The sequence below is a fragment of the Arvicola amphibius genome, chromosome 4 (genome assembly GCF_903992535.2).
Source record: "Arvicola amphibius chromosome 4, mArvAmp1.2, whole genome shotgun sequence".
NCBI classification, from domain to species: Eukaryota; Metazoa; Chordata; class Mammalia; order Rodentia; family Cricetidae; genus Arvicola; species Arvicola amphibius.
In genome coordinates, this window is record NC_052050.1 from 115,756,262 (window position 1) to 115,828,350 (window position 72,089).

Consider the following 72,089-nt stretch of genomic DNA (forward strand, 5'->3'; position numbering starts at 1 on the left):
ATTCCCTGGGAATCCACTGGCCACACGGGGAAGGAAAGGCCGCAGAAACAGTAGGTTGACTGCAGATCTCCAGGTCTCCCTGTGCTGCTCCAAATCCAATGCTCCACCCAGTCTCGTTCGTGGGATTGTAGCAGAGCACCGGCTCCAGCCCCTCTTCCGTCACATGCCCACGGCCAGAGGATCACGTGTATCTCACCTTCCAAACTTGCTGTCCTCTACCCACTGCTTTTGTCCTAGCCCCTCAATCCAGCAGGCATCCCCTGGAAACCCACAGGCCACTCTGACAAGGGAAGCAAGAAGACTAACTGCATATCTTCACCTCCCCCTCCATCCCTCCAAATCCAGTCCCCAGTCTCATCCCCAGTTCTCTAGCAGGCCTTCTGCTGTGACCTCTCTGCACTCTCTGCCTCCATTCCCATGGGATTAATTAAGCAGATCCTGGCTGGCTGAATAACTGGTTTTGCTCCCTCTTGTGAAGCCCTCCCGCTGTCCCAAGCCCATCCTTACTCATAAGTCTCAGGAACGAATACCCAGAACACATCTTATTTGGAACTTCCAGTGGGCACACATATCAGGACTGCAGACTTTCCTTCCAAGCAACACAGAACCACATTCCCCTAAGAAACAGAGGGAAATAGAAATCAAGGAACAAAACATTTATCTAACAAAGATCAGATATCAGCACCTAGAATTATGATCTTCCCAGTCCCAGATGCCAGCATGAAAACACAATCAATTACAGCCCAGTAATATGTCTCCATTAGAATCCAGCAACTGTACCACATCAGGCCATGAATGTTCCAACATAGCTGAAGACTAGGAAAAAGACCTTAAAATAGCCTTTATGAATATGATGGAGACCTTTAAAGGGGAATTGAATAAATCACTTAAAGAAAATCAATGAAAACACAAGCAGTAGAAGGAAATAAATAAAACAGGTCAAGACCTGAAAGTAGAAATAAAATCAGTAAAACCCAAACCAGGGGAAATCTGGAAAATTTAGGAACTTGAGCAAGAACCACGGAGAGAAAGCTTCATCAACCAAATTCAAAAGATAGAAGAGAGAATCTCAGGCATTGAACATACAATAAAAGAGATGGGTACCTCAGTCAAAGAAAATAATCTAAGACCAACAAAGTCAAAAGAAGGAAAATGCACATACACACCACCACCACCACCACCACCACCACCACCACCACCAACAACAACAACAACACTAATAACAACGTAACAGAAATCAACAATCATTGGTCTTTGATATCTTACAACATCAATGGTATCAATTCCACAAGAAAAAGATACAGACTAACAGAATAGATGGGAAAACAGGGTCCATCCTTCTGCTGCATACATGATCTTAACATCTTAACATCAAAGATAAACATCATCTCAGGGTTGGAAAAAGATATTCCAAGCAGATTAACCTAAGAAAGAAGCTGGTATAGCCATTTTAATATCTAACAAAACAGACTTCAAATTGAAACTAATCAGAAGAGATAGGGAAGGACACTACATACTCAAAGGAAAAATCCATCAAGAGGACTTTGCAATTCTTAACATCTCTGCCTCAAACACGAAAGCACACACGTTTGTAAAAGAGACACTGCTACAGCTTAAATCACATATTGACTCTTTCACACTTATAGTGGGAGACTCCAATACCCCACTCTTATCCAGACAAAAACTAAACAGAGAATGCTGGAGCTAACTGACATTCTAAATCTAATGCACCTAATAGATATTTACAGAACATTTCACCCAAACACAAAAGAATATACCTTCTTCTCAGCACCTCATGGGACTTTCTCCAAGATTGACTACATACTCAGACACAAAGCAAGATTCCACAGATACAAGTAAATTGAAATAACATCTTTTATCCTATCAGATCACTGGAGAGTAAGGCTGGATATCAACAACAACAGAAACAACAGAAAGCTTACTAATTCATGGAAATGGAACAGCTCTCTACTGAATGAAAAAAATGGGCCAAGACAGAAATTAAAGACTTTCTAGAATTCAATGAAAATGATTCACAACATACCACAACTTAAGCGACACAATGAAGGTTGTTCTCAGAGGCAAGTTCATAGTACTAAGTACCTAAATTAAAAAAATTGGAGAGATCTCATATTAGCTACTTAACAGCACACCTGAAATCCCTAGACCAAAAAGAACAAGTCACACCCAAAAGTAGTAGGCAGTAAGAAATAATTTAATTCAAGTCTTAAATCAATAAAATAGAAATGAACAACAGCAATAACAACAAAATATAAAGAATCAATGAAAGAAAGAATTGGTTCTTTGAAAAAAACTATAAGATTGACAAACTCTTATTCAATTAACTAAAAGGCAGAGAGAGCATATCCAAATGAACAAAATCAGGAATGAAAAGGGAGACATGACAACAGACACTGAAGAACTCCAGAGAATAATAACGACATACTTAAATAACCTATGCCCCAACAAATTGGAATGTCTAAAATAAGTGGATAATTTTCTCATTATGTACAGCTTACCAAAGTTAAATCAAGATAAAATGAGCAATTTAAACAGACCTGTAACCCATAGTGAAAGAGAAAGTCATTAAAAATCTGCCAACCCAAAAAACAGCCCAGAGACAGATGGATTTAATGCAGAATTCTTCCAGACTTTCAAAAAAGAGTTAGTGCCAATACCCCTTGAATTATTCCACAAATAAGGACAGAGGAAACATTGCCCAATTCATTACAGTTAACAGCAAGCACACAGTCCACATCAACTTAATGGAGAGAAACTCAACGTAATTCCATTAAAATCAGGAATAAGACAAGGTTGTCCACTCTCTTGATCTGTTCAGTACTTGAAGACTTAGCTAGCGCAATATGAAAACTGAAAGAGATCGAGAGAATACTCATTGTAAAGGAAGAGGCAGTTGATAAACACTTCCAGCAAAATAGCTGTATACAAAAGTAACTAAAAAAATCAATAACCTCCTATATACAAACAACAAATGGACTGGGAAAAAAATCAGGGAAAGAGCATTTTTCATAATAGCCTCAAATAATATAAAATGGTATCTCTAACCAAGAAAGTGAATGAGCTATAAAATTAAAACTTCAAATTATTGAAGAAAGAAGTTGAAGAAGATACCAGAAACATGCTCATGAATTAGTTGGATTAACATAGTAAAAATGGCCATTGTGCCAAAAGCAACCCACAAATTCAATGCAATCCCCATCAAAATTCCAACACAATTATTCTCATATCTTATGAGAACAACTTAGCTTCATATGGAAACACACACACACACACACACACACACACACACAAACCCAATATAGATACCTTTCAGGAGGTATCACTGCCCATGATTCCATGTTGTACTGTAAAGCTGTATACTAAAAACAGTGTGGTGTTGGCATAAAAATAGACATGTTGATCAATGGAATTGAATTGAAGACTCAGACATAAATTTATATACCTATGAACACTTGATTTTTGATAAGGAGGTCAGAAATACACACTGGAAAAAAATGAAAGCACCTTCAACAAATTATACTGGTCAAACTGTATGGCTGAATGTAAAAGAATTCAATAGATACTTATCACCCTGCATAAAACTCAACTCCAAATGGATCCAAGATCTCAACATAAAGTCAAATACACCAAATACAGTAGAAGAAAAAGTGGAGAATAACCTTGAACTCAATGACACAGGAAAAGACTTTCTGAGTAGAACACCATCAACACAGGAAGTAAAATCCACATTTAAAAATTGGACCTCATGAAACCAAAAAGATTCTGCAAGGCAAAGGCCACCATCATGCAGACCGTGCAGCAGCCCACAGAGTGGGGAAAGAATTTTCCAAATTTCATATTTAATAGAGGGTTAATATCTAAAATATATAAAGAGCTCAAGAAATTAGATATCAAGAAAACAAATTATTAAAAAGGGGGGCACTTTTTTATTGATTTTATTGAGCTATATATTTTTCTCTGCATTGTGGTTAGGGACAGTAGCTGCTACTCATGCTGTTTTGTGAGATGCTCCTTAGGATGATCCTGAATTAAAGCTCGTAATGGTTAGTGTTAATTGTCAGCTCGATCGGCTTGAGAATTACCTGAGACCTGCTGGGAGCCCTTCGGAAAGTCCTCAGCTCTTCCTTTGTCTTAAAATAGCTGGCTCATGTTTTCTTCTAGCATTTTCAGAGTGTTTGCTCTTACATTAAGGCTTTTGATCCATTTTGAATTGGCTTTTGTGCAGAGCAACAGCGATGGACCAAGTTTCATTCTGTAATACTGGTGGGTATCAGCTCTCCTGGCACTAGGTGGTGAAGATGCTGTTCTTCAATGTATTTTTTGACACCTTGTCAAAGAACAGGAAGCTATTAGGTGTTGGTTTATTTCTGGGTACTCAATTCTATGACATCAATTCAAATTGTTTTTGGCCAGTACCACAATGTATTTTTTATTACTACATTTGACAGAGAACTGATCTTCAAAATATACAAAGAACTCAAGAAGCTAGACATCAAAATACCAAGTAGCCCAATTAAAATATGGGGTACAGATCTAAGCAGAGAATTCTCAACAGAGAAATTTCAAATAGCCAAGAGGCACTTAAGGAACTGTCCAGCATTCTTAGCCATCGGGGAAATTCAAATCAAAACAACTCTGAGATACCATCTTACACCTGTCAGAATGGCTAAGATCAAAACCACTAATGACAGCTTATGTTGGAGAGGATATGGAGTACGGGGAATACTCCTCCTTTGCTGGTGGGAGTGCCAACTTGTACAGTCACTTTGGAAATCAGGATGGCTGTTTCTCAGAAAATTAGAAATTAATATGCCTCAAGACTCCCACAGTGTATTTGCAGTATGGCTCTATAGTGTAGTCAGAGGTCAGGTATCATGTGTGCCGGCATTGCTGTTTTTCTTAGGACTGCTTTGGCCATTTGCCAGTCTTTTCTGCTTTGTGTGAATTGTTTTCTAAGTTCTGTAATTATGTCACTGAAATTTTTATAGAGCTTGTGTTGAATTTGTGCATCACTTTCAATAGTACAGTCATATTCATGTACCTCTGCTAATTTGCAAACACGGGAAATCTTTATGTCTAGCATCTTTAATTATTTTTATTTTAAGGTTTTCACTTTCTTGAGACTCTGGGGTCCCTTGTTCAGTAGTGACAGAAAACTATCATTATTATTATTATGTTGCAGTAGGTTTCTGTCCTCTTAGGTGTCCGAGTCTATGCACAGAGGAAGAGTGACAGAAGCTAGAAACTGTGGTCACTGGGGCACATAGTGAGTGGGCTTCATTTCATCCTTCCGGATACCTTGTAAATTCAAGACGATAACCTATGACCTACATGATGGGGAAAATACTTTTTTAAAGTAAGAAAAATTAGTTAAAAATTATGAAATGTTGGAACACAATCCAAAAATGGAATTATGTGAGGAGAATTCTGAGTGCTTATGAGAAAATTCCAACAGAAGCAAGACAAGAGTTTTGTGACCTCAGTTTCTTCAAAACCTGGAATTGTTCTTGGATTATGCTTTTGGGCTCCTCTCAAGTGTAGCAGATAGGAGTGCACTTATTTCAGATTGTTTATTACAACTGACCATTGTATGGAAAAACACAGTTTTTTTTTTTTTTGCCAAGTGCGGCTTCCCCTTGTGATTGTTCACTTTACTCGTGTGTCTCCTCTTAACCCTCAGAGTATAAACTGTCTGATGTTCTGAATAAAGTTGGCTATTGCATGAGACTTTAGTCCTGCCTCATTTATCCGGATGCTCCATTCTCCTAGGTCCCACCACCAGCTACAGCAGTAATCAACATAATACCTCAGCGGCTGAAGGAGACATTAGCTGTATAACGTTTGTAAATTATGTAACACCATGAAAATACAAAGAAAGCATTCTAAGGCCACAATTTCTTCCTTTTTTACTTGGAATTAACATGTAGGATTCATTTTGGCATGTTTACCATGAGAATTTTAATTTTAAAGGGATTTCTTTGGCATTATGAAAGGCTACAAAGTAATTTATAATTGTTAAATTGTAACAGTTTTTGCAATAAGTGTCCATGAAATTTCCTCATAGTAGTAAAAACTGAACACTGTGTACCATTTTAACTAACTTCCTTGCAATGTGAAAATAATTCAGCATATTGTGTTAATTTCAAGGAAAATTTATTGGAAATTATGAAACAGCTATAGTGTTCTTTACAACAAAATTTAATCTTTTGTGAGTTGAAAATTAATTAAAAGGCAAACGGAGATCAGAAAAACATTCTTGCACTTCAAAGTTGTTCAGTTATATTGCTACAGATGCACAGATGCACCGCGTTTCATGATCTGGATCCATTCTGTCAGTCAAACAGGAACACCCATTCTTCAACAAAGTATGGAAATAATATATTTAAAAATTATGATATAATTCCTAATCTGATTTCTTCATAAAGACTCTTTTATGAGTTGGGCCAATCTCTGGAAGGCCTAAAATGAAAAAGAGATAAGAATTGAGGACATTAGGATGTTACTCTTGGAAGCTCTTTGGTAACTCTGGAGCTTTAAGAACCCCCTGAAGCTGGGTAGGACTGGGAAAAGCAAGGGTGACAAGGGTGCTGTCCGGGCAGAACGCCCCCGGAGTCACTGGGGTGTGGATAAGCATACACCGGGCTTATACACATTTCCAGAGTTTTTAAAATTACAGCTTACACACATCATTTTCTACTTTATGTAGTATAAATATTTTGTATTTTCATATATTCTCTCATCTGCAAACATTACCTAGAATTTGGACCGCTCAAATCTGTGCATATGTAAAGTCGAGCAAGCTTATAGACAACATTTTAGTAACATGAGAAGCAAGTAAAAAGAGCACATGCATGCGTGTGCGTGTGTGTGCGCGCACACTTCTGAAGATCAAAGGCAATGCTTGGTTAATACCTCTTCCTTTTGTGTTCTTCTGCACACAGTCTAGATCTTTTAAATCTGTTTTTCTTCTTAGAAATAGACCAATGGCTTATGATTTTCCTGTCATTTATGTGATCCCAAGAAGAAAGGGAAAAGGTTCTGCCCCAGAACCCAGAACCTGATGGAAACCCTTCCCTTAGTACAGCTCAGGAAGTCCCGGCCTGTTACTGGCATGACAACAAACGTTAACTCTAGTTCAGTCTCATTTGCTTACAGATGCCTGGCAATACTTCATGACTGGTTCACTAAAAGCCAGCTTTTAGAGGTGTAGGAAGCCAGACATTACATCATTTCTGACTGTCAAGGGGCACACACACATCCAAGATCAGAGCCAGGAGGCTGTGGCCGAAGGGCATAACTCACAATGTCCATCTGCTCTGGAGTGACCAGAGAGAAGGAGGCTCTGAAGAAGGAAGTGGGGGCTGAGCTGTCGATGAAGAAGCCATTGCCAGGAACAAATAAGACCTGTGCAAGGGAGAGGAACATAAGTGAGCACAGCAGTGAAGGAAAACAAAGAAAACTCATAGAAATGTAGTGTTATTGTGGGGAGGAATATTTTAAGCTTAAAAGCCATTATTGAAATAATACATCACAATAGAGAACAAAAATATACATACACTAGCCTGAGTGCATAGAATCGGGAAAAGTATTCAACATTGATATGACCAACGCTATTTCTTCCCCACATATAAAGAATGCATAGTATATGAGAAGAAAACACCAAATTTAAATGTTCATCGGACAGGTTAAAAAGAAATGGTAAAAATAAAGATAAGCGGCTAACCTATCTACAAATGTGATATGAACGCAATCCTTTGAGATTTCTAACTGGGAGCCGAAAGACAACTAGATATTGGCCTAGCAAAGAGCGGGGACAGTATTTGAGGGAGAAACCTGGAAACGTAAAGGCCCCGGGAAAGGAGGAAAATGGTACGTTTAGGGAAACTGAAAGGATGCAGATGTTGAATGCAGGAAGATAAGAATGTTAGTACGTGTGTCCGAATGGGTGCCGAGAGCAGCAAACTGCTCTTCTTGTGACCACGACGGCAGGGTGCTCACTCCCTCTTCATCCTAGACATACGCACACTTTATTCCCCTTCCTGACTATTCCGTTTTCTTCTTTCCCTCCCTCCCTTCCCTCTCTTTCTCTCCCTTTTCTTCCCTCCCTCCCTCCCCTCTCTTTCTCCCCTTCCTTCCCTCATCCTCATTTTCATGCTGGGGGTTGAACCCAGGACCCCACACATTCTAAGAGTGCACTTGGCCCTCCCGGTACCCTAGCTACTCCTTTCAATATTTTCCTTTATAATTGTTGTGGTCATAGTGCCTCTTCACAGCAAGAGAAACCCTAACCAAGACACCTGGATTACGCTGCCTGGCCAGAAATTAATGTCTCTCGCTGGCCCAGGAAAGGGTTCTGGCTGTTTTTATCAATAAATTACTGGGCATGTAAGACACCCAAAGCTACACGTGTGGTAAGGAGTGGCTCTGAACTCAAAGCGAAGGTGGATGTCTGAACCTGGTCGCTGATGAGAATGACTGTATTTTCATCATTGTAGCCAATCTGAATTGTAACTTCAATATTTATCAAAATTTAACAATGAGACAATATTATTCCTAATATCCCAACAGCACACGAGCCTGGGCCATAAGATATCTTTTCATTGTATTCAAAGAAATCAGTTCAGAGAAATAGTGTAAATATCCTGTTGGCCATCTCCCATTTTTACCTCTTTTTTAAGAGCCTTCTTTTCAATCAGTTCTTTTGTATCAGAGATCCCCTTCACTTTAATCCACAGAAACATCCCGGCGTTGGGAGCATGCCATTCTGCCAAACCTATGAACAAAAGAAGACAGCGTCTCTAGACATTTCTGATGACACCAAACTGACAGTCCCAACAGCACGGGGGCAGTGACTGTAAACAAGGACTTCTGGACAGTGTGTTTCTGTGAAAGCTTCTCAAACGTACGACTTGATGAGATTCCCCCGAACTGATGTTCTGCAGTAAGGGGCTGAGTGAAGGGACACAGTAGCTCCTGGGAGCAGTGAGTGCAGTCAGCCTTCAGAGAGAGCATGGGGTTGGGGGGTGTCTCTCTGTCACTCAGACTGATGCTCACACCTAAGACAAAGGGCTGTTTCAATTTTAAAGTCGATCCTTATTCTTTCTGAAGTCACCGGGGATTTCATAAATCCTGTTACTTACAGATGCCCAAATGGATTAATTTCTGCAGAACTGTAATTAATTAAATTCAAGAATTCCAGATGTGTTTACAAGCTTTGTGTGTATTATGATAGAAAAACTAAGGAGGAGGGACAAGTATTTTGATTTTAATTACTTAAAAAATCTTGACATTACTATTTCGTCCCCACTCCTACACAACGTGGTAGGACAGTGCTCTGATCATGCAGATATAATTCTGCTTTAAATGAAGACTTTACAGAAAGTGATATATGACAGACATAGGCATTGTTGATATTTTGACTTACTAATCTTTACATCATTTGCCCTCCCCCCAGTTTTTTTTTTGTTTTTCTTTTTTGAGACAGGGTTTCTCTGTAACAGCCCTGGCTGTCCTGGAACTCACTCTGTAGACCAGGCTGGCCTTGAACCGACAGAGATCTGCCTGCCTCTGCCTCCCAAGTGCTGGGATCAAGGGCATGCGCCACCACCACCTGGCTATCATTTGCACTTTTAATGGTATAATTAAAGTCAGGTAATTTATCCATCTTCTTTCTATAATAAAAGACCATCCTAAATTCAAAGCAAAAATAGAAAATATTAAACAAATATGTGTGGCTAATGAATAGAAGGCAAAGAATTTTAATGAATTTAAGATTTTAAAATTATACTATACCACTTGCCTTTATTTGAGCTTAGTTAGAAACAAAGTATTTCAGGAACAAAATTTTGGAACAACTAAAACTTTCTGAAAGTTTTTGTGGAAGATGAGTTTTATTCAGCAGCAGGCAACATTACTTGTTAACTTTTTGACTGAGCTTTTTTGTTGTTTGTTTTGGTTAATCTTCTTAGAACCACAGAATCTGGGGTCAACACTGCAGCCCAGCTGGTAGAGTGCTTGTCTTGAGTGCACGAGACCCAGGTTCTATTGCCAGCACCTCCTAAACTGGGGGTGCTAGTACACGCCTGCAATTTCAGCCCTTGGAAAGTGGCGGAAGGGAGGATCAGAAGTTCAGGGCCAGCCTGGGCTTCAGAGCCTATCTTTAACAAATATATTGTGGCAGGTGGCAGAGATGGTAGAGGTCAAGGGTTAACAGTGTGGCACTTGTACCATTCTTCTTAGGCCAGCCTCTCCTCTACAAGAAAGTGTCTACACTACAGTCTACACTGTGGGAGCCTGCCATGATAAGCTAAATATGAGCAGATCACCCAAAGGAAGTTCTTTACTTCCAACCTTTATCACCTGCCACAGTAGGACTCAGCCGTGGATAAATTTAATGGAGGCCTGAGTCTCAGTAGTTTACCCCGAAGCAATACCTGGTTGCAGGAAGAACCACAAACTGAGATTACCTGAGCACCACCCAAGAACAGACCAATCAAAGGAAATGCCTAAATTTCAACAGCTGTAATCACCTGCCAGTGCACTTCACCAGGACAACCCTAGACAAATGTCAGCCAATCAGGGGTTCTGAACCTCAGAAACCCCTCACCTTTACCTTTCTTACTATAAAAACCCAACTCTAACTGAGCTGGGGACTTTCCGTTTATTCCGCATTTGCAAACTTGCATAAAATAAAGACTCTCTGCTTTTACATACGGGACTTGGTCTCCTTGTTGGTTTTTGGTGGACTTTGCAGATTTGGGCATAACACACACCAGAACTAACCACAGGCCATGTCTGTCATCCACCCCAGAGGTGCGATTGCTTGTATTTATATTAATGCCAAATGTTCCCCACTCACCACTTAACCACTTGTCTGCAGCTGCCAATATCGCACTCCTCTGGTCCCTGTAGAAATCAATAGTTCTGGAAGACAAAGACAAGACATTGAGTTCAGAACCAGACACAGTTTGCGAGGACTTGATTTTGTGCTTTCATCAAAATGTTGACTGCTTCATAAGAGAACACTGTAGTGCTTTGACATGTGTCCTGAGAAACTTAAAAAACTTCCTTCCCTTTTTGTTATAGAAAAGTTAAATTATAAAAATGAACAGAGCGAAACCCATTTCTCTATAAAATATGGGATATAGATGCAGCGGAAGTAGCAGGACAGACCTCTGTGTTCAGCAGCTGAAGTTATGTCGCCTTCGGTTATGGAGAAGGCTTGAGACGGAAGGAAGCTGTACTGCAGTGCTGAGTCACGGGTCTGGGAAGGGGACCCAGTTCCTGCTAATCTAAGTGGCTCAGGAAGTACCACACTCACATCACAAAAGCAATTCACGACCAGTTCCCATGCCCTGTGCCCTTAGCTGATTATCAAAGAAGATGTTTATATGTGTGGGTTGATGTGGGATTCTCCCCTATATGCTGAAAATATATTTTATCACCATTGGTTAAGAAAGAAGCTGCTTTGGCCTATGGCAGGGCAGAATATAGAAAGGTGGAAAATCCAAGCAGAGATAGAGAAGGAAAGAAGGTGGAGTCAGAGAGAGGCCATGTAGCTGCCCAAGAAGCAAGGTAACAAACCACAAGCCTTGTGGTAAAATATAATAGAAGTGGGTTAAGATGTTAGAAGCTAGAAGTCTTTCAGCTAAAACAGGGACCCTAACCTGGACCTGGTGTGGTGTGGTTGGGCAATAGTTCAGGCCAGACCTTGAATGCTGCTGAGCAGACTTTCTATGTGAAAAGCAACTAAGACAAAAAGACAATTCTGTGTGTGTGTGTGTGTGTGTGTGTGTGTGTGTGTGATTTTGGACACTGAAGAAAAAAGAATGACGGGGATAGAGAGATGGCTCCATGACTAAGGACAGTTGCTACTCTTGCAGAGGACCGGGGTAGGATTTCCAGCACATATGTAACAGCTCATAGCCATTTCATAACTAGTTCAGTGTGTAACTCTGGTTCCAGGGGATCCAGTGCCCTCTTCTGGCCTCCCAAGCACTGGGCACGTGGTACGTAACATATACAAGCAAACGTTCATACACACAAACTACAGATAAATAAATCTTTAAAAGAGAAGGAAAAATAATAAACCAGTACGTGGCGTCATTTGTACTTTGTATTCCGTGCTCCTATTTTGCTCACAGGTATTTTAACAACCGACCCAATACCTGTCAATATGAGCCAGGAAGCCGTCTTCTCCCCATTGGTATAGAAGCTGTGATATCATGAGCTGGAAGAGAGAGAATGGCCGTGATGTCATCATTAATTCTTAAATGAACCGAAGTTGTACTTTCTAAACACAGAAGACAACTGTTACACATAAACACACGGGAAGATCCAACAAGGAGCCTGGGTCAGACCTGTGACTTCAATAAACTCATTAAAGCCAGGACAGCAATACTCAGGCTCAGTTAATAAAATGCTCACTGTATAAGCATGTGGGTCCAAGTTCAGGCCCTAGTACCTTTGCACAGAGCTGAGCACAATGGTGGGCACTGACGACCCCCTTGCTGGGGGTTGGGTAGGGTGATTGCTGAGGTCTGTTAGTTACAGTGAGAGATCTTGCCTCAACGGACAGCTGATGCTGACCCCTGGCCTGGACCTGCCCGTTCACACACAAATGGCCACATACACACAAAAAACAAAAGCAAAAAGAAAGCAAAACCTCCTCAAATCCAGAACTTCATCGTATGCTAGGCTCGGCTATCACTTACTAATAGATCTGTCTATTTGGACCTTCATGAGGATTAAGGAAGGTTAGTTCTGTTTTGCTGATGAGGAAACTGAAGCACAAAGCTTAATTTTCTTCATGTCAAACAACTGATCATAGTTTGGCTTCCAAGACAGATTTCAGCTCCGGATCCAGGCTGTTGGCTGCTGGACTACAAGGCCTCTGCAAATTTGAAAACATATGTAATATTCTCTTTCTTTCCTCTTGGGTTGTGTAAGGATCAAACCCAAGACCAAATCACTGTTAAGTGTATACTAAAACAAGTTATATCCTGAGTCCTCCAAACATATACAGCAGGTGTATTCTATTAAATATTGAGAGATTTTCTATTTAAAATGGAAGCGCTCTAAAAGTTATAATAATTTTTTGTTGATAAAATATAAAAATATGAGAAAAGCTCTTTGGTAAAATACCAGGATGTTTATATTATGTAGAATATAAACCAAATGTCCTGTGAGATATAAACTTCTCGTTTTGAGGGCCAAAGATATGGTACAGTCAGCAAAGTGCTTGCTATGAAAATACAAGGACCCGAGTCCAGATTCTCCCAGTGAAAAGCCAGGCACAGCACCTGGAACCTGCGATCCCAGCACTGGGGAGGTGGACACGGGTGGATCCCTGGAGCTTACTGGCCAGCCAGTCTAGCCAAAAAGCTGAGCTCCAGGTTCAATGAAAGACTGTCTCAAAGAATAATGTGGAGAGCAATTAAGGAAGACATCTAGTGCCGACCTTTCATCTGTGCACACGGTGCACACACGTATGCTCACCCAGTCCACATGTGAGCATACACACGAACAAATGCAAGCATGCACAAAAGAAAAGATCTCGTTCTCAAGACTAATAATTCCCAAATGCAGTACCTTTTCAAAGCTTGAGAGGAAATTCCTGTACAATCTTACTACTTAACTTTATTTTAATTAAAATGCTTTCTGATGAACGATTTTGGAAGCAGTTGAGGACTGGGCAGAAAACACCCTAAACAGGGTTATTTCTTCACATCATTATAAATTCCAACACAAGAAAGCCAAAGTTTGAATTACTTCATTAAATTTAGTTCCATAGGGTTTTTTCCCACACTTATTGACTGACTTTTAGTGTTCTCCACAGACAGATGAGTCTGCCCTGGTTCATAAGGACTCTGGGAAGGCAGCGCTTGGCTTAAAGGATTTCTCATTTGCTACTTAGATTAAACCCCTCTGGGTGCTGGTCTGCTCATTCTGTCTTGAAGCTGGAGATTCAGCATTTGATTTTTCTTCCCTATCGGCTTAAGTTAATCTTATTTGTCTACATCTGATTCTGATTAACAACAGCAACAACAACAACAACCACAACAATAACAACCACCACTACCCCCCTAAAGTTGCACTTACCTGTGAGAGAGTACAGGGATGCAGCGATGAGACTTGTGTGTGCAAAACAATCCTCTCTATCAAGGACTTGGGGCCCGTCATAAACCCTACTCTCAGCCTGCACAGAAAGAGAGAAAGCTTTATACTAATCCCACATCAGCAAGTAATAAGAATCTAGGAAAAGAGAGATGACCTGGGGACAAAGAGATCTTGATGACTTAAATATTCTAGTCAAAGTACTTTCTTCTTACTTCAGAAACACTTAAATTTAAGTATATATTATAAAACAATGTGAGTATCATTAAGAATTTCTAAACATGGTATTTTAATACCAGTTTCCAAAGGGTGCTTGTTCACCCTCCTACAGCTTAGACTACTAGCCAAGCATCCCTGAATACTGGAAATTATAATACTCATTGTAAAAATAATACTCAAGTAAAATAATCACATGCCTATTAATGAGTTTCAGGCAAGTGGAATACAAGCCTTCTAAATGAGAAGAAATTCTTGAACTAAAAGATTTGAGGTGAGCATCATGTTAGAGATGCAAGCCTTACCCAGAGGAGATGATCTTTGAGAAGGTGTCAGCTCTGATCACACGCCCATCCACATCCATGGAGAGAAAGGTTGGTACCCAGGGCTGAAAATAGGAAGAAAACCACTGTTGGCATGCAAGCTCTGATCACTGCAAGGTTGCTTTGCACATAGTGGAACAGGCAAACAGCAGTAGCCTGGGCACACACCGCAGCAATGTCTTACCTTGTTCTAGGCCCTAAGACCTGCAATGTATGTGTTCTTATACTAGTGTCTGTCTGATCTCAGGATTTCTCTGCTAAGTACACTCACAAAGGTTTCCTTATTGGCTCAAGAAGTCATTACTACGGATTTGGAGAAACTTCCAACAGGTCCTCTGTCTTCCCCGGCATTGAAGTCTGGGGTTATTAGATTTAGGGTAAGGACTCAGGGGAAATGAGCTCAGATACAGTGGCTATCCTTGGAACTGACTAGAAAGCCAGAAACCGCTGTGAATGCAGGTGAGAGGTTTAGTTAATGTTGCATACTGACATGGAAGGGGCTCTAGCCATTCTGAGCACAGCAAACATGGCTCTGCCAGGCTGTCCTCTTCTCCCCATTCTCTCTGCCTTGTTAAAAACTTTTAGATTACATCCCTAAAGCTTGCCTCCAAGGTCTACTCCCTTATTTGGCTACCCCCAACCCACCAGGCTGACTATTAAAGTCTGGCTAACAAAGTATTGAAGTTCAGCAATCAAAAGCCCCCTTTGGCTCTCCTAATTAACACACCCAATTAAAATTGAATATCTCATCCTAACACAGGGTTTCCTCTTTTACCTTATAGACTGTTGTTTGCCTGTGAGCCATGTCTGTCTCCTCTCTCCGAGAGACAGTCTTTTGTCCTGCCCCCATCCTCCAGAGCAAGCACCTCTTCTCTCTCTCCCTTGCTCTTTTCCTTTTCTCCCTCATCCTCTACCTCCTGTTTTTGTCTCTTACTCCCTGCCCTCTGTTTTTCTAGGGCAAATACATCTTCTTTGTTGCTTAGAACTTGATCTCGGGGGGTCCTGAGCTGACTTTTCCTTAGAAACACTAAGATTTTCTTTGAACGTAGGGCCAAGTGAGAAAGAGGTTCATGGTCACACTCAGGGAGGGAGAGCACGGAAAACCATGCTTTGCAAAAACTATGTAGCAAAGAAGTTTTGTGTCTTCTCAGTAGATGTCAATGGTGGAACTGTATCCAATCAGAGGAAGGGCTGGATGTCTGCAGTCCTGAGGACATGCCCTGGTTAGGCCCTGGGGCATGGACCATCACTACGGTCTGCTGGAAAGCTGTTATCATCATGAAATGCAGACACACTTACAGTGAGGATGACTTCACACACCCTTGATCCTCCAGATAAGGTTCAGAGTAGCTGACAAGGGTACAATTATGTGGCTGCAGTGCCTTCTCCATCTATGGAGAACTTTGAGTACAGCCCTACTTTGCTTTCAGCTTGAATACCACCTCATTCCCCCTTAGCTATCAGGCTAATCAGGCACCGTTACCAGACTGAAGGTGAAATACAAGATGAAACCTATGCAATGTCTGAGGCTAATATGAAATAGGATCTGGAGTTCTGCACCACCAGCCTACTTGGCTCTGCTTGTTTAAATGGATCTCTCAGACAACTAGCTACTATTCCAAAGGCAGCTAATTTCTAGAAGAAGCATTGATACAAAAAAGAAAACTGACAAAACTGGAATATTGCAAAACCAGAGAGCTCACTAACGATTCACGTTCATTGACTCAAGTCAGGTTCACGTCCAATGAAGCTAATAACTTAGCACAAATGATCTTTCGTAAGTCTACATACCTTGTTAAACTGGAGAAAGTAGTAAGGATCATCTTCTATTATGAGGAAATCATATTTTCTTGCAAGCTAAAAGGTTAAAACAATATATTTATTCCTTAAGAACTGTCTAAAATGAAAATTTATGGAATCACCATTCTTTGTTCTTGCTCCTTTATTCATGAACCCATCCATTCAGTTCCTGTTATCTCAGACCTTGCGGCTGGGGATGAATGAGCTTCTAAAGGCGCTTTTTCCCATGCAAGGCAAGATATGCATATGTCAGTTGGATAATGAATAAGGATTAAAGGAGGTCACATCTGAGGAAGAGTTTTAGGACAGCATGCCGGCTAGTCTCAGGTCTACTTCACACAAGCTAGAATTATCTTAAAGGAGGAAACTTCAAGTGAGAAAATGCCTCCATAAGATACAGCTGGAAGGCATTTTCTTAGTGATTGATGTGGGAGGGCCCAGCTCATTGTGGATGGTGTCATCTCTAGACTGGTGGTGCTGGCTTTTATAAGAAAGCAGGCTGAGCAAGTCAGGAAGCAGCACCCATTCATGGCCTCTGTGTCAGATCCTGCCTCTGGGCTCCTGCCCTGTTTGAGCTCCTGTCCTGACTTCCTTTGATGAAGAGCTGTGATGTAGAAGTGTAAAGCAAACAACCCCTTCCCTCCCCACGTTGCTTTGGTCATGGTGGTCATCACAGTCATAGTCAACTCTAAGACAGAAGATTTCTCAGGCCAGACTTCCGGGGAGCTCTTCTGGACAAGGTAACAAAACTCAAGATGATCAAGATGATCAATTAGTTATTAAAATATTGGGGAAGAGGATTCTAGACTGAGGGATGAGTGAAAGGAGGGATCGTGGGGTGAACAAAAGTGGGGGATTAACAGACATAAAAGGAGAATATGGCTTTGGCATTTGGGGAGAAGCTAAGAGAGGAAGAGAGGAAAGGAGAGGGAGGGAGAAAGAGAGAACGGAATAATGGCATCACACAGCTTTCCAAACTTATAATGGAATTATTTAACTTTTAGAATTTTGAAAGTCACAAGGCAGACTTTTTGTTTACCATACCCAAGGGCCCAGGACTGGTTGTCATGCAAACAGTGACCAGATAGACACGAGGAATCAAATGCAACAGGGTGAGTGATGATGTCATGCGGTCACACAGTGAGGAGAGATGGTGGCTTAGGAAGTGGAGCTAGGAGTAGTGGTGGAGAAAAAGGATCAACTTAGAAGAACTTGGTGGTGGGGTCCACAGGACGAATCGCGTATAAGAAGGGAGAAGTGAGAACAGAAAGAGAGAAATGAAGGGAATTGGTCATGGACACCCCCATGCTGGAGAACATGGTGGGGTAGGTTGTACAGAGAGGTTTAGGGGTGGGGCTAGGGAAAAGCCGGGATATTTGGGGCCAGGTTAAGTCTGAAATCACAATGACACACAGTTGTAGTTCAAGGTAGAGGTGCAGCTAAGCAAGGGGGACATCATCGTATGCAAAATGAAATTTATAGCCATGGGACCGGATACTGCTACTAGGGAAATATGTAGATAGCACAGCTCAGGAGAGAGCCTGGGAGATAAAATGGATTATTACTATCAAAAGCAATGTCTTGAACATTTATGCTGTCCAGGAAAAGGCACTGGTTGAAATCTGGCTGTGATTCCACAGCGCACAGTTAGGTTCCATGTAGCTAAATGGTGCTTAACACTTATTTTTAGAGCAAGTTGTAGGGAAGGTTAGGGACTCGGGGACAGCAGAAGCCTTACAAAAGGTGTATCTTATTTCTTCAGTTTTATGTACATCTCTGTACATGCTTAATATTAAAAAAAGGCAAAAGTACAGGGCAGCATAGGCACCTACAGAGATTTTAGAAAGAAGAGTCCTCTATTGGTTTTTTAATTTTTTGTAGCCCAGAATGATGATAAGTAGCAAAGAGCCAGAACAAGTCTAAAATAGAGGGAAACACAAGCATCCAGTAATAAATAAAATAGAGGGAAACACAAGCATCCAGTAATAAAAACCAAACGTGTTCTCAAAGTAGGTGGTTAAGAACGCTGCTTTTCATGTATTAAAATACCAATTAAATGAAAGGAAATCCAGGGACAAAAGTTGTGGAACCTCGGCATAGATGGAGGAGTCCCTTTTATTAGAAGGTGTCTTCCCTGGAAACAAGAGGGCAATAGGAAAATCAGCCCCCCAAAGGGAAAGAAGAAGCCTGACCACACACTTGCCACCCTCTCGGAAATACCTCATAGATTTCCTTCTTGCGGGCATTTGTCAAAGAGTTGCCTGTAGGGTTGTTGCCATTTGGGACAGTATAAAGAAATTTTGGAGTCTTTTTCGTGGGGTCCTTGGCATCTTCTGGATTCCATCGGGAAAGTATTTTTCTGAGACCCTCTGGAATAATCCCATGCTCATCACTGGGGACGTTAATAATGTTGCCACCCAATGGTTTCATCTGCAGAGGACAAAAAGAAACCCAAGAATACAGCATGATTACAAAAACGCAAGCACCATTATTTTCTAAACGTATCAAGAACTGTGCCATCCATGCCCTTAAGCATGTGAACTGTACTTAGGTCCAAGCTCCAGAGGGTTAGGCTGTATATTGTAATCCTATTATTCCTCTGAGGTCAGCAACAGCTGCTGTCTATTCATCCCCACGGGAAGGCTTGCACTTCTTAGCCTCGCCTGTGTTAAGCTTGGTCATGTGTGTCTTACTCCGGTTCACAGAAGGTGAGCCGCAATTGATGTGCTTTTTTCTCCTAAGCAGGGACTTTAAAACACCAGCTCTCGGTTGTCTATGTGTTTCCCCATTTGCTCCACGACTGGCAACACGCCAAACAGAGGGTGTTCTGTGAGGTTGGGGCTTGGAAGGAAGATGCCAGGGAGCAGGCTGCATGGCTTTGAGGCGGTGTGTGGAGGGAGAGAAATAAAGCTCGGGAGCTGGCAGTGCTCAAGACTTGCCTCTTCTTACTGAATCATCTTACAAGAGAGAGGACTGGTTTATTGCTACCCATGGGCAATTATAGGTGATACCACATGCATGCTGCAGTGCTGTGACCTAGTGAATGAGCAGAACTATCTAAGGAAGGACAGGTTATTTTTATTTTTAAGATTTATTTATTATGTATACAGTGCAGGCCAAAAGAGGGCACCAAGTCTCATTACAGATGGCTGTGAGCCACCATGTGGTTGCTGGGAATTGAACTCAGGACCTTTGGAAGAGCCATCTCTCCAGCCCCGAAGGATAGGTTTATATGGGCTCATGGTTTCAGGGATTTCCATCCATTGTGGCAGGGAGAGCATAGAGGAGCAGAACAGCCTCACATGGTGGTGGTCCAGAAAAGAGAGAGAGGTTGAGGGAAAGGGGTAGAGGTAGAGGCAGGGGCAGGGAGTACGGGGAGAGAGGGGAAGACCTATGGGGAAGAGAGAAGAGAGAGAGAGAGAGAGAGAGAGAGAGAGAGAGAGAGAGAGAGAGAGAGAGGAGAGAGAGAGAGAGAGAGAGAGAGAGAGAGAGAGAGAGAGAGAGAGAGAGTTCTCAGGCATTACATTCCTCTAGGCAGATTGGTAAGATTGATGGTTAGGAGGTTCTTATTATGAGTGGAAATAGTGTCCTCCACAGATGTGGAGACCCACAGCCAGGAATTACTTGGAGAAAGAATCTAAATTGGAGGTCTCCATCAAATCTCTCCACTCAGAGTTCAGGAAGTCCTGTGAAAGATGAGGTGGAAAGATGGTTAAGAGCCAGTGGGGGTGGACAGCAGGAGAACACGGGCCTATGAATCAACTACGCAAGGCACATATGAGCTTCCAGAGACTGAAGCAGCAAGCACAGAACTCCATGGGTCTACACCAGTTCCTCTGAGTGTATATTATAGCTATTAGCTCAGTATTTTTATGGGATTCCTGGCTGGGAATGAGTGGGTCTCTGACTCTTGTGCATGCTCTTGGTACTCTTGTCTGTTGAGTTGCTGTGTCCAACTTTGATATGAAAGTTTCTGCATCATCTTATTATGTATTATTTTATCATGTTTGGTTACTTCTTAGAATTCTTTTCTAATGGAAGACAGAAAAGGAGTGGATTGGGAGGGGAGATGGGGAGAAGCTGGGAGGAGGAGGAGGTGGGAAACTATAATCAAGATATATTGCATGATAAAAGAATCTATCTCCAATTTTCAGTTCTACCACCCTAACAGTGTAGACAAGTAGATCTAATTATTCTATATGACGAAGAGAATTCCCATGCTTCTACGACAGGGAAAACTGCCAAAGTTCCTAGAACCATTCGCCGTATCGCTGGACAGTTTTGAATTCTCTCCTGGTTCCGGCTGTACTTCTCTGCCTCTGATCCACTTTGTGGACATAACCACAAAGTTGGATGCCCCGAACCAATCTAACAGTCAGTGACAAGGCAGATAATATCCCTGTTCTTGCATGCTGCAGTCCTACTGTCTTAACACTGGAGCAGAAACTCCCAACTGGACCATACTGGTGTAGACTTATAGTAAGCTCACATGTAACATGGTTACATTAAGCTCTTGGTGATGGAAAAGCAAGTTTTTGTAAACTAAGTCACATTTGATATAAAATATTAAGAATTGGACACGTTTTTATACAGTGTAATTTTAATACATACTCCTTAATTCTCTAAAGAAAAATAGGGCATGCTCAATATGTTGCATACACCTTTTAGGAGGAGCCTCTGGGTCACAGATGAAGATGTTAATTATAATTTATAGTGGACAGATGCTATCTTTTGTCTGTTTATATCCTCACACTGCTGTGAATTCAAAGAAAAACAGCACCCAATCCGATCTGGTTTGGAAATGAATGTGCCCTTTACAGAACATATCATTTCAAACACCAAACTATATCGTAAGTCTACAAATAGGAAGGTAGCATCTCTCCTCGTGCAACACAGTATTTGAAGTCAATAAGTTCCAGGAAGCACAAATGGCTTCAGAGCACACTCACTCACACATAATCACCACTACCTTTGCCTGAAACTCAGCCACAGCTCAAGTTAACTTAATAATATGACCTAAAAATGCCCAGATCAAATGAAATAGAGTTAGTCAAAATAATTCCATTTACTTAAACTTTCTTTCTAGACCTACCTCTCAATCCCACTTTGTCTTTTCCATAACTCCTCTCCTGAATGTTTCGAAACATATCATGGTGCTATAGGTATAACTTATTTCCTGTAACATAAATCGATAATTTCTGCTTGGTGCCGGGAACTGGAATATACTCTTCCTCCACTCCTTTGTAGTTCATTGCTGCTGAGAGTGAGTCACTAAAAATGTTCACGGGATTCCAGACAACTTCACTGAAACCAAAGACTCTTTAAAATCAATTTAGTACAGAGCGCACCTTTTAAAAATTGATCTACTTTCCTGTGTTGTGCATGCGCGTGCGTGCGTGGTTTCGTGCATGTATAGACCCAAGGTTGATGTTAGGGGAATCACCCTCTATCAGTGTTCAACCTTATTCATTACGCCAGGGTCTCTCAACCAAATCAGAATCCATAGCTAGTCTAGATAGTCAGTTTGCTCTGGGGTTTCGCAGGCTCTGCCTTCTGAGTCTGGAATTACAGATAGACCTCGCTCCCACCAGAACTGACTTGGATTCTGGGCAGCTGAACTCTTGCTCTTTCCTTGCACGAGCCAACATTCTAATCCACGAAACATCTCCCCAGCCCTCTAAACTGCCTTTTTAAAAAACACAATTTTCTTTTTCTTTTTAAAACAGCAGCTTTGATCTTACTGTTTTGATGTTAATGTGATTAATAGCATATCACGCACTCAGAATTCAGCTGTCACACAAAATCAAGCATCCTGTTAAATTGTGAGCTTTACTGTGAGAAACAGATTTAGGGACCAAATGACTGCAGAAGCTAATAAGCCACACATGACACTACTGAGCCTTGCTGCAAAGCTTAATAGAAGAACTTGTCTCTTAAGAAGGTCTTTGAGGTGACAGGCATTCTAAAGGGCTATAGAGACTTGCTGTTTTGTAAAATATGTACTCACAGCATAAAGGGTTCCGGGAAACAAAGGTTCGTTTACGAGGATAGTGTCTCCAGGGTTGATGAGCATTTCAAATGCCTGACAAAAGAAGCAGGGGTTAGCTCAGATAGAACAGCTCCCATTCTTAGAACATCTTTTCTTTTGTGCTTCCAGGATCTAGAGGGGAGTTGGAAATTTTTCCATAAGGGTTAGGTGATAACTATTGTGTGAGCCATAGTGTTTCTGTTGCAGCAGCTGCTCATCTGTCCTCTGTAGTGAGAGAGCACCCACAGGCAATGTGTAAGTAAACGAGAGTATCTGAGTGCCAATAAAACTTTATTTACCAACTTAGCTAATGGTTCGGCTCCTAAAATTCATCTCTTTCTTTTATTGCTTTTTGGAAAACGTATTAGATGTCGATTATGAATCAGGCCAGGGAAGAGTACTACAGATAAAATCCTTGGCAAAATGGCCAGGCTCCTACTCTCTTATCCTCTAGGAGAGCTAGACATAGACACTAACCAGATAATCATCTCAATAGAGGGGCCAAATCCGTGGCAATGCCGTTAGGGTCAGGTGCCCAACATCATGGACTTTGGCACTCAAAGAACTTTGGTAAGACTTCGGTAAAGAAGTGATGTCCTAGTATATCTAGAGCTAGTATATATAGGGATAAGTGACAATTGATATCTTTTAATAAACCATAAACCGGGAGACTTCTGGGACTTGAAGTGAAGTATAAAGAGGAGGAGGAGAGAGCGAGAGAGTGAGAGAGCGAGAGAGTGAGAGAGTGAGAGAGCAAGAGAGAGCGAGAGCGAGCGAGAGAGCGAGAGAGCGAGAGAGCGAGAGAGCGAGAGCGAGAGAGAGAGAGAGCGAGAGAGCGAGAGAGAGAGAGAGAGAGAGAGAGAGAGAGAGAGAGAGAGAGAGAGAGAGAGAGAGAGAGAGATACCATTGATGTGGGCAAACAGCGACTACACCACGTAACCATTCAGGCCATAGAAGGTGATTAAGGACTTTAGAAGGGAGAAGAGAATAGGATGAGCCACGTTTTCAGAGATGCACTTTTGGAAGATTGTTCTGACTACAGTCTAAAATAGTACGAGAAGATGGACAAAGAGGTGGGAAATTTGGAGGACTGTTGGGAATTATTGATATGACCCTAGGGGTAGGCACAGGTAGTCTGAGATAGAGAGGTGGCAAGGCAGGGAAGGCCTGAGAGGTCTTTAGGGAATAAAAACCAATGGGGCATGCTTGTGGGCCGTGAGATTTTTAGTGCCAATCACGTAAACACAGGACCAAAGAGGCGCCTGTACCTGGTCGAGAGGAGCTGTTGAGTTTAGTTTTGTTTTTCCTGCTTTAAACATTCTGCTACAGTGTTAGGCAGACAATGGACAAATGCATTTGGGAAGCGCGTGGAAGTGGTGGGCATGCGCTTCATCACGCGTGTGTGAACAAAGGCATCCAGATGCGGCACGCAGATACACTCAAGGACTGAGGTGCGACTCCAGGGAATCAGAGCTAAGGCAAGGAGGAGAGAGGAAAGGAGGCTACACAAGTCTGACGGAGGAGAGTACAGGCTGAGAGAGCTGGAGTGTCCCAAAAGGACGGAGTAGGCAGTGCTGCCAAGCAGTGCTTAGCAGTTAGGTGTGACAATGTTTGGTGGTGTGGACTGTGTGAAGACTCCTGATGTCGTGCACTGCAGACCAGAGTTTGTGTAGGGTCTAGCACTATTCGACTGTGTTTGAGCCACAGAACAACAATCCCCCACCTTCTGCTGTACCACAGTCCCATCCTCAAGTCTTCCTCCCTGGCAGTTTAAAAGCCAATGTATCACAATAAAACAGAGGGCCATTTTCAACTGGGCCAGAGGACTTAACTTTTGTTCTCCAATCTGACCTGATCCTTCATCTATTTTTACTGTCCTGACCTTTTGACATCTGATAGAAAACATTCTCCTCCTAATGGACCTGGCCTTCAGGAGGCATCCTGTCACCAAGCAGACAAGCCCAGTGTCTGACAGGTGTCTTCACCACACAAGGAAGGAGGAGGCCAACAAACACTAAATGGATCAGCTGAAAGGGGAGCTGCACCTCCCCTTTGGCACTGATTACAGGATAGAGATTAGAAGTGGGGGAACTCTCAAGGGCTCACCCCGACTGAGGAGCTAGTGGCTGTTGATGACTTCTGGGAGAGAAGATTGTCCTTCTGGTGTATTTGGCTGCTGGTTGGTTGCCCACATGCCAGTGGATGGCTCTGCTGCACCCATGCATGATGAGAGCATTAACTGAACTTAGCTAGTTATTAAAAAAAAGAGAAGAATGTGAATTCGAAAGGAAGATGTGTTTGAGGGTTTAAGAGAATTCGAGGAAGAAAATGGGGGGTGGTGAATATGACCGTTTTTCATTGTGGTAATTTAGAAAATTCTCAAAGGATAAATTAAAAAATAAAATAGCTTTAAGAGAAATAAAAAAATCTATTCTTAACCTAGCCTGATAGCATGAGGTTAAATGGTTTAAAAATATATGAAGGATGTAAATATAAGCATAGACCAGTTACTATGGAACACATGGAACAAAAATTAAACCAGATTCTTGTCGTGATTTCCATAATAAAGTCACTTTTACTAACTTCCTTTTTTGATATGACTGGAATTGTAACAGAAAATGAAGAAACAATTTTCTGTCTCTTTCCCCAGGGAAGGTCACAATGTGCTTTTTAAAGGGAGTCATTTCTTTGAGAGAGCTCCTAACTATCAGTTCATAGAATCACAGATGTTTCTCCTCTGGCAAACATCTACACAGGAGCTAATTGTGGTTCTTTTTCTAAACACATAAAGAACTGGTTGTTTGATTTCTCTTATCTATTGATTAACCAAAACCATTTGTACCTGACTTTTGTGGACCATCAATCTTCACCCCTCTGATCCTCATCCTATCTTTTGACTTTGAATTTCCTGCTTATTATCCCAGGTGGAGAGAAAAAGGCTTACAAGTAGCCCACAAAACACAATCCACTTACAGTGTGTGGGAGATGACCACATTTAGGAGTGTGCTTGCTTCTGCACAAAACCTTCCTTCTCCTTCCGTTCTTACCTTACAGAGACCGTCCTGGCACCCGGAGGTGATGCAGAGGTCCATCTGTCCTTGATTGGGTGGGTAGTGGACAGTGGGAGGATTATGCAATTTTACTTGCAACTGTTTTAGCCAGGACAGAAGTTCTGGAATTCTAAGGCATACAATGCATTTTAAAATTTATGGTCATAATAATCGTAGAAATAGTAGGCAGAGAAGAAATAGTGACTTAATATCAAACTCATTATACATTCAATTTAAAAATCCCTCAAACACCTTTCAGCAATTTCAATATTCCCACTTAAAAAATGGTACAATAGCATGAGACATTAAGCGATTCACATAAATTCAATCAGCCAGAAATTCACATAAAGCCAGTCATTTACTCCATGTATCAAGCTTGATTCTACATTCTACTTATATCAAAGCCTGAAGTCTTGTTTCCCCCTTGGACATTACATAGTAGAGTCTTTGTGACACTAGGAAGATTACTGTACGCCATCTAGATGTTTGCCCAATTCATGTTCACATTAATTGCACGATTTCAACAAACTCTTCAAACGCAGGAATTTTTGTTTGTTTTGATTGTGTATATAGCCCAGGCTGGCTTTGAGATGATGCATATTCCACTCTACATTTAATAAAATATTACATAAAGAATTAATAAATTAACCTTTATCATTGGGAGAAGACCAGCTAAAAGAAGTCTTAAAGCATATGGTTCAGTTTGCTTCCTGGCACTTAGACATTTGAACTTATGGAAACCATGTGTTTACGTTTAAAAGGAGACATCATAATGCCTGCCAGAAAACCAGGCAGCCATCACAGTTTTTGAAGCAGAAACCAAGAAACAAACACCCACCCAACAAAGACAAACCCAGAAATCTGCACCTAGGCCTATAAGCATCCCAAACCCAGATGCCTAGATGGTGTAGGAGGTCCGTCTTTCTGTGTGTTCTTGTATTGGTTAATGAATAAAGAAAACTGCTTTGGTCTGATAGGGCAGAACTTAGGTAGGCAGAGAAGACACAACTGAATTCTGGGAGGAAGAAAGCAGAGTCAGAGAGATGCCATGGATCTACCAGAGTCAGACGCTGGGAATTTTACCTGATAAGCCATTGCCACATGGTGATACACAGATTAATGGAAATGGGTTAAATTAAGATGTAAGAATTAGCCAATAAGAGGTTAGAGCTAATGGGCCAAGCAGTGGTTTAATTAACACAATTTCTGTATGGTTATTTGGGGCTAAGCTAGTTGGGCAGCCGGGCTCTCCTCCTACAACACCGAGACATTAGCATAAGAACACACTCGGGCAGTATACCTCCACCAGAGCCAGCTATCCTACCATAGCAAGCAATGTTCATCACAGCTGAAGCACAAGAAAAAGGCCTTAAAACCAACTAAATGAAGATGCTAGCCTTCCTGAAGGAGGAAATGAACAAATCTCTTAAAGCATTTCAAGAAAAAAACAAACAAACAAACATAGGAGGAAAGGAATAAAACTGTTTAAGACCTGAAAACGAAATAGAAGCAACAAAAACCAAACAAAAAACTAAACCAAAACAAAAATGACAATAACAATGAAAACCTAGCACAAACTGAGGAAATTTTGGAAATGAAAAATTGAAGAATTAGAACATGAACTACAGAGGCAAGCTTCACTAACAGAATGCAAAAGATTGAGGAGAGAATCTCAGGCATTGAAGATATGATTTTAAAAATGTACACATTGGTCAAAAATGTTAAATCTAAAGAAAAAATCCCCAACATAAAGCATCCAGAAAACCCGGGATATCATGAAAAGACCAAACCTGGCTGGATGGTGGTGGTACACCCTTTTAATACCAATACCTGGGAGGCACAGGCAGGTGGGTCTCTGTGTTCTAGGCCAGTCTGGTCCATAGCGCTAGATCTAGGACAGCCAGAACTACACAAAGACATCTTGTCTAAAAAAAAAAAAAATCACTCCCCCAAAGAAGAATGGAAGAGAGAGAGAGAGAGAGAGAGAGAGAGAGAGAGAGAGAGAGGACCAAAACTAGGGATAACAGGAACAGAGTAAGGAGAAGAAACCCAGCTCATAGGCCCAGAAAATATTTTTTTCACAAAATCCTAGAAAAAAATTTCTTAACCTAATGAAAGTAGTGCGAATAAAGGTTCAAAACACCAAATAGATTGGACCAGAATAGAAAATCCCCTTGCCATATAGTAATCAAAACAATAAACAAAGAACAAAGAAAGAATATTAAAAGCTGCAAGGGAAAAAGATCAAGAAATGCATGAAAGCGTATCTATTAGAATTACACCTAACTTTTCAACGGAGACTAAAAGTCAGAAAGGTCTGGACAGATGTGCAACAGACTTAAAGAGACCACAGAGGTCAGCCAGACGAATATATTTAGCAAAACTTTCAATCACCAAAGAAGGAAAAAGTAAGATATTCCATGATAAAGTCAGATTCAAACAATATCTATCTACAAATCCAGCCCTTATAGAAAGTTCTAGAAGGAAAACTTCATCCTAAGGAGGTTAACTACACCCATGAAAACACAGGAAACAAATAATCTCACACCAGCAAAAGAAGGGAAACACACACAGATACACACACCATCCCCTCCTCCACCACCACCACCAATAAAAGCATCAAGAAAAAAAACCCCACAGGAATCAACAATAATTGGTCTTTGCTATCTCTCAATATCAGTGGTCTCAACTGCCCAATAAAAAGACACAGACTAACAGTATTGGTGTGAAAACTTTCTGAACAGGCACTAAAATCAACAATGAATAAATGGGACCTCAAGAAACTGAAAATTCTGTAAGGCAAAGGATACCGTCAATTGGCTAAAGTGACAGCTGACCGAATGGGAAAAGATTTTACCAACTCCACATCCAATAGAGGACTAATATCCAAAATATATAAGTAACTGAAGAAACTAGATATCAAAAACCCAAATAATACAATTAAAAATGAGGTCTTCAAGAAAATGAGGTATTCATCAAATCCTTCCCATAAGAGCTCAGGAAATCCTGTGGAAGAGGAGGTGGAAAGATCGGAAGAGGCAGAGGAGAGGGAGGACATCTAGAGAACAGGGCCCTCTGAGTCAACCAAGCAAGGCACATATGAGCTCACAGAGACTGAGCAGCAAGCAGGACCTGCATGGGTCTGCACCAGGTCCTCTGCCTACACATTACAGCTATTAGCTTAGAATTTTTATGGGACTTCTGATTACAAGAACAAACTGGTCTTTGACTCTTGTGTCTGCTCTTGGGACATTTCCTGTTGGGTTGCTGTGTCCAAACATAGATATGAAAGTTTTTGACTCATCTTATACATTTTATTTTGTTGTGTTTGGTTATTATTGCTTAGAATCCTTTTGCTTTCCAATGCGACAGAAATGGAGTGGATTAGGAAGGGAAGGAATGTGGGGAGGAACTGGGGGGAGTGGATGGAGGGGAAACTATAAGCAGGATATGTTATATGAGAAAGGAATCTATTTTCAATACAAAAAAATAAAAATTACATTTGATTCTTTAAAAAAAAAAAGAAACATGGATCTGGAGAGAGGTTAAGAGCATTGCCTGCTCTTCCAAAGGTCCTGAGTTCAATTCCCAACAACCACATGGTGGCTCACAACCGTCTGTAATGGGGTCTGGTGCCCTCTTCTGGCCTGCAGGCATACACAGAGACAGAATATTGTATACATAATAAATAAATAAAATATTTTTTAAAAGAAACATCATTATTGTCCAAGGACTGTTTTATCTGTTTTCTCTCTTTTCTCACTACACGGCTTCATCTAGCATTCTTTTTAGTATCATACTCAGATCAAATAGTACATTCTTCTAGATTTTTCTTTCTCTGGCTTTCCCAGTGATTTAAAGTTGAAAACCAGTCCCTGGGAAGTGTGAAGCATTTAGTACTGATTTTGCTTTTAGCATTTGAAAATTTCTTCTCCAAATTGTTCAAGGACTAGGTCACTTTACCAGTGGGATATGGAAACAAGAATTTATCATCTATTGATAGCTTACCCATAGCTTGGAGAGTATTGAAGGGCTCTTCTGATTGTCTCTTCTTCAAATCGGATGGTGTTTCCGTTTCCAACTTTGAAACTAGCCTCCTTAAAGGGGAACATGTTTGGGTTCGGCGATCCAGGGGCCAGAGAGATCAAGGTTTTTGGTGCCTTGCTCATGATATCAACTATGACAAACACAGAAAAGAAGAAACTATGTCTACTGAAGCATATATAAACAGACAGTTCTGTATGCGTTATAGTCAACCATCATGCTTTACAACATCTCGCGATAGAACGTGCCGTGGCCTGAATGTGGATGTCTCTGACCAGTTCCTGAATTAGAATCTAGTACTCGATATGACACGTTAAAGATGGGTTTAGATCACGATAGCTCTGACCTCAGAAGCGGAATTGGTGTTCTTACGAAAGAGGCCACGCTGCAGCAAGAAGCATCATCAACCATTTGGAATTTCCCTCTTTGGGTACCTGTTGTGGGGGACTTCCCAGCCTCCAGGACCGAGAGAAGCGCATTCTTGCTATTTATTAAATCGCCCACTCATGCTAGCCTGACATAGTGGCCACTGTGCAGAGACCGAACGCTAGTCTAAAATAAACACAAAATAACTTTTTCTCGACTTCCTCACTTGTGGAGTGATAGAAGAATCCGGATGGTCAAGAAAACAAGAGAGGGTTTTGGAATCAAGCGAAGGGACACAGCGGCAGAAGGCCTTTCTCCACTTATCCTAGTACTCACGTGTGTGTCCCAGCTCCACCTCTGGCTCCCACTTCCCAGGCCCCTCACTCCACACCCATGCACCTCTGTCTTCCCTGCCCCACGGCAGACAGCTGAGCTTGTCCTTTTGGTTCAGCGTCTCCAACACCCCAGAGAAAGGACTCACTGCCTTGCTTCGCCTCAACCCAACTTCTTAGTGAACACATTTATCTATTCCTCCTTCATGACCACAGATTGTCTTCACCCTTGAATGAATGAGTGCAACCTAGCGGTCACCACAACAGTGCACCGTGCAGAAGAAAACTCCACTCTTGGAGACAAGGGGAGGCGCTGCCTATGTTTTTCACCTGTTGCTCTGATGGGAGAAGGCTTTCTGGCAATGCTGGTTGCCGTGAGGAACCGTGAGTAGTTCATGTCTGTTGGTCGCGTGGCGCAGGATTCGGAATAAAACGGTCGCTTAGAACGACCTCCCAGCTCACCGGGGAAGCACAGTTAGCTGGCCCTGCGGAATGCTGCAGAAAGCTACCCAACCTGCCCGGCTGCCGGCTGTCTTCGGTGTCTGCTCTCTAAATAGGCCCGGGCCAGGAGACAGCAGGGACAAAGTCCGTCTGCAGAGGGGATGGGCACCGCGACCGACGCTGGTAGATTGCAGTAGGCCATGCCCTCTCCCGCCCCGCGCACTGGCCTATGGCATCCAACCGCAGGGCGTGGCCCTAAAGCAGTCCACCCGCCAAAATGGGCGTGTAGGGACGAGGAAGGCCAGACCCCGCAGTGATGCACGATCGCAACAGGGATTAGTGCCCGAATCCATACAAAGGCAGCATGGACTCTTGACCTTGCAGCTCAGAGTCTCGCAACACAGAATCGCCTTTGAGTAAGGTTTTGTCCTGCCAGATCTTTGAAATGAGCCACTGCAATCGGATCTGATCTCAGGATCCTGGTCCTTCCGTGCCCTCTGGTGGTGGCTTTGTGACACTGCAGCCGGTACTGTAAGAGGCGCTCAACCTGGTAGTCCAGTACCAAGGCTGCGCTAAATTCTCATTTCCTATTTTCTTTAATAAAACTCTTGGCATTCTTTGACAGGTCTTCAAGAAGATTCAGATTAATTCCACTATTTTCTCCAATATATGAATCCGGTATAATGAGCGGGGAGAGGTGAACCCCAAATTCGAAGATGCATTCTGAAGTCTCGGTGTTTTCTCCTGTTGAATTCCAGAGCATTCACTTGTGTAAGAGTTCCGGTTGGAAATGTGTTGCATATGGTGGAGATAAAACTATGATCAAGTATGATCTCATGAGTTACCAGGCCGATGGCCTTAAAAAGAGAAACTGTCTTAGGTTCATAATCATTTAAAGGAGAAGGATACAGTGAATAAATCCCACAGGGAGGTCGAGCTGTCTGGACCGCGAGTTCCAGAATTATTAAACAGCTGAAAACACAAGAGTTTTTCTCTTGTCTCTGGAAACAGGACAGCATATTGCGTTTGAGCAATCTTTATTTGACCATGGTGGCTAAAAACGGCCCTGGCAGGTGAGTGCCTTCACCCAGGAGGCTGTGCAGGGGTGAAGCTGGGCTTTGGAGATTATAATCATTCCAAGGTTAAAAGGAGCACATTACCACAGTAGCTTGACTGCTCAGCGTTAAGTCCAGCTGCTTAGTGTATTGTTCTGAAGAGAGAACACAACGTATTGAATCCAAACCATGAAATCGCGAGATGAAGATTCCTCATCTCCGAGTAACTTGCTGCATTTTCTATATGGCTTTTTCTGTGTTTTAGTTAATTTTATACTGTTGCGATAGAACACCGTGATAAAAGAAAGCATTTGATTTCAGGGCTCCCAGTTCCAGAGGCTTAGTCCTCGACCATTGTAGCAGGGAGCTTGGCAGAAGGCAGTCATGCAGCACTGGCCCGGAAGCTGTAGCTGAGAGTTTATATTGTGATCCACAGGCAAGAGGCAGGGAGAACTAACTGGGAGTGGTGTTGGTTTTTGAAACCCCCAAGCCTGTTGCCAGGGACACACCTTTTCCAACAAGGCCACACCTCCAATCCTCCCCCAAAGAGTCCCATCGTCTGAGGACCAGGTATTTAAGTATGTGAGACTGTGGAAACCATTCTCATTCAAACCACCATGTCCGGGAAGTGGACAGGCAAAATAATTGAGACAGTAACTGGTTAAAGGCTGGGTAACGATTCAGGCCAGGCGGGGAAACAAAGTGGCCCATCAAAGAAGATAATATGATACAGCCTGTTGGGGTTTTGGCTATAGAAATGCAAGGCAGACCACAGTCACAGTGGTTATATTTTCTTGTTGCAGTAACCAAAATACCTGTGAAGAAGCTTAAAGGACAAAGGAGTTCTTTTGGCTCATGGTTTAAGGAGATACAGCCATATTGGCAGAGAAGTTCAGAGGCAAGAGAGTGTAATGTCTGGTCACATGATCTCTATAGTCAGAAAGCAGAAAGCCTAAAGAGGGAATTGGGACCAGGATGTAAAACCTCAAGGCCTCTGCCTATTGAGGCACTTCCTGCAGCCAGGCCCCCCATCTAGAGATTTTAGAGCCTTCTCAAACAACCTCACTATGTTTTTAAATGAGCTGCATAAACATAATACCTTAGACAAGAGTAGGAACATACGTACCACAAAATTGACCTTAAATTTGTATCAGTAAGCCAAAATTCATACCAATGCAAAACATTTATCTTTATTTCATATCCCTCTTATGTATTTATTTATTCATTTATTAGCTATTTTTTAGAAATTGACTATGACCATTAAACACTTATGCCCCTTTTCAATGAAAACAAAAATTTATAGATAATAATTTTGGGAATTTGGGTGTTTCTCCAAACTGCTTCCTGCTGTTTGTTGGGCATGGTATTTTTAGAGTTCATGGAGAACTTTCCGGTAAAGGGGGGATTGGTCATTCAAACTACATTAGCCTGGAGGTAATCCATAGGTTCTCATCTTCTTTGGAAACAAAAGCAGAACCTCTTTGATGGAGGACTCTCATTGGTTAATAAAGAAACTGCCTTGGCTTTTTGTTAGGGCAGGATTTAGATAGGTGGAGTAGACAGAACAGAATGCTGGAAAGAAGGGAAGTTAGGCAGATGCCATGCCTCTCCTCCTGAGACAGTTGCCATGCTGAATCTTTCCCAGTAAGCCACCACCTTATGGTGCTACACACATTACTAAATATGGGTTAAAGCAAGATGTGACAATTAGCTAATAAGAGGCTGAAACTAATGGTCCAGGCAGTGTTTAAATGAGTACAGTTTGTGTGTTGTTATTTTGGGGTATAAGCTAGCCAGGCGGCTGGGAGTCGGGTGGGAATGCAGCCCACTGTCCCCATCACTATACCTCTTTTCAAAGTAACATATCTTTAGATGTAAAATTTGAAGTCAAGATACCTTTAAAAGATATATGTTGGTTTAGTTTAGCAGTCCCCAGAAACAAATGTCTCTCTGCAGTCAAAAATTCAAAGAAAACACAATAATATGCATAATCCAGACTCTCGGTGTATATTCCATCTTTACGTGGCTTATTTTTTCTTACTCTATTACTTTTTAATATTTTATCTTAACTCCTTTAATCTATGACTGTAAAGACTTTGTTTTATTTTTTAACTCTAAAACTGCCTATACCCATTTTCATTTTTTCTTAAGCATACGTACATTTTTTAAACACACTATGACCTGTTCAGAGATTTATTTCTGTCTGAATCTGTCTTTATTTTGCATCTATAATCCTTTTTGGTCACTGTTGTAAACTGTTAAGCAGGCAGGGCTAGGACCAGAGCAGCCGCTTTCCAATATGGCAGAGGTCAGTTTACTGCCCTTTCTGAGAGCTGCATTTACCCTCCCAATTCTCAGAAGCAGTTGTCCCATGCTGCCACCAAGTAACTTGTAACATGCTATACACAAAACTCATTCAAGTGCTCTGTAGCAGGACCTCTGAAAGAACCATTCATGCCACCAGCATGAACCAGGAAGCCGTTTTTTAAAGAAACCTTACAGTTTTTGCTGCTGATACTGAAGAAGGCAGCTATGTCTTAAAGGAGCTGAGCCTCTGCTCGCCACCAGCAAACTGCCAATCTGAAAAAAATATGACTACCAAGAAATTTCAATTGACTTCTATTGTGGGTCTAGAGGCCCTCTCCCTCCTTTTAAGCTTTCTTAGGCTTTATGCAGATATACATTGCCAAACATTGTGCTCCATTTTGGAAACAGAGACTGCTTGTTTGCTTCCTGACTGCTCAGACAGAATAATCACACAGAAATTATATTAATTACAACACTGCTTGGTCAACAGCTTAGGTATCTTTCTAGCTAGCTCTTATCTCTTAAATTAAGCCATTTCTATTAATCAGCATCATCATGAGGCTGTGGCCTATCAGCAAGGTTCTGGCATCTTTCTCCTTCAGCAGCTACATTGTGTCTCTTGGACTCTACCTTCCTTCCCCCTGCATTCAGTTTAGTTTTTCCGCCTAGCTCTATTCTGCTCTGCCACAGGTCATGACATCTTTATTAACCAATGGTAATAAAACATAGTCACAGCATACAGAGGATAATCCCACATCACAAAAGTTTATTACCTATTTTTGACAAGTTATTTCCAAATATAACAATTGAATAACTCTGCTAGGAAGTCCGTGATCAAATACTCTGGAGCAGCTCACACAGTGTAATTTTCTCACAGTAGGGAGGCTGTCAGGCCAAGGGCAAGGTACAGCTGGCCTGGTTTCTTTAGAGGGAATTCTCTTCAGTGTATGGTTGTCTTCATTATTCTGTGTATTCAAATGGTCTGGTGTCTCTTTCTCCTCTTTAAAGGACACTAGTTACTTGGGATCAGGCCTAACCTCAGGACCTTAGTTGACCTCTTTAAAATCCTGATTCCAAACATAATTAGAATGGGGCCAGAGCTTCAGAGCTGTTGATACCAAGATGGAACTATGTTTGTCAGGGTCAGGATGTTATAAAGGGGAAATCACATTTGCTTATGCATTCTAAGTACGATCTCCAGGAGTTTCTACAGAATGTCCAAGAAGGTGAGTCCCATTATGTACAGGCCGTGCACACTGGTGGTTTAAGACTGTATCAATATAGATAAAAAATGGTAAGGACAGACAAAACTTTACCCTGCAATAGTGTCTCCACCAACAAGCTTGTCCCAGCATATTTATCTCAAGTCTCCAAGACCATTGACTTTTTGTGTCTTAGCAATTTCTCCTCCTTGTATGAATGAAACCTCCTCTTTGTCTTCCTTCTTCTGGTGCAAATGGGGCTCACAAACAGGACTGTAACTATGACTAAATCTCTCCTTAATATCTCTTCAGTTTTGGTCCAAACATCAAATATTTCTCCCACAATTACCTTGGGGCCAGAATTCAGGAACACTTCAGCTGGTGGCTCCTGGTCTGGTTCATCCCATGAAGTGGCGGTCAAGATAATGGTATGTGCTGGCTCCCACACTGACTGAGTGGGCCTGGAAGAGTTGCTTCCAATGAGGCTCACTTAAGTGATGCATTAGTTTACAGCAATTATAACAAATTAGGTTGAGCAGGAAAGCATATACTTATTGTTTTACAGTTTGGGAAAGTTAAAAGTACAAGATGAAGGTACAAATTAAAGTTGGCTCTCTCTGAAAAACAAAGCACATGAAGATTATCTGTCTTCTATGTTCTGGTGGCTTACTTTCAAACTTTTGTTTTTGTTGACTAATGATTGACTACAACTCTGGCGTATGTACCAGAACTTCTTGTCCTTTCTTGGACACTAGTTTTATTGGGATATGGCTTACCTTAATGTTGTTTTCCTTGTCACCCAAGCATAAAAGCCTATCTTCAGGTAAGATTGCATTCAGAGATAATAGGAGTTAAGATTATAGCATCTCTACATTTTGGTTTGCTAGTTTTATCGGTAACACATGATTATTGGCCCAGGACCTCTTGTTGGTGTAGGTAGGGAGCCTTGATGCTTTCCCTGTGTGTCTTTCTGCAGGGCTGTATGAATGTCTGTGGGGCACAAGTATCCTATTTTCTTCTAAGCGACTTAAAGAGGAAGCCTCAATATAGCAACTTTCAACAGCAACACGTCCCCACTTCTGCTGCATTCTGTCCACTGGAAATGGGTTACTATACGCGAATGGCAGTAAGATTCGTAAGCAGAGAATACATTTTGTTGATAACCATCATGAAAGGGAATGAGGGGTAGATGATAGCAGACAAGAACATCAGGCAGAACAGTCGAATGAGGGTCAGGTATGGATCAAGTCACAGAGATTCTACTTGACATCAGCGGTAGACTCAGGCTCAGAGCTCTCCAGGACTGAGTAGGTGCATAGCTAAAGTGAGTTTCCAGAGAGATCCAAGAGAAAACAGAATAGGACTTCTCAGAAGGACAGTGTCAGCAGCAAGCGTGTCTTTTAAATTTCAGATAATATATTTTTGCTTCTGTACTTTCCCTGTCTCTATTTTCCCATTGGGACCATCTTCTCATTCACTTATTTTCCTGGTGTGTCGCAATAGTGTGTTTAAGACAGTTAAGTTAGGTATTTTAAAACCCTTGCTAGCTAATTTAAATGTCTGGCTCACCTCATCACAGTATTGACAGTCTTTGTTTATGTCATGAAACTATGCCATATATTTATAAATAGAAATAAAATATATTTATGTTCCTTCATGTTCTGAGCAATTTCAGGTTTATTGTAGCATTACAACCACGAGATTATAAAGATCCTGAAATCTTTTTTAGTCCTTCAAAAAACACTAAGGGTTTTCTTTACACTCAGTCTATCTTTCTGTCTATCTCTTTATCTCTTGTGGTGTGTGTGTGTGTGTGCGCACATGTACATATGTGACACAAAGTAGCTGGAGGTCAGAAGACAACTTGTGCACATTTGTTCTCTTCCACTATGTGTGTTCAGGGGACTGAATTCAGGTTTCTGGACTTGCTAGCAGATCTCTTTACCTGCTGAGCCAACTCGCCAGCCCTGACAAAGATTTTAAGTGGAGATACTAGGAGCATGTTGACCTAAGAAGGGTTGGTGATGTAAGAGCTGAACAGTAACAATGTAAATAAGTTTTGGTTACAAATAATAAAATGGCCTTCTAATCATTCAGTATCAACCCTGACACTGGCTTTGTCTAGCCAAAGAATCAGGCATCTTTTAAATTTTTGATAATCCATAGGGTAAGTCACTGTCCTCCTAATCCCCTTCCTACATAGTGTATTCGTTTTAATAAATATTATTGTAAGATAATTTAAAATTTCATTTGTTTTTGTGATATGATGTATGCATGTGTGAGAGAGATAGAGAAAGAGGGAGAGAGAAGGAGAAAAAGAGAGAGAGGATGCATACAAGTGCCACAATATGTATGTGGAGGTAAGAGGACAACTCTTGGGAGTTAGTGCTCACCTTCTACCATATGTGTCCCAGAAATGGATAATTCTGCTCATCAGGTTTGGTAGCAGGCATCTTTACTCTGACAAATCATTTTTCCAGCCTAGTAAATTTAATAATTTAATGAATGATAAAAATTATAACTTAGAAATTTGCATGGGGGTTTCTTTGCATATGAACTTCATATTGTTTCTCACATTATAAACCACTATGTCAATACAGTCATCAAGCTAGCATCCACTGATATAATGCTACAAGAATGTATATGTGTATTTTATTCACTCACTGAAGATTTGTCCCAATGAATAGGGTATCAGAAGCCCAGTTTCCTTCTCATATCTACATAGAAATCAGTCATGTATAGTTCTTTATTCCAAGACTTATTAAAATGCACTCTGTATTAAAACAAAACAAAACAAAACAATAACAACAAAATCCTCTCCTTAGCTGACTTCCAATTTTGTCCACCTGCTGGCCTTCCAATGAGCTGTTAAATTTCAGGAGAAGCTCTGGACCATGATGATGACCAGAAAATACAAAGTGCAAACACCATTCCAAGGTTCTTTAATTTCCTTAAAATATAAGTACAAACCATGGTACAGCAGCAGCTCAGCGAAAAAGTAAGCATGGCATTTTCAGTGACTACCTTTGAGCCAGCAACACATTGCAAACACTCTAACAGGACCATGGAGAAGACCATCTCAGGACACACCCTGCTACTGTTTCTCACAGTTCTACAATAGACCAGAAAGTAGGCTTTACTTACAAGAAAGAAAACAACAAAGCTGAGTCCTCCTGAGGTGGGGACAACAGGCCTGAGCAAAGAACTCTGGTTCCTGCTGAGCACCCTATGCAATACATAAAAAAAGGTGGATATATAGAAAGCTAAGGCCTACCAGGTCAAAAGCAGAAAACTTGGAGTCTGTCAGAAGTCCTGATTATGCCCAGCCAATTAGGAATGACTAAGCAATATTTCCTGAAGGCTTAACAAATAGGCACCATCAGAGCTCCTGACTGTGTCTAGCAAATGAGGGGTGACCACGTGATGATAACTGTCAATGGATTAGAACACCTGGGTGCTGGGAGAGTATATAAATTTCCCCTTGTTAAATAAACAAGTCTGCTGTATACCTTCTAGCTGACTCCTGGTGTCTGTGTTCATTGATGTTCACACCCTTCCCCTGAGGAAGACTAGCAACTCTTAACCTTCTTGAAAGTTTTGGAAAGTAACAGTAGAGTGGCAGAAAGAAGGAGAAAAGAAACATGGCCATGGGTATCCTTAGGGATGAGCATCTCTTCCCAGCCACCAGCAAGCATTTGGGATTGAACATCTAGATTGAAGGAGAACAAAAGGAAATGGTGCCTTGGGGCTTCACATAGACTGAGGAGTGATGACACCATTTTCCTTGCCTGTCTTTCCGCCTTTGAGTTCCTGCTGCTACCCATTTCCAGAAGTGAACATTACAGCTCAATGGGGCATGACCAGAACACATGTTTAAAAGCTTACACAATTTGTAATTTGCAATATATAATCTATAAAACCGCATGTAAATGCTTACCTTGAAGGATTAGCTTGGATAATTCAGGGAGGTGTTATGGTGAATGAACACATTGTGAGTAGAAAAAACATCAGACCATGAGTGAGAGTTTCATTTTTAATACATTGTATAAACTTAATATTTTATCATCATATGAGCAGAGTTACAACTGGTAGTTGAATTTTCCATATTTTATTTCTGTGAAAATGGATATTCTCCATTGAAACTTAAATATAAAACATAGCTCCGAGGGGACAGTAATGGCTCAGTTGGTTAAAAGGTCTTGCTGCCAAGCCTGACAGTCTGAGCTCCATCCTAGGATGCACATGGTGGAGGGACAAAACAAATTCCCACAAGTTGACTTCTGACTTCCACCTGGGTGCCAAGCACACCTTCCACCCCACATCTACAAAATAAATACATAAATGGAATAAAAAATAGAAGACTTTAATGGGTTTGTTTTAGTATAACTACATGGAAACCTAATGCTATAGAAGTTTCCATGTGTGCATGTGTACATGTGTACGTATGTGTGTAATATAGATGGAGCTAGCAATACTGTGGAAGTCAATGCCCAAACTAGACATTCTCTGCCATGAAATAAAACCTACAATGTTAGCAATGGGTTCCATCTTGTTGAGTTACTAACCCCCAAGACATCACAGGCTATTATGGCCAAGGCTATTGGTTACTCTGCACATCCTGATAGTATGGCCCCAAACTGAAGACAAGACTTTCTCACATCATCAAACACGGGATAGACAAACTGGTGGACAACTAGAAATCTTCACTCCTACTGAATATCATTGTGATTCTGGAAGTACTCTGCCTGCTTCAGGAGGAGAAAATTAATCTTCAGTGTCATCTAGTTGCAGACAGCAACCTAAAACAGCAAGATGATGTACAACCTACAACTGATACAACAGAGGCACAAATGTTATGCACATAAGCAATCACACTTGATTGGATTTAAGGTTCTTCCCATGAGATGTTGAAAGACCCCATACCTAGTCTCCATCTTAAGATGTTTTTTATGATCAACTAGGGAAAAAAAGGATACCTATGAGTAGCAGAAGCAGCCTTGAGACCAGCTGCACCTGCCAAGGGGCAAAACAGGATATCTGTGGGCGGCAGGAGCAGTCTTGACAAAAACACCCAGTCATTTGTGTATCAAGAGGCAGAAACTGGCTGAAAACTGGCTTAATTTAGACTTGTTTTTGTTCTTAAGGTTCTGACAACTTGGTAACAGCTTTAAGTGCACAATCTATACAGTTAATATAGGTTATAAGGTATGCTGAACCAGAGAATACTGACAGTATACTATACAATAGCCTTACCAGTTAGTGCTGTGGACCATTTCTACCAAAAGGAAATGCACTTGTTTTTATCCTGTTAGACTTGTTTTCATCCTGATGTTGATCCCCCCCATATGTTAATTTGAGTTGACCAATGATATTGCTGTTGCTATGGTTCCCTGTTATGTAACCCTGAGACCCTATAAATGCTTGCTGGAAAAATACCAAAGGGGCTCAGTCTCACTGGAGTATTTAGTTCCCCATTGGCACCTTCGACATTAAAGAATCCTCTAGCTGTTTGCATCCATTGGCGTGGCTTATTGAGTCTGAGAGATCCTTCCCTGAACCATAGAAATTAGGGTCTTTCAATGTCACCAATACATGATGACTAAAGTAGCCAGTGAATAACCTTAGACTAATTAGGTCATGGACTAGAGGAAAACCTACTGCTATTCTGCTAAAGGGACAACATATCAATAAAATGATGGTTAATGACACACTGCTGTACCCTTAAACCAGTACCTTGCTCAACCCTTCTGCAAAAATAGCAAAGCCCATGTGGTTAGGGACCACATTTTTCTTGCTAATAGTTTAACAGTGACACTGTATTGGATATGGGGAGAAAGATGTCCTTTGAAAGCATGAAGCAGTGTATCCCTGCCATTGAATTCTGAAGGCATGCAGAGTCTGACCCACATGAGGTGTTCATTAAATGTTTTAGGATACCTGAATTTAGTAGAAGTGATAGAATTAGATGAAACACCCACATGCACACACACACACACACACACACACACACACACACAGAGAGAGAGAGAGAGAGAGAGAGAGAGAGAGAGAGAGAGAGAGAGGGAGGGAGGAAAAAGCTAGCAAACAAAATGGAGGCACTGGTAGTAAAGCGGAAGGAAATTAGTGTAAGTGATAGGACAGATAAAAAAGAGAAAGAACATGGAGAAGGGAAGATCAGTCTAGATGTGAAGTTTACATAGTATTCAACCCAGATACAACAGAGAATCTAGAGATGTAAAGTCATTGCTAAACTTGACCTAGATGCTTTCATGAAGGGCCTGGTACAGAAAGAGAATTACAGTGGGCTGAAGATGAGTGGGAATGAGATCTCTTTGCAAAGCTTAAAGGAAAGGCAGGTGGGCAGGGAAGTTAGCCTTAGATAGAGGTTACAATGCTTTGTGTTGTGACAGGCACTCCTAGGCAGTCCTCACCTCTCACTTGGCTCCACACCTCTCACTTGGTACCTGGACTGTTTCCCTGAAAAAGATAAAAGAGTCTCTGTAGTGCACTGGGATTGTCTCTGTGTGAAGGTGTATTGTTTTAGTCTGTTTTCTATTGCTGTTAACAGAACATCTGAGACTTTACATGGTAAAAGAGGTTTCTACTTGATAGCAGTTCTCTTTTGATGAAGTACTCTCCTTTCTGTCTCTCCAGCTTCTGAAGACACCTCAAATCATCATCCACTCTTTCAGGTCTTTATGTTCCTCTTCCAAACCTTGGCTTTACTGAAGACTGGCTGCTTACAACAGACGAGCTTCCTTTCTGTTCTCTCAAGTGAAACTTCTCATCTTTCCTATCCTGCCCCACATTGCCCTACTCTGGGAATGTGAGGCGGGGCTCATTCCACACACTACCCCCATCTCATTTCTCCTACACTTCCTCTCAACACCTGTTACTCCTGAGATTCATGCTGTTTGGCTCAGCCCAGCATGTTTTCCTGAGCGCTACTCTCCCCGTTCCTTCAGTTCTGTTCTAGGATATTTTGAACTTTAGTGTCACATGGAAGCCCGCTGTTTCTAACATCCTAGCATAAGCATTTAGTTTCTGCTCACAGTTTCCATCCCTCCAGCTCTCTTACTTTCAACTTTTAACCACATGGGATCTTCAACTTCCAGGCACATCTAGGCCATGGGACCCTTTACTTTGTCTACCAGATGCTGCACTTAACCAATTTTCTATGATTCTCAGGTGCGGTATCAGCTCTTCTTTCTAATACTCTCATTTCTCTTGGTTCTTAGATGTCTCATTACATTCATATGGGGAAACCCAATTATGGGTAGATGATTTTTATTTTTGATTTTTTACCCTAAGTGAAATGTTGGCACTAATCCCATCTGCAGCCAGCGCAGCCTGGAGAGCCAAGACTGGTGCCGGGATTGAGACTCGGAGGCGTCTTTTCAGGTGGAAGAACAGTAACCTTTATTTTGCCCAGCAACCTTTTATACCTCTACTCCTTCTGTGGAGACCCACCGGCCAGAAAGAACATGAACATCCTTGTCAATTACAGACCACAAGGAAGTTCTGCTGTCAGTCAAGGGGAGTGAGGGCAGGTGGATCACAACACTTCTTTCTAATACTCTCACTTCTCTTGGTTCTTAGTGTCTCATTACATTCACATGGGGAAATCCAATTATGGGTAGATGATTTTTATTTTTGATTTTGTACCCTAAGTGAAATGTTGGCACTAATCCCATCATAAGGACCACACTTTCTACTGCTGTTCTTGAGAGTCAATTTTGTAGATGATAGTATCATGTCAAAGTGTCACAAATTTGACTACACTTGAGTCCATCATGGGGAAGAGTCATGGCAGCAAGAGCATCCAAAGTCAGCTTGTATTTTTATTTTTAGCTAATCTGGTACTCAGGACCTTGGATGATATCACCTCTATCCATGGTGTGTCTTCAATGACCAGTGGATCTTCAATGCTTAGCTAAACCTTTCTGAAAGCATCATCATAGAAACACTCCAAGCTACATTTTCTTGGGTATACTAAATCAGTCAAGTTGATAAGATAAGCCATAAGGTCTTTTTTGTTACTTATAATTTCTATTTTTGCCTTTGTGTTATTATTATGAATAGTTTGCAAACATTTTTATTATTTCCCAATTTCTTTTCTCCCCCTAGTTCCACTCATTCCTCCATCCCAGTTCTCTCCCAAATTTATGGCCTCTTTTTCTTTAATTGTATATTTTTAAGTCTAGCAACAATAATAAGAGAGATCTGATTCACTTTTTAATTGGCTTTTTACTTGTATTGGTATGGGAAGGAATTATTTGTTTGTTCAGCTGCTATTATTAGTCCAATCCATCAATGTTGGAAAATTTTAATCACATCAAATTTTAAATAAAATAAAATGTATGAGTGTGTTGGCGAGTGTGAGCTCTCACAGCCATGCCATGGAGGACAGAGGGCAACTTGGTGGAGTCAATTCTCTTCTGTGACCTTGTGAGACCAACAATCCAACTCAGGTCATCAGACCTGGAATAAACACCTTTACCTACTGAGTCACTCACTGGCCTTCAATTAAAGTTTTAAAAATTGAGTTTCTGTTGTGTTACCTAATAGTGATAACAGTCTTGGCTAAAAGACATTCATGTAGTTTATTTTAAATAAATTGTTGTTTTCAACCATGCACAGAAGAAAGCAATCAAAGAAGCTAGGATTTAGTTAGAATGGAAGATAGAGTGAGGCAGAGGGAAGTAATTGTTGCTGAATTGGGTGAACTTCCTCTGATGATCTAATACTCTCCAAGAAACCACTTCACAGAGTTTAAAACAGTTTGTTGTCCTCTGGTTTGATAAGTTGACTGATCTCAAGGTGTTCCTCTCTTGGAGCTTTGTCTGGGCTGCTGCCAGGTAGAGGTCAAGAGTTTAGTGAGCTGAAGGTTTGACTGAATGGTTAGCTGGGGTCACTGTGCCTTACTGGCAGCTGTGTGCTGGGTACTGTGAGGTGGAGGGCTAGCACTTGGCTTCTATTTTGGGCTTTGGCGTCTTAATGCTGTCAGGCCTGTTAATGGTTAGACTCGACACTGTCATAGCGTTGCTTTTCCTGCATCCAGCTGAGCAAAGCAACCATAGGGAATTCTGAGATTTCAGCGATGTAGAAAAAAATGAACCCCTCTTAATGGGGGAGAGTGAGCTTCCCCATCAGAGGAGGGAAGAGGATGTGAGCCACTGTTAAGTCATGGGGGAGTGTGAGCTCACATAGCAGAGGAGCAGAGAGGATGTGAGCCACTGGTAAGCTGCTCTCTGGAAAGGATCACCTGCTCCAGGTCTTTATAAAAAAGCATGCCAGCAAACTGTGACACCCTAAGTCTTCTCTCTGACACTACCATGCAGATTCCAGTCTCCTTGATCCCAAGAAGTCAAACTTTTTCAGAAGATACCACCTTAAGTTTTTATTATTTCCACCTAAGGGAAAATTCCTGCCAAGAACTATTTCTCTGGGTTCTGGCTTTTCCTGTTATGTTTATTTTATCTATTATTGCATCATCCAACACAACCAACACACATATTCAGCTCTACTGCAGCAGATGAACTCCGCTGCCTTGCTAGAGAATTTTGTTGTAGAATCTATGAAGTTCCTAGTCTGATCCTCACTTATTCTGGGAGAAGTTAAAAGTGTAGGTGAAATCTTCCATGGCTCTTCTTGCTATCTGGAGCATTTAGAATGTGAAAAACACCTCTGGAGGCCTGATCTTGATGCTTCTGGTTCTTGCTACACATTATAATGTGATGGCAGTGCCTGTAGATGTTTATGGAGGGCTCAGTATGGGACAGGCAGAGTGTTCAGTGCTCTCAATACATTTGATTTCATGTTGTAAACACTATTAGAGATGAAGACATATGGGCTTTGAAATGTGAAATAGCTTGACACAGGCCATAGATCTAATAAATGGTAGAGTTTAAACATGCAGTTGGATAGATGTGGGAGCCTAAAGAGTTTCATGTTCGCTTCACTCCAGAGTTAGATCCGGCCAAAAGCCAACTCTTGATTTGAAAACTGGACGGTGACTTTCTTGGTGCAAGGCTATGTTCGCCTTCACCTAGCATAAAAGAAAGGAAAGTGGAAATGATCTCTATCAGTGACATAGAGTGATAAGTAAATATTTATGGCAGATAACACACAGTTATCCATAGGGACCCTGAGGACTCAGTCATTGGTATCAAACATGCAAAGTTCAGTGCCGTTACAGATGATCTCAGACTTGAAGGGGTCACACTGTTATTATACGTGGACATAGGCCACCATGCCATAGGCTTTTGTCTTTGTGCTAAAGGAACCATGCATGCTGCATGTCGTAGATCTGCTTTATCTCTAAGAACACTGTGTCTCTATTACTTGGGATATATCCTCTATTTCCAGGACACTGCAACATTCCTTTCTGAAGGGAGGATGGAAGGTCACAGGACTCTGGAAGATAAAGATAAATACAAGGACCAGGATGCTCTGAAAATAGAAGACTCCAAGTTTTTATTCAGGAGGTAAGTGTAGTGTGAAGCGTCCCGCCACCCGCAGCCGGCTAGGTTTACACCCGAAATAATTACACGGAAACTGTATTCTTTTAAAACACTGCCTGGCCCATAGTTTCAGCCTCTTATTGGCTAATTCTCACATCTTGCTTTAACCCATATTTAGTAATCTGGGTAGCACCACGAGTTGTGGCTTACCAGGAGAGATCTTAACCTGCGTCCATCTCGGAGAGGAGCAGCATGGAGACTCACTATGGCGAATGCCTGAAGAGTCTCCCCCACTCTACTTCCTTGTTCCCACAATTCTGTTCTGTCTACTCCACCTACCTAATTTTCTCTTAAAGGGCCAAGGCAGTTTTCTTTATTAATAATGAAAGTAACACATAAACACTCCTCCATCATTTCCCCTTTTTCTGTTTAAACAAAAAAGAAAGGCTTTAACTTTAACATAGTAAAATTACATATAACAAAACAGTTATCAAGCAAGTATTACAGTTACAATATTTAAATCTATTTTATCTTTTATCATAACTAAGGAAATCTATAACTATCTATTTATTCTTCAACTCCATCAAAGACTCCAGAAGGATATAATATTACCTAAGTAAACAAGTCATATGCAACTTTCAAACTCTAGAAATGACAGAGACAACTCACTGCCTGGACAGTCACCCAAAGTTCCTCTGTACCGTTGGGGCATCCATCTTCGGCCTTCAGGCCCATAGTTTCCAGCAGACTTTTTCATGAAGCAGGAAATTCCAAAGACAGTTCAGTCACTTTCTGCTGTGTCCTGCAGAACGTCTCGCAGACTCTTTCATGAATCAGGAACCCCGAAAGACCATCTCACCTTTAGGCAAGTTCAGCAGTCCTCTCTCTGCGGGTTTTTTGTGTCCAGTTTATGCAACAGTCCAGGCAAGAGCAGTTTCTCGCCCAAATGGCTAACAAACTCCATAAGTAGCCTCTTCGATGCCCATCCTCCTCTTGAAGTAGATTGGTGCTGCCAGGAGCAGACGTGTCTCATTGTCATGAAAAACCCTAAGTTATTAAAACATTAAATGCCATATTCTGCAGTCTTTGAAAGATATGAAGAATGCCTATCTGAAATATATCTATGCACATCTAGAAAATGACTAACATGACTACAAGCTTGACTATTAATCGATGATTATCCATTAACAACCTATATTTCCTAATTATACATTACAGTTTTTAAAATGAACTACAATCACAATAGCTTAATCAAGATCAGAAATACATATACATATAACAAAATTGACCTTAAAATCTATACCAATGCAAATTCATATCTATATCATCTCCCCCTTTAAATGTAAAAGAACATTTATAAGCAATATTTGGGAAAATGGGCGCAGTTTTTTTCTCTCCAAACTGCTTCCTGCTGAATGGGGGCGCTGTTATTTAGGTCTTTCATGGTGTAACCTGTGTGCTAGGTTCCTCTCAGTTGGCAGTTGAGTGAAGTAATTTTTTGAGGGTGTTCACAGCAACCTTTCAGGAGGGCGTGGTCTATCATACCATATCGGGATAGAAGCAATCCACAGGGTGTCATCCTCTGTGAAAACAAAAGAAGACCCTCTTTTCCAAAGCATCATGTTCTTAGATCCAAATCCTGAAGTCATACCGTTAAGATGTCCATTCTGGTCTAGCCTGGCAGCCCATATAATGAAATGTCTCTCTGTATTTAGCTCCTTTACAGTCAAAAATTTCAAAGAAAACACAATAAAATACATAATCCAGACTCTCTGTGAATTTTCCATTTTTACGTGGCTTATTTTTACTCTATCACTTTACTTCTTTTAATCTATAACTATCTGTACTCTGTCTCTTTAAAGACTTTAACCTTTTTTTTTAAGGCATTAACTTCATTCTCTATATTTTCTTTTTCTCTCTTTTAAGCCTACGTGAGCCATTTAAAGGCCTTCTATGTCTGAATCTTTTCTATTGTGAATCTGTAATTTTTTACTATCCAGGAGCATTTCTTAAAAGGTTAACCACTTCTTAAAATCTTAAGTTGCGCCAGGGGTAATACGGTACTGCCTGTTTACAGCCAAGTCTAAACCTTAACTGCGCTGTTATTATGGTAATTGCGATAGACCTGTCTGAGCTCAGCACAATTCAGCATGGCGGAGCAGAGCCAGAGCTGCTACTGCCTCAGTACACAGCAGTCCACATTGGAGCTGCACTCAGCAGTTTAATTTTGATACTGAGCGTGCAGCACAGAAACTCTTTTAATCCAAGTTACAGCCAAATCAGATGCGCAGAGCACTGCGCAGACTGAAAACACCTCTCTCTCTATGGCGGCAGGAATCCGCAAACGCTGTCCCGCTCGCCTAAGCCTGATTCCGCCATCTGCCCAGGTGCAGGAAGGGAGCAGTGAGCCATTGGCATGGTCTCAGAGTAATTTCTTTCCGATCCCAAGCGGGCAAGGTTTTTAAGTGGATTTAGTCACCACGTTGGGTGCCAATCTGTAGTGTGAAGTGGCGGGGCTGGGTCCTGCCACCCGGCCGCCGGCTAGCTTTACACCCGAAATAATTACACGGAAACTGTATTCTTTTAAAACACTGCCTGGCCCATAGTTTCAGCCTCTTATTGGGGGCGCCAATCTGTAGTGTGAAGCGTCCCGCCACCCGCAGCCGGCTAGCTTTACACCCGAAATAATTACACGGAAACTGTATTCTTTTAAAACACTGCCTGGCCCATAGTTTCAGCCTCTTATTGGCTAATTCTCACATCTTGCTTTAACCCATATTTAGTAATCTGGGTAGCACCACGAGTTGTGGCTTACCAGGAGAGATCTTAACCTGCGTCCATCTCGGAGAGGAGCAGCATGGAGACTCACTATGGCGAATGCCTGAAGAGTCTCCCCCACTCTACTTCCTTGTTCCCACAATTCTGTTCTGTCTACTCCACCTACCTAATTTTCTCTTAAAGGGCCAAGGCAGTTTTCTTTATTAATAATGAAAGTAACACATAAACACTCCTCCATCAGGTAAGCAATGGTTGAGAACAGGAAGCTGTCTGATGGGGCTGTCTATGGATGGTTTCCAGGGATACAGCTTTTATGATTATTTCTGCTCGGATAAACCATTTGGTGATGCAGCTGCCCTTGAGCCATCCATGCTTCTGGGAATAACGTTCACCTGATTTCCTGCAAGTAATCTCCATAAGCCCATTAGTTCTTCAAGCTAGACTTGGGTGGAATGGTTTCTTTAATCTGTCATTAGTGTACCATTTGAGGTAAACAGAGGTGTTTTTCACATCTCCTCTGGAAAAGTCCCACAGTAGGATAGAAATTCATGTCTTTCGAAGCCTGAAAATCACCGCACAGAGGATGACACATCCATATGAGAGAATAGGACCGACTAAATGCAAGCTACTGTGTATTATGGCCTCTGTCCAAAGGCTTGGAACACATCCACACACCGACACCCTCCTGAGGACTTGGCTGCTACCCATGTTGACAAGTTGGCACATCATTTATGACTATAGAGCTGGGGAAATGGCTCAGGTGTAAGGCCTGCGGTGTCAGGAAAGATATGAGCATCAGATTAAAACAGCGACAACATGAAGAAAACAAACAAACAAATAAAATGGAAAAGCCACTAAACCTGGAATGGCCATAAACTGTTTTGTTGTTTATGACATTAACTGCTGCCCCTATCACTGCTTGTAATATTAAATAATGTGGTATAAAGTGAAAAAAAAGCAAAACAAAGAAGAATGAAGTGTGGCTCAAACCATTTTTCAATATATAGTATCAATTCTTGCCTGTCACCTGTGCTTGTACTATGTGTTGGTGTTGCGTGTGACAGCAGCCCTCACGGGGCCTTCTCAGATGCTGAAGTCTAGTCAGATGCTGGCTTCACCACCACCCCTCTATCCTTTGTAACGAGAAGAGAATTCCATCACGAAACTGGCATAAGTGCTAAGCAATACCAGGGCTTGCCGTGGGCCTTTACCCTGCAGAGACTATACAACTGGCCCAAATAAGGAAATGGTGGAAGCTGTCTGGGTCTTACCACTCCTTGGATAACCTTTCTCTGCATATGCCCTTTTGAACCCTCTCACAGTTGTAGAAACAATGCAGTAATTGTAACAGAAGTACATTCTGACAGATAGGAGATGGAGAGATCTTTGCTCTATCAGGTGAGATTCTGGGGGAAGAAGATGAAGTATTCAAATAGCGGCAATATCCATAAAGGCTTGTCTTGAGAGCACAGGAATTACTAAGAAGGCTCAGTACTCCAGACTGCACCCCTATAGATCTACTGAAATGGGAAGGGTGTGTGTGTATGTGTGTGTGTGTGTGTGTGGCAAGAACTGCTTGGCAGGGGCTGTGACCTAGAATTGGAGCTGCCAGCAGAGAGGAAATGCAAAGACCACACATGGAATCTCATACTCCTTGTCCTTCACTTTTTCCCGGGGCAAATTATTGACTGTGTCCACTTGGAAGTCAACAGCACAAGAGAAGCTGTTAAGGCCAAGCGATGAGGATCATGGCCTTGGACAAAGTGGGAAAGCAAGAAAGAAAGGATCTCTAGAGCAAATGGAAAACCCCCAGGTCATGTCTGGATTCCTTTCCCAGTTCTGTCACCTAAAATGAAAAGTAGGGAATCCCACTGAAGTGGAGCATCATTGGAGGGTTTTACTTTCATTCAGACACATCTCTACCAGGAACAGAAAGGGGACCCATAGGACGTACATAGAGAACCATAGGAAGTACATAGACCCATAGGAAGTACATAGAGAACCATAGGAAGTACATAGACCCATAGGAAGTACATAGAGAACCACTAATAAGCAATTCTGTTGAAAGATAAGAACCAGGTAGTTCCAGGAACAAAACTTTTCTAGAATCTTAAGCAGGCATTGACCCTGAACCATTCAACTCTGACTGACTTTGCTCTTGGATCATTATAATTAACCTACAAAGCTTGGATTGCACTGAATTAAAATAACTTTGACCACAAAGCATGATTCACACCCTTGTTAATCTGATACCTTAATAAACACTTGAGACAATAATCTTATGGACAAGGTTTATTTCAGGTCACTGTGGGTTTTAGTTCATGATAGAGTCATCCTCTGCTTTCTGCAATGCTGACACTATGGCAGGAGTGTGGAGCTCATCACCTCAATCCAGAAAGAAGAACAGACCGAGAATGGGGTTAGGACTCAAGTATCCGCATCAGGTCCTGACTCAAAAGACTCAATGACATCTGATGAAGTTATACCTCTTTAAGGCCTTGCTACCTCCCAATAGCACCAACTTGAGTTTTGATACATGGGGTACTGGGGACAGGTGTCGTCTGAACTCAAGTAACATGCATTGCCCCCAAGGGAGGAGAAGATGTTCCAGCTAATGATTTAGTTTAATTAGAGGCATCAAGCAATGTCTGGTTAACACAAATGGAGCCCAAAATGGACCGCTCCCCCAAATCTGCCTCAACAGAGAAATACTGATGGGGTGAGTTCTGTCTCAGACTAAGAGAAGGAATGAAGACTTGTAACAGAGAATCATGAGAGAGAACCGTTTCCTTGTGGTTTTCAGCATCCGTGACATTACTCCCCTGTGTTCAGTGCTTCTGAAAAGTAGATCGTTCCCAAAGAAGTTTTAAGAAGTTAGGGTAGTGCTAGGGGTATAGCTTAGTTTAGGTTTTAGCATTTGCCTAGTATAGGTTGTGCTGGGGGTATAGTTCAGTGATAGAGAACCCATACAGCATAGCTAGAACTAGGGGTGTAGCTCAGTGACAAGGTGCTTACCTAGCATAAGCTGAAATAGGGATGTAGTTCAGTGATAGAGCACTCAACATAGCATAAGCACGCTGGGGCTACAGTTCAGTGATAGAGCATCAATCTATAATACATGGAACGAAGCTCTGTATTCAATCTGCAGCATCACCCCCAAATCATGAGAGTAATTGGTTGAAGTGGTTCCATGGTATTACCAATAGATTTAAAAACAAAGACCAAAACAAAGATAAAATTGGAACCCTTCGTCACCCCTTTTACTGATTTCTCACTACCCTGACTAAACATCCCAGGTTTGGGTAAAATAAAGAGGCTTATTTTGGCTCATAGTGCATGGTCTACACTGGTAATGGAGGTGGGAGGTCAGTGGGCTACACAGGTAATGGCCTTGTTATAAAGCCTCAGATAGTGAGGTTAGCTTGTGGACAGACTTCAGCAACCAGGCAAGCATGAGCTGGTTCCTACCATAGGGAACACTGACTCATATCACATGCAGACATGGCAGACTGGCAGTCCATGGTGGAGAGGTTGCGGTCAGTCCTGCATTTGAATAGTACACATGGTGCATATTTTTATGTTTTATGTGTTCTGGAGCTTCTCAATTTACTACTCATTTCTTTCAACAAGTCTCATGATTTCTTTATTTATCTCACTACTCTCTGTCTGGTGGATTCTGCAGCTCTATTTTTAAATTATTCATTTCTTATTCAATCATTTCTAATTGTTCACTCTATTTTCCTGAGCTAAAAATTCTGGAGACAGCATTTATTTTTATTTCTGGAGACTTACTGGGTCTTTTCCATATTCATGATTCTTCCACATCTGTGCTGTATTATTTGACTTTAAAAAGTAGATACTTGGGGCTGGAGAGATGGTTCAGAGGCTAAGAGCATTTGTTTCTATTGTAGAAGACCTGGGTTCATTTCCTAGAATCCACACGGTAGCTCCTAGCCATCGGTAACTCCTATTCCAAGGGTTCCAACACCCTCTTCTGACCTCTGTGGGCACCAGGCGTGCAAGTGGTGAACAAACATATACCTGCAAGTGAGATGCTTCTATGCATAAAATAAATGTTTAAAAGTAAATATTTCTTCACAGTTCTTTGATATTTTAAATAGGATCTTCTAAAAGCCCCTCTCCTGTTGCTTTCTAATTTCCATTTTCCTTAGAGTGCACCACAGTGGGATTTCTTTGCCTCTTACTCCACGGCGATTGATTTCCCCGTGTCTTTGACATCTTAGATGGGGAGTTTGGGTCTTTTCTCTGATTGCTCTTCCTTCCTTTCTGGCATCCTAGGGACACAGAAGAGATGCTGACAAGAGTCTGTAAGCCTCTTCTCCCAGCATGCAACAGGTGCTTTATACTGCCAGTGCCTGGCCTGGAGCTGCTCAATGATGCAGTCAGCTCAATTCTTTGTATTTTATTTTTGAGATTATTATATGTACAATAATTCTTCTTTCCATTTTCTCCCTCCAAAACTTCCCATTTACATGTCTCTCTATGCTCCTTCAAATCCAATTCATGACCCCTTTTATCATCAATTGCTATTGCATGCATATATACATATACATATCTATTCCTAACTGCAACCTGCTCAGTAGTATAATGCTATTTGTGTGGATGGCTACTATAGGTTCATGTATTTGAGTGCTTGGTCATCAGAGAGAGGTGCTATTTGACAAGGATTAGGAGGTGTGACCTTGTTAGAGTATTTGTGTCCTTGTGGGAGGGAGTGTGTCAGTGAAGCTGGGCTTTGGGGTTTCAAATGCTCAAGCCAAGCCCAGTGTCTCTTCCTGCTGACTGCAAATCTGGATGGAGAACTCTCTCGCTACATCTCCAGCACTGTGTCTGCATGCCTGCAGGCCATAATACTTCTGCTATGATGACAATGGACTAAACCTCTGAAGGTGTAAGTCAACCACAATTAATTACTTTCCTTTATAAGAGTTGCATGGTCATGGTGTCTCTTCCAAGCAACATAACACTGACTAAGACAGTATTAGATAGCTAATTGGTGTCCTCTTCTCTGGAGAAGATCACCTTTTCTGCTCCTAGCTTTCCACAGTTGCCCACAGTTCTTTTGTGTAGGGTTGAGGCCTCACGTGCTTTTCCCTGCCCATTTTGGCATGTCTATTGACGTCATCCTTGTTTAGCTTATATTTAGTCAGTCCTGTTGGTGAGACTTTGTGGGTATATTTCTGACACTTCCAGGAGACACAGCTCAGAGCAGATCCTTGGTCTTCTGACTCTTACAATCTTTCTGCAATGTTCCCTGACCCTTAGGTGCAGGAGTTGTTTTGCAGATGTATCTGTTGAGACTGGGTTTATTTTTTAACCCACTTTTGGCAAGAGGCCTCTATCCTGGGGAGGTGGTCCTAGCCACTTATAACCTTTCTTCACAGGAAAAGAATCTCAGTTGCAGACTTCTAGTTCTTTCCTATGGTCATTTTGAGTCTTGGCTTCTTCCTGATTATGGAACCATGTCTTACAGGAGTTGAAATGCCAGAGTTTGCTGACTAGAACCACAGATCTGTTTTCATTGCCTTGTAGATTCTGGTTCCATAAATTCCAAAATTATTATTTATTAACTCAGCTTGGCCTTTTTTAATATCTTATAAATATTTAGTGTCTTGTTCTTGAAATGAAGATGGAAGATAAAATGGGTAAGTTTTTTTTGCATGAAATTAATTCTAGAATCTAGAAAGAAGCTTTTAGTACATATATAATGATTTGTGGGTAATTTTGTACATATAGAAATGAATTGCAAACTCCTCCTCCTTTTAAAGAAGTATTATGTATTCTGTGACAATATTATATATTAATGCACATGATCTGTGCAATGCACCCCGCCTATAGTCCTTCTGATTAGCCTTACCTCAACCTCACTTATTCCCATCCCATTCCTCTCACTCAGTTCTCTCTCCTCCTTCCAGATCTCCCTCGGCTTTCCTGTCATTTTGTTTTGCTGTTGTTTTGTGACCCATTGAATTTAGTGAAGGCCAACTATATACACAGGTGTGTGGAGCTATCCCCCGGAGCATGGAGCACTAACTAGGGGCTACATCCCTGAAGTCAGTGAATCCCCTCCACCCAGCTTCCACCAGCAGCCAAAATTCCCCAGAGAAAGGTAGAGTCTTAGTGAGCTCATCACCTGTTTGTAACTAAATGCTGACATGCTCAGTCTTGTGCTATCCCAGGGAAGAGAGCTATGCATTCATGATTTCTCAGAAGATAGAGTTTTACATTCCTCCCCCTCATCTGACTTTTATATTCTTTTCATTCACTCTTCTATACTTTCCTGAGCTTTGAAGGGGTGATATACATGTCCTCCTTAGAGCTGAACACATAGAAGTTGCTTGTCCTCCACACCTTGAGCAACCGAGTCTGCATTCACTTTTCAGTATTATTCACAGCAAAAATAAGCTGACGACCGTGGCAAGCAACACTTGTTTGGCAGGCTCTCGTTGTGAGTCTACCAAGGAGTAACTTTTGAATAAAGATAACTCATTACAAAATCAGCATAACTGGACCAGATGGAAAACCTGCTGGTAGTAAGCAGAAGAATTAAAGGTCTAAAAATATAATTTACCTACTAAAGCATTACAGACCTTTATAGGGTTAATGTTAAACAACAGTATGTTAAAAAGGCAGCAGACCACACAGCAGTGGCTATATCAAATCTAGTGGAAAGACAGAAAGGGAAAACAGAAACAGAAGATTCATCTTCAAGCGAACTAAGAGAGGCTCTTACTTCTTATTGAACACACGATTTTCATACTCCCTCGTGTTTTTGAAATATCAAGTCATTTGTTGGCCTTGATTTTCTACTAACAACCGTAATATATGCGTAGCCCTGAGCCAGATTGTTAGACCATTGCATGTTCATAGAAAAAAAAGTGGGCCTGGATGAGTTACTGCTATAGCCTGGTGTAAGGGAGCAAAGCCTGGTTTAAAGAACTCTGGAGTAATATTGGTGCAGCATGGTCTTCAGACTAGAAGAGGGCTTTCTATTTAGATGTGGTCAATGGCAGGGAAAATTACTGAAAACAGTGATTATAGTCAACTGGAATAAGCCAGGAAGAGACTTGTGTCCATAATGATAAAACCAAACTACTCAGAAGGTATTTGTATGTTAACTCAATTTAATTTGCTTTAGCAGAAGAAAATAATGTACTGGTTAGGAGAGCTTTGCAGTGTTTTGAAAGAATAACTTAAGGTATTCTTATTTTTATAAAAGTTCTGACCTAGTCTTGTTTGACTGATGGTTTTGAGCCTTCTCTGGGAAGACTGCTTGGTTAAATAGGACAAGAACTAAACACTGGAATATGTTATTAAAAAGAGAAGCTCTTAACATTGTAGGCAAAAGTACGCACCATGAATTTTATTACTAAAAATTAATAAAGGGTGTTTTGCATTTTGTTCTTGCCTCCTCAGTCAGTTTGTGTGGAGTCAAAAGTAGAAACTGTAATTGAGAATGAAGCATTAATCTATGTGAATAGATTGAATCCAAATTGCAGTCACTAGATTGAGCTATCAGTAAATGTCTTCATCATATGGGGCATTAGTGTCGGACTCAACAGCTGTTGGGAGTGTGATCAATGTCACAAATAGCTTCACCAACATACTACGCTGGTTTCCAGGTTTGACTGGAAGGTTATGGGGGTTCTTTTCTTTCTAAGAGTTTTATACTATAATCTTGTCTGTCCACATTTGGTTCATAAGTGCATATAATACATGTGCCTGGGTGGCTGGATCTGATGGTGGAGCTCTTGTCATTCATAGCTTGTGATGTCATCAGCAAAGTATATCTTGAAGAATGGTTCTGTGTGGGGCTTCTCTTGAGATGGATGAGGCTTTCAGTTTGGGCTCAGCTGGATTCTGTGCTGTGGTATTGGGAAGCCTATGCAGTGTTACAGCATTTACAGAGGCCGGCCACTCAATAGCATGGAGACAAGACAGAAACCAGAGCTGGCAGGGAATGCCACTAAACCCTGTGGTACAATGGAGGCAATTTGTTACATATGAATAGGTATAATAGAAATAAGTAAGAGGAAGGCTTAGATGATTATATGAGGTAGAAAAGAAATATGTTTAGAGAAGCAACCCAGTAAAGTGACTTATTGAAACAAAGGGAACATTTATATTAACTGATCCCAAAGTTCAATTACCTCACTTAGCCTGTTCAAGAATGTCTTTTCTGGTCTTAATCCACCATTTCCAATTTTTATCTTGTGTACAACTTTTCCCCTTTTCTTTAGAGAGAGGGTCCCAAGTAATCTATTCTGGACTGGAAAGTAGCTATGCAACTGAGGATGATTTTGAAGTTTTTACTATCCTGCCTCTACCTCTCAATCCTTGGATTCCAGGAGCATCACCATGCCTGACTACCCTGGGCAGGTCTGCCACAGTGACTGACATCCTGATTTAGGGCCCATTTCCTCTCATATTCTGAAATCTCATTGAGGGCAGCCACTTTTCAGTCCTTTCCTGAACTCTCCTGCTTTGCTTAGTTCCTGGAATACTTGAGGTATTTCATAAACATTTCTCCAGTAAATGAACACTCTAGGTAGTTTGTACTGTGGCATTTGGGTTACTTAGTTTTCTCATTACAGAGGAAACTAGAATCCTGAGAGGAAGTTGTCATAAGAGTCAGGACATCTTAGAAAGAAAAGTGTTGACTTTTGTTGACCTGTGTAGATCTGTCTTCAAGACCTGGGATCCAAGGACCTGAAAGAATGGGGCAGACTATGGTCTAACGTTGTAGGCAACTTTATTTATTTCAGAAATATATATATATATATATATATATATATATATATATATATATATATATATATATTTCTTTTTATACACAAATTTGACAAAGAAAGCAATAATCCCAGGAAAGTTGTTTAAGTTCAGAAAACCATGATCAGGAAACTATGTAAATAAACGTTAGTAATCACATACTAAATATTAACGGAGAATTCCTTTCCCAGAACATTCTCAGGACTGACCAGTCTAAACATAATTGCCTGGCATGTACTACAGATTTTACCTGGGAAGGCAGAAGATCATGTCTAGATTCAGGGTACATTGAGGACTGCACTCAGTATATCCTTTCACTAAAATGGGTTCTATAGCTACATTATAAGAACAAACATCTTACAAATTGAATACAATAGGAGGCAGGAAGTCCAAGAACAATTGGGGGAACAAAATGCACCTGAGGTAAAAGGCTCTCTGGTTTTATTCCTGGAAGCTCTCCTATAGTTCCCCAAATGATCGTTAACCTTTGGGTGTGTTCTGAAATTGCCTCCTTTTAAATTGTTTAAAGCAAGACAACCCAGTACAGTAGATAGAACTGAGCATTCTTGGGCATTTGTTCTTGTTTGGAGTCATTGACATCCTAAAAGAAGTATGAAAAGACGTGATATGTGTGATGTTAGATGCAAGAGCACTGTGCATGATACTTTGCAACCAGGAACGAGAAGCTATGCCTTGTAAAGCATCAGTGATCCTGTCTGTTATTCTTTGTCCTGAGAGTCTAGGCAACTGATTAAAAATGTCTGAAAAATTGTGTCCTGTAAGGCAGTGACATTGAGAGATGAGTTCTCTTACACATCTCTTGTACATGATATTTGATCATGGTCCAATTGTAAAAGCAGGGGCTATGCAATATCTAGTAATATTCCAATCACATCAAAGGGTTATTTTTGTGAATCTAATACCTGTAATTTAAAGTAGATAAGGCAACAGCAAAAGTATCTCAGGAATATTTCCCTCCTTTTTACTTTTTAAAAGTTGTTTCTTAGGGCAGAACGAATACATTCTATAAATGCTTGACCCTGTGGGTTGTAAAGGATTCCAGTGATTTATTGAATTTGTCATTCATAATAGAATTTCTTGAAGATTTTGCTAATTATATCAGGACCATTATCTGTTTTTAGCTGCGTTGGAATACCCATCGCAGTAAGTGTCTGCAGTAGAGCAGTGTTGGGGTGACAGCTGTTGTGGTCCAGCCTTAACAGGGTTTACACATTTCAGGGTAGAGGCATGAGGATTAGAAATATTTGGCAGAAGGAACAGAGATACAAAAGAAAAGCAACAGAAACACAGAATAGAACTGAGTGGGGACAACCCAATGAATACTGAATTCATCTGTATTTATTTTCCAAATGCTTATATACCCCAATCCAAAAGTGTGGGTAGGGGGAGAAAGCAAAAGACTGCTTTACCATGATACAAAGAACAAACAGAGCAATTACCTGCTTCACTGCCTGAAGCATCAAAGCACTATATCCTGATTTAAGTAAGCATCCTGTTGTTTAGGCAGGACATGGAGCGACTACATTTTAGACCAAGCATCTTTTAGGTAGCCACTCCCTGGGTCAAACCTCCAGTCACATCCTTGAAGGAGCAGGAATAGGCTTGAATTCGCTGATCTTTGGTCAAGGTGGAATGGATCCACTTCTGTGGGCTCCTACATGGTAGGAGTAGGAGTCAAGCACATGAGGATCAGGTACCCAAGCCTAATATGTCTCACCTGTGGTAACAGATGCTGCCTCAACAGAGGCAGCACCTTCCAGTGAAACGTCACCAACTCTTCTCCCTCACAGTCACAAACCCTATTATTTATGGCTTGATGACTGCATCACCCTGCTTTATTCCTTTTCTTCAGGTATAAAGAACAGATACTCTGGAATCTCTTTGTCCATCTTCTATAGGTTGAGTCTTTTAGATATTTGCATCGGCTTTTTAGCACTGTGGTGTCGGGACACAAACAGCCTCAGCTCCAGTGAATGTTTGGAGTTGGGATATTCAGTTGACCAGACGCACCATCTCTCCAAAGAACCTTGACCTTGAAGTTTTTCAGAGGGGCCCTAAAATGCTTTGCAGTGTTGAGGCCCTCCTTGACCAAATTAAAAAAAATTAAGTTTATAAAATAGACGATAAAATACTATCCTATATCCCGCCCTTTCTTTCTAAATAGCATTTAAGTTGTCCGTTAGTTCTTTTGACAAAATATTGATCCTGAGGGTTATATGCAACATTTATGATGTGAGCTATATCAGAATGTCGGCAAAATTCCTAAAGAGGCTTGTCAGTGTATGCAGAAGCATTGTTACCTTTTAGGTATTTTACAAAATTCCTAAAGAGGCTTGTCAGTGTGTGCAGAAGCATTGTTAACTTTTAGGTATTTTACAAAATTCCTAAAAAGGCTTGTCAGTGTGTGCAGAAGCATTGTTACCTTTTAGGTGTTTTACAGGAGTGAACAATAACAAAAGCCGGTTTTAAGGCTCTAAGGTATTTAACAAAATTTTTATGTTTTATTTTAAGAGGAATACAAATTTAAAGGGTTAATCTAAATTTTATTTTTGTAAACAAACCGTTTAACATTTTATTATTATTACTATTGTGTAGTGATGAGCGGCGGGCTGTGTTCCTGCTGTCCCGGCCGCCTGGCTAGCTTATGCCCCAAAATAACAGCACATAAACTGTATTCACTTAAACACTGCCTGGCCCATTAGTTTCAGCCTCTTACTCACATCTTGACTAACCCATATCTGTGTAATACCACGAGTGGTGTCTTATCGGGAAAGATTCAGCATGTCTGACCTGGTGGTTGGCTTCAAGGTGACTGTCCCAGAGAGGAAAGGCAGGGCAATTGCCCAAGGCATCTGCCTCACTCCCAGCATCCTGTTCTGTCTACTCCACCCACCTATGTTCTAAGCTATCAGGCCAAGCAGTTACTTTATTAATTAACCAATGAAACAGCAGATAGATAGAAACACTCCTACATCACTATTGTTATTTTAGAAAGCAGAATATTATCCATGTAGTATATAGTAAAAGTAGGAACAGAGCTTTAGCTCTATTTAAAGCAGTAGCAAGCAATAAATTTTTGAGATAAAGATGGGCTGTTTGTCATTATTATTTATTTATTTATTTTTCTTGCTTAATGACTGCAAACAGATGAAGTACTGTCTGCCCTTGGAGGGCTGTAGACAGAGTTAACCTTTGTGTGTGGGAAGATCCAGTATCACATTATAAAAGTGAAAGACCCCCGAAAGACCCCCCCCCATACCCATGTACCCTGTTATAATCTGCTAAACTTAGCTGGGCTGTAGACAGAAAGTCCCCAGGCTCAGCTGACGCCAAAACAGGATATCTGTGGTTTGCAGACTTGCTGACTGGGCCAAGGAGAGGGAACATTCAGCCCCCTAGGACACTTTATCAAAACTGTCAAATTGCTGAAGTATGCTTTATCTAGCTTTGCAGTTTTTCAGGGAACTTGAGAACAGACACACGGGGCTGTCCCCAGGATAAACTAAGCCTGCCATTTAAAGAACCAATGAAATTGCTGTTGCTATGCTTCCCCATTGTGTAACCTGTAAAATCCTATAAATGCTGGTTGAAGAGCTTGTTCAGTGTGCTCAGCTAGCCAGAGCAGCTGCTGAGTCACCCACAGGCGTGCTTGTGAATAATAAAGGAGCCTCTTGCTGATTGCATCCGCTGACCTGTTTTATTGAGTTTGGGGGTATCTCCAAGCGCCCTTGAAACTGAGGGTCTTTCAAAAGTGATTGTAATCAGTAGTATCTCCTTTTTTTGAGAGGGAAAGCTGGTGGTCTGATGTTCAGCATTGGCATTTTAATATGCTAGTTACTTAACAATAAGTATTTCGGTCTCCCGTCAACTGCCAGGCCACCAATCATCTGTAAAAGACAAGAAATAGAATCTTGATATGACACATCTGGCCCCTGTCTAATTTTTAGAAAGTTCCTTTTCCCCCCCAGAATCTTGTCACTTATGCCACACAACACATCATCTTCCCCTCCCTCAATCTGTTCCAACCATCACTGTAGTCCTTAGGTGGAGTAGGATCTAATGTTTCAGGTAGGGGAGCAGATGGTGAAGGGCGCTCATCTTTGAGCAGAGCCTACGATTTTACTTTCAACTTTGCTGCATTCAGTCCCTTCTGACCTTGTACTAGAAAAACTTCATTTCCAGTCAGGATTTTTTCTTGCGTCTCATTATCTAGCTCATGCTCATGTAAATAACATGTCACAGCCTTTCCTAAATCTTTTTGTTTGCCCCTATTTATTGTTCATATCATGATACACAAAAATGCTTATGTCACTCAGAACTGTCCTGGAATACTTTCTCCTTGTCTATGGGCTTTTGCTATTTTCTTTAACTTGATCTCATACTCCAGGGTCCAGAATGCCCTGTTCAGGAAACCAAGGGCTACTCTGTTATCAAATCCCAACATTCTTGTTTATTTATATATTTATAGCTCAACAAATCCCAACATTCTTGCAGCTGGGCTTTAGACATTACAGCATCGCTCTTTATAGAGAAACAATGTATTAATTCAGTATAGGGTATGGGTTTGCTTGCTTTTAGTCCCATATTAATCCCAGTTTAACTCCTTCTGTAGAGGTCCTCATGCCCTCTTGTAGCTTTTCACTCAGGTCCCTGTTTCTGGTGCCACTTTTAGACTTCTTTTTTTTTTTCAGCTATTACCTGTGAGACCTGGGATCTGAGGACCTGGAAGAATGGGGAGGGCTACAGTCTAATGCTGTAGACAACCTTACCTCAGTTCCAGTGTGCTTAATATGTGAGAGAAACAAAGATGGCAATGATCCCAGGAAGGCTGTTTGAGTTCAGAAAAACATGACCAGAAAAACATGAGTATAAAACAAAAACCAAACAAAACAACAACAACAACAAAAAGAAAAACAAAACTATGGTGATAAATGCCAGTAAGCACATGCTAAATATCAACAGAGCAACCCTTTCCCAGAATTTTCTCAGAACAGAACAATTTTGACACAATTGCTTTGCACGTACTAGGGATTTTATCTGGGAAAGCATGAAAGCAAGGCAGAAGGCCATATCCAGATTCAGGGCACACTGAGGATAGCACTCAGCAGGTCCTCACACAGATTGGGTCCTATAGCTTTGTACTGATACCCAACAAGAATAAGCATCTTGTAAACTGAGTGTAAATGTTTGTCGTAGGAGGCAGGAAATCAAGTTCAGGAACAATCGAGGGAACAAAATGCAAATGTGCTAAAAGACCTTTGCTTTTTTTTTCCTGCAGCTTTTTCACAGTCCCCCAGGGCACTCTTCACCATGGGCCGTGCCATTCAGGCTGATGGATGCTTACCACAAGAGCTGCAGTTGATCTAAATACCCCAGTACCAGGCATAAGAAACCTCCATTTGAGCTGTTGGTTAGGGTAGTCCAAGTGGCTCCTCAAGTTATATGAGCTGTTCGGTTCTTCTCAGAGGTTGAAGAGAAGTCCCCATTGCTGAAGGCACTACATCTCAGACACAGGATTAAGAAAATGTGAGCCGAACCTGATCGGAAAGTCTCCTGCCAGTGGTCTTGCTTTCATAGTTCTGGAAACTTCCATGTACACTGCCAAGCAGGAAAAAAAGTCAATAGTTCCATCCAGCTGTGGCAGCTATGAGCTATAACAGTGACCAGAATGGCAAGATACCCATGAAGCTGAAATAGTGATTCATATCTTGGCAGTAACCAACAACTGTGGGCTAAGGTCCACTCAACCAGAGGGGAATTATGTCTGCTATTAGAAATCTAGCCAACCACCCAGGGGTAGAGAGGCCATGGGTCTTAGAAGATAACCTACAACTGTCACTTTGTCAGACCACTGTAAGTCCTAAGTATGTCCTAAAACTTATCCGAATACCCACAGACATAAAACTTATCCGAATACCCACAGAGAAGTGTAGCTCTCACCCCTCATCACAAAAGCTTCCCTTAGTGAAAGGGGACCATCACAGGAAGCCATAATAGGCCAGAAATCAGAGATTTATAGATCACGTGGAACCCAGCCCTAATGGACACATTCACAATACAAGTCTTCCATCTAAGGCTCAGGAAATATCAAAGAAGAGGGGCTTGAAATATATCAAGAGCTGGAGGACCAGGATTATGATTGTGCCTCCTAAAAATGACAGGGAAACTTCAATATGTCAACAATATGGTTGCCTTAACCAGAACTGAAAAATGTTAATATCAATAGTGAAGCTAACATGGAAGGGGAAGATTCTCATGGTGTGCCACTCCTAGATAGAGAACTATAGGGAACTAATGACTTAGCCTCTTCCAGGGATGATTCCTCTCCCCCAGCAACTAACTATCCAATACAAAGTGGTCAGCCCCGAAATCATATACATACAAACTACATTATACATTCAGACTGCCCAGAAGGTCACCTTTATTTATAAGCGTGTGCGCGCGCGCACACACACACACGTGCCCACACACAATACTCAAGAGAGGTATCAATTTGAGATGAGTGAGAGGAGGTTATGAGAGGACCTAGAGGGAGGGGGCCTGGAAAGTGTTGGGAGAACAGGCAAAGGGGAAGTGATATAATTATATTAATTAACTTTTCAACTCAAAAGAAGAAATTGTCACAAAAAAGAAATGGCTTCCTCTGACGTTATTTCTTTTCTCAGTGGCCTTAAGAATCTGCAGAAACCCGAGCACTAGATCAGAATGACCATGGTGACTGTGGCCTGGTGCTTAACATTTTCTTGAGCTACTGAATTTTCTTACCACGTTTCAGTTATGTAGTGTGAAGCGGCGGGGCTGCGTTCCCGCCGCCCAGTTCCCAGCAACCAGCTAATCCGCCGCCGGCTAGCTTTACCCAAAATAATTACACGGAAACTTTATTCTTTTAAATACTGCCTGGCCCATTATCTGTAGCCTCTTATTAGTTAATTCTCACATCTTCCTTTAACCCATATTTAGTAATTTGGGTAGCACCACGAGTTGTGGCTTACCAGGAGAGATCTTAACCTGCGTCCATCTCGGAGAGGAGCAGCATGGAGACTCACATGACGAATGCCTGAAGCGTCTCCCTAACTCTACTTCCTTGTTCCCACAATTCTGTTCTGTCTACTCCACCTACCTAATTTTCTCTTAAAGGGCCAAGGCAGTTTTCTTTATTAATAATGAAAGTAACACATAAACACTCCTCCATCATTTCCCCTTTTTCTGTTTAAACAAAAAAGAAAGGCTTCAACTTTAACATAGCAAAATTACATATAACAAAACAGTTATCAAGCAAGTATTACAGTTACAATACCAGGCCTGCTGCCCGGGAGCTGTTTGCCCGGCCTCACTGGTCGCTCCGCTCCGCGCAGCGGGGACCAGAAACCGCAGCTCCCTCCTGCGCTTACCGTGCGTCTCAGTAGCCAGGTACAGACACCCGCCATTGAGAGCCGTCTGCGCGCGCCCGCGCGATCCGCCCCCTCGGCTTCCCTCGGCTCTGCGCCCGCGCCGCGTGCCGCTCTCTCGCCCCGCCGCACTCCCCCTCCCCACACCTCAGGGCCAAGTCGCCCGCCAAATCGTTTGTGAAGTTCTTGCAGGGAACCGAAGCCCCGCCCCGCCACTTCGCCGCTGCTTCCACAGCTACGGTGCTCTGCGCGGAACGCCATCTTTGGTTTCCTACAACACGTGAAACTCGGGGCCCTACGCCATCTAGTGGCAGACAACGGTAATTACAGGTAATTTTTCATTTGATTAAAAACCGTTCGGATTAACAATGTCCGACAATATCACTATTAACGGATTTTATAATTTGTTCAACTACACGATGACTGAATTTTTGAGCGATACAGATGTGGTTTCCCTTGGCTGGATATTTACAGGGTTTGGTATCTTCTTTATTTTTGTTTGTTTCATTACAACGTGGTTGGAAAATAAAAAGGAGATAGAGTCCTTACAGGCAGGAGCTAAAAAACTAAACAAGGACATAAATGGTTTGGAAAACACTAATAAACAGCTTGAAAAGATGGTTGCAGCTCTCGAGGAAAGGGATAAGAGACTTTCCTCTGAGATGGCTTTGTTACTTGAGAAATTTGGAACTTTCGAGGAGAAGTTTGAATTTCATGAGGAAAGAAATAACAGATCTCTCTCTGAGATGGCTTTATCACTCGAGAGAAAAATGCAAGGTATGGAGTCAGGAACAACGGATCTGAATCATAAGTTACAATCTCTGTCGGTAGGAGCTGAAACATTATCTGAGGAGATTCGAACCGTTAAATGTATTAACAAGACTTTATCAAAGAGCTATGAAAGATTGCTGGACAGAATTTCAATACAAGATGGCACCATTCATGCCATGAAAATTCTGTCCAAGGATGAGACGTTATCGGTATTGGACAAACTTCATACCCTTGAATCCTCTATGAAAGCCTTGGAACATAATACTGGGCAAGAGATTGAGGCATTGCAGAAGGCAATGGTAAATAGATTTGAAAAGATCGAGGAACTTATGGACTCTCATGAACAGGAGCGAATAGTACAAAAGAAAGTCCCAACCCCATCGAATAGAACTCTCCGGGATAGCTTCAATAGAACTCTACCTATTTTCCCAGTAATAACTACAGAAAAGGTGACTGGTTCTAAAAACCCTAAGATCACCAAGGAATATACATGGGAACCTATCCGTATGAATGATCTGAAAGAAATTAAACAAGCTGTTATGAATTTTGGGATGCATAGCTCCTTTGTTAAGGAGATGCTAAAGTCTTGGTCCCTTACAATTAACCCAACCCCTAGGGACTGGTTGGACCTAGTCTCAGCTGTGTTAGAGAACGGTCATCAGTTGAGCTGGAAGTGCATGTTTAGACAAGAGGCCAGGCTTTTAGAACAGCAGGAAAGATCAAAGGGAGTTGACATCACCCTAGATCAAATTATGGGTGAAGGACTTTATTCTGATCCTCTAGAACAAGCTAATTATGATGAACACACTCTATCCATATGTACTACCGCAGCCTTGAAGGCTTGGGACAGGGTTCAAGACCCAAGACAGAGAACGGAATCATATATCAGAGTTAAACAAGATCCGAGAGAACCATTTGTGGACTTTTTACATAGACTAACTAAAGCTGTACACATAGGGATATCTGACCCAGAGGCAAGGCAGGTAATAATTGAGTCCTTGGCTTATGAGAATGCCAATGTAGAGTGCAAAAGGGTATTGACGCCCCTAAAGATCAGATCAGCACCCCTGGAGGAATGGGTCTTACATACAATGAATATTGAATCGAATGAGCTTCACGCCCATCACGCCCATCACACCCATCACGCCGATAAGTGGGTAGAAGATGCCATTGCCAACGGTACAAGAAGATATCAGAATACCAAATGTTTTAATTGTGGCAGAATAGGACATATGAAACGGAATTGCAGACAAAGGACTTACAGAAATAATAATAATAATAATGCCTTTGCCAGGAATAACAGGAATAGAAGGCCTCAGCCTTCAGGGTTATGTAGGAGATGTGGGAAAGGCAGACATTGGGACAGCGAATGCAAATCATCAAGAGATAGGCAAGGAAATCCGTTGCAGGCGGGAAACGCCATGGGGGGCCTCTCGCAGGCCCCCATGGCGAATGTGGTCCAGTCATTTCCCGTTACAACGGAGAACATGCCTTGTCAGGACAATTAGAAATCCCCATGTCTGCTGTTGGAAGCGAAAATAGCCCAAGAGATGAATTACGTGTATTTTGGCAAACTTCTATAAGTGATCAAAGACCAAAGTTAAGAGTGTGTGTAAATGGCATTTTCATTACTGGCCTACTGGACACAGGAGCGGATGTTAGTATCATTACTCCAGAATCTTGGCATCCGTATTGGCCACTACAGGATGTAAATGTTCGACTTTTGGGAATTGGGACCCTATCTCGAGTAAGGCAAAGCACTAGATGGGTCGAATGCATCGGTCCTGAGGGACAGATAGGAAAATTAAGGCCATATGTAGCTAATATTGCAGTAAATTTATGGGGTCGTGACCTATTGCAGCAATGGAATACTCAAATTAACATTCCTGCTGCCTCTAGAGCATATATTTCTGAGGAAAACATCAAAAGGTATTACAGATGGCGAAAACCAGCCATTCGGGCTGTACAAGAACACAAACCAATGGATGCCCCTCCAGAACCACCAACGGCCCTACCTCTAAAATGGTTGACTGAGAAACCGATATGGACAAAACAATGGCCTTTATCTGAGGAAAAGTTGCAAGCTTTAGAACAGCTAGTACAAGAGCAATTGGATGCTCGACATATAGAAGAATCTACCAGCCCTTGGAATTCTCCTGTATTTGTGGTTAAGAAAAAATCTGGTAAATGGAGAATGGTGACGGATCTCAGAGCTATAAACAGGATTATTCAACCTATGGGCTCTCTGCAATCTGGACTTCCTTTGCCTTCTCTATTACCAAAAGGATGGCCTCTCATAGTTATTGATTTGAAGGACTGTTTCTTCACAATACCTTTACAAGAAAAGGATAGAGAAAAGTTTGCCTTCACTGTGCCTACTTATAATAACTCTCAACCTACCAAGAGATACCAGTGGACCGTCCTCCCACAGGGCATGTTGAACTCTCCTACCCTGTGCCAATACTTTGTGAATCAACCATTACAAATAATACGCAAGATGTTTCCCAAATCCGTTGTTTATCATTATGTCGACGACATATTATTGTCTGACTCAGACATGGATACCTTAGAGAAACTGTTTGAAGTGGTAAAAACAGTTCTACCTAAATGGGGATTACAGATTGCTCCCGAGAAAATTCAGAGAGGAGATTCTGTTGATTATCTAGGTTATAGAATAGGTTTGCAAAAAATTAAGACACAAAAGGCACAAATTAGGAGAGATCAGCTGCATACTCTTAATGACTTTCAAAGGTTGTTGGGAGACATTTCCAGCCTTCGACCGGCTGTTGGGATAACACCTGATATGATAGTTCACTTAAACAAAACCTTAGATGGAGAAAGAGACCTAAACAGTCCCAGAGAATTAACAGCTGAAGCAGAAAAAGAACTGACAATGATTGAAGAAAGATTGCAAGAAGCACATGTGGATAGGGTGAATCCAGAACTCAGTAGTATTCTCGTTATATTGCCTTCAAAAATTTCTCCTACAGGAATTCTAATGCAAAGAGATGATATTATTTTAGAGTGGCTCTTTCTACCTCATAAGCCAAGTAAGAAATTAAAAACCTATGTGGAAAAGGTTTCTGAACTAATCATAAAAGGTAAATTGAGACTTCGCCAACTAGCAGGCATAGACCCAGCAGAAATCATAGTGCCTTTCACCGCTGATGAGATACGAAAATTGTGGGAAGATAATGAACCATGGCAAAGAGCTTGTGCTAATTTTTTAGGAGAAATTAATAACAACTATCCAAAAAGCAAAAGGCTTAACTTTATAAAGAGAACTTCTTGGATTCTTCCTCGAATTGTCCGTGATGCTCCGATAACTGGAGCCCGCACGTTTTATACTGATGCTAATAAATCAGGGAAGGCAGGCTACAAATCAGAAGACTTGAGTAAGGTGGAACAAAGTCCTTATGATTCTGTCCAAAAGGCAGAGTTATTTGCCATTCTTATGGTGCTAAGGGATTTTAAGGAACCTCTTAACATTGTTACTGACTCACAATATGCAGAAAGAGTTATTTTACATATTGAAACTGCCGAATTCATACCTGATGATACTGAGCTAACCTCATTGTTTATCCAGGTACAAGAAATGATCAGGAACAGACTTTGCCCTATGTATATAACACACATCCGATCCCATACGGGTCTGCCAGGTCCTTTAGCACGTGGCAATGCAGATATTGATCAGCTATTGATTGGTAGTGTGCTGCAGGCTTCCGAATTTCATGAAAAGCATCATGTCAATAGCAAAGGCTTGAAAAAAGAGTTTTCTATTACATGGCAACAAGCTAAGGAGATTGTAAAGAAATGCCCTACTTGCTCTTTCTATAACCAAGCACCACTGCCTGCAGGGACTAATCCAAAGGGCACCAAAAGGAATGAAATTTGGCAGATGGATGTGTTCCATTTTGCAGAATTTGGAAAATTAAAATATGTACATCATACCATTGACACTTATTCAGGATTCCAATGGGCAACTGCTTTAAGCTCAGAAAAGGCCGATTCAGTAATCACTCACTTATTAGAAGTCATGGCCATCATGGGTATACCTGCGCAAATAAAGACGGATAATGGTCCAGCTTATGTCTCTAGAAAAATGAAACGGTTTTTTGCCTATTACAATATTAAGCATGTTACAGGCATACCCTACAATCCTACAGGTCAAGCAGTCATTGAAAGATCAAATAGGACGATAAAGGAAATGTTAAACAAGCAAAAGGGGGTGGAGAATACCCCCAGAAATAGATTACATAATGCTTTACTAACTTTGAATTTTCTCAACGCTAATGAAAAGGGGACAACGGCTGCAGAGAGACATTGGATAATGGAAAAGTCTGTTGAATTAAATCAACCAGTTTATTTCAAGGATGTGCTAACCTCACAATGGAAGCCAGGGGATGTGCTGCGTTGGGGAAGGGGTTTTGCTCTTGTCTCCACAGGAGAAGAAAAATCGTGGATACCATCAAAATTAATAAAGGTTCGGTTTGAAGAGGAGAACCCCCTTGGAAAAGAAAAATAACAATTCATGCACAAGGATGGTGACCATACTGATGGTAAGAAACATATAGTACGGGGGCAGGGTTTTTTTTTCTTATCCCCACAGGAAGACGCTCACCTTCAAAGGACCTGAGGGACCCTGCATACCTTGAATATTGATGAATTGGAACCAATTGCAACCCAACAAGGATCAGCATTAACATTGGGTAAGCTCGGTGAGTATAGAAACAATTTTTGTATGTGTGTCAATATGCATTTCTTCATAGATATTCAGAGCTGGTTTCTTGGAGTTGGACTCTGGCCCAGTCCCTCTCCAATTCCAAGCTTGTTTATAAGAGATTTCTCAGAGTTTCTGTCTCAGGTTAGGAGTAATATTATGAGACAGAATATTAATAACAATAATGTTGATAATGGTACCAATATATTTGCCTTCTTTGCCTTCATTCATATCTATGGTTGTTTTTAATGCACCTTTCATTGAAGATATGCACGTATACGTCTGTATGTGTCCTTGTAGATAATGCTTATCTCTCTCACAACAAACGACAAAAATTTTTTTTCTTCAGTAATCTTTGCAGTTTCCAGGATGAAGACGGGGCCCCGCAACATCAACTCCAACTAGTTATTATGACGTCATGTTTTAGTAGCGCTAATATTTGGCCTGTTTTTTGGTACCAATTGCACAGAACACTTTTGAATGGTGCACATTTTTGACAACGTTCTGGCCTCATTTTTAAAAAAAAAAAAAAAAAAAAAAAAAAAAATTCAGAGGCTGGACACATTTTTCCTAGACGAAATGTTACCCTGGGTATTCTACCATCATTTGCTTTCACAGGAACCCCTGGGAAGAAAAGTCGCCCCTATGTCAGCTGGAAGCAATCTTGGATGACGACGCCCCCCCCTCCCAATAAAGTTTACCCTCAGATTTAGGGACACTAATTGGTGGCTGGTATAGGGTGGTCGGGTTGTGGAAGGCTTTATATGGACTCAGGGGTATAATTTATCTGTATATCTATATGTATTAAAAAAAAAAAGGGGGGGGGGAGGGAGGGATTAACTGGTGATCTGAAGGAATAATTGATTTTTGTGAGTTATTGTTTTTCTTTTTTTTTAAAAAAAAAAAAACTATATGAGTGTTGATTCTTGTATATTGATATATTGAACATTATATGAGAGTATGATACCACCTCTGTTTGAAACAATTGTTATATTGACATTGTTTACTATATTGCAATGTACATCTCTACCTCTGATATTATTTATGTAATGACATTGTTTACCATATTGCACTGTACATTTCTACCTCAGATATTATTTATGTAAGGACCCTGTTTACATTTGGAAATCATTGTCTTCATTTTTTGCACAGTCGTCTATTCTATTAGTCATACAGTTACATAAGTGTTGAGAATTATATGTTGGTCATATTTATATTTAGGACAATCAGGTTTTTTAGACACATAGAGGTTGTATTTAGTATAGATAGCATAATCTTCAACCTCTTTGAAGAACTGTAGAACATGGCCTTTAATCTAACCTACAGTTTTGTATTTTTGAGACACAATCACTCCTGGCAACAATGCTCTACTCCCGAGAGAACGTTGAGCACCAAAGACACTCCACTGGGAGTTTGTCTTCTACTTGGCAGAACTGGCCTTGGGGCAAAGAAAAGCCCATACCTCCATTACTGACTAAAGTACAAAATATCCATAAGTGGATAAAACAGAATTGTCTTATCTTGCCAAGACAGGATAGGATAGTTCTACTAAAGGTTCCTTGCCATTGTATAATGGTATGTCAGGTTTTTTCAGGCCTCAGCCAAAGTTGGTTGCCTCAACATTGCTATCAAGACTTCGTGTGGTTGCCCAGGTAGTCAATTGTCTCTGTCTTCTGTTGCACATTTTGGAAGTTTCTCGTTTGTGCTTCCTGGTTGCTTTGGTAATTTTACTCTCCTTCTCAGATCTTTGATGGGGTTGAAGATTAGATAATGGTAGCTACCTTCTAGATTATTTAGACTTCTCAAAGTAGAGTGATTAGAAAAATTCTTCGTTATATACTTCTCGCCTGATATTGTT

At 41.3% G+C, this 72,089-nt stretch overlaps 1 protein-coding gene across 1 annotated transcript; it reads right to left on the bottom strand.

Annotated features, from left to right (window-relative positions):
- Nucleotides 1-6,157: 6,157 nt before the first annotated feature.
- On the bottom strand, nt 6,158-30,871 carry Aadat (aminoadipate aminotransferase). The gene is made up of 13 exons (XM_038326539.1): nt 30,626-30,871; nt 29,562-29,730; nt 25,551-25,683; nt 22,483-22,557; nt 18,696-18,905; nt 16,467-16,532; nt 14,658-14,740; nt 14,122-14,218; nt 12,189-12,250; nt 10,880-10,944; nt 8,688-8,794; nt 7,324-7,425; nt 6,158-6,480 (listed from the first exon to the last, which is right to left on the bottom strand). Exons 1-13 carry the CDS (start codon nt 30,690-30,692, stop codon nt 6,439-6,441), a joined length of 1,278 nt encoding a protein of 425 aa, XP_038182467.1. The 5' UTR covers nt 30,693-30,871; the 3' UTR covers nt 6,158-6,438.
- Nucleotides 30,872-72,089: the final 41,218 nt, after the last annotated feature.

What these genes read in the sequence shown, in the direction of transcription:
- Aadat (XM_038326539.1), bottom strand. Translation starts at nt 30,692, where the DNA reads ATGAACTACTCACGGTTCCTCACGGCAACCAGCATTGCCAGAAAGCCT. An exon ending in CAATACTCTCCAAGCTATGG is followed by an intron (nt 25,684 to 29,561) that starts GTAAGCTATCAA and finishes TGTATGCCTTAG; the next exon opens with AATTCCAGAACTTCTGTCCT. An exon ending in TTCCTGGCTCATATTGACAG is followed by an intron (nt 10,945 to 12,188) that starts GTATTGGGTCGG and finishes TTTGTCTTCCAG; the next exon opens with AACTATTGATTTCTACAGGG.